This window comes from Aegilops tauschii, chromosome 2 (assembly GCF_002575655.3).
Source record: "Aegilops tauschii subsp. strangulata cultivar AL8/78 chromosome 2, Aet v6.0, whole genome shotgun sequence".
NCBI classification, from domain to species: domain Eukaryota; kingdom Viridiplantae; phylum Streptophyta; class Magnoliopsida; order Poales; family Poaceae; genus Aegilops; species Aegilops tauschii.
The window spans coordinates 569,770,355-569,824,719 of NC_053036.3; the positions used below are offsets into that span (position 1 = coordinate 569,770,355).

The window sequence follows — 54,365 nt, forward strand, 5'->3', positions numbered from 1 at the left end:
AACAACCACAACATCATTGGTACCAAATGAGTGTTTCGCAACAAGCAAGACGAAGATGGTCAAGTCGTCCGCAACAAAGCATGTCTCGTCGCCCAAGGCTACACTCAAGTCGAAGGTATGCACTACGGTGAGACATATGCCCTCGTTGCTAGACTTGAGTCCATTCGCGTCTTACTTGCTTATGCTAATCACCATGATATCACCTTGTACCAAATGGACATTAAAAGTGCTTTTCTAAATGGTGAAATTGAGTAGGAAGTTTATGTTAAACAACCTCCCGACTTTGTCAATCCTAAGAAACCCGATCATGTTTACAAACTTCCCAAAGCTCTTTATGGTCTTAAACAAGCTCCTAGAGCATGGTATAAATGCTTGACCAAGTTCCTTATTGAAAAAGGCTTTGAGATTGGAAAAATAGATTCTACTCTTTTTACTAAAAGGGTTAATGGTGAATTATTTGTGTGCCAAATTTATGTTGATGATATAATATTTGGTTCGACTAACCCTCATTTTAGTGAGAAGTTTGGAAAGCTAATGTTGAAGAAGTTTGAGATGTCTATGATGAGTGAACTCAAATTCTTTCTTGGTTTGCAAATCAAGCAAACTAAGGAAGGTACCTTTGTCTCTCAAACAAATTACACCAAGGACTTATTCAAGAAGTTCAATATGCAAGAATGCAAAGGTATGAATACACCCATGCCTACTAGTGGACATCTTGATTTGACTAAGGATGGTGAACCGGTTGATCAAAAGGTTTACCGCTCTATGATTGGTTCATTACTATATCTATGTGCATCCCGTCCCGATATTATGCTAAGTGTGTGCATGTGTGCACGATATCAAGCGGCCCCTAAAGAATGTCATCTTAAGGCTGTGAAAAGGATAGTGAGATACTTAATACATACACCAAATTTTGGCATTTGGTATCCTAAGAGGTCCTCTTTTGATCTTGTTGGCTACTCCGATTCGGACTATGCCGGAGACAAGGTTGATAGAAAGTCCACTTCAGGTACTTGTCAATTTCTTGGTAGATCTCTTGTGTCTTGGTCCGCCAAGAAACAGAACTCGGTATCCTTATCTACCGCCGAAGCAGAATACATTGCCGCTGGATCATGTTGTGCTCAATTACTTTGGATGACCCAAACTCTTAAAGATTATGGGATATATGTGAAACATGTTCCATTGCTTTGTGACAATGAAAGTGCAATTAAGATTGCTCACAATCCCGTGCAACATTCTCGAACTAAGCATATTGAAGTTCGTCATCATTTCATTCGAGATCATGTTGCTAAAGGGGACATTGATCTTAAGCATGTTCGTACCGATAAGCAATTAGTGGATATATTCACCAAACCGCTTGATGAGAAAGTATTTTGCCGTTTGAGAGGTGAATTGAACATCATTGATGCTTCAAACTTGGAGTAGGAACTCCATTTGGATACATGCAAGGCATGAGCCTATGACTAATCCTTGATATTTCTTTCATGATACTATTCATATGTCTTGGATATACTTGCACCCTTGCATGCTATCTAACCCTTGTAGGTACTTGGATGAATCTAAATCTATGAGATTGCAACTCACTCACATCTTGAGCAATCTCTACATCACCAAGTCTCTACAACATGGTGGTTGAAGACAAGGAAGCATAAAACTCTTCAACATATCCTTTGACAAATTCTATATATCAAATTTCATTTGGTATCAAATTTCATGATTGTCATTTTGGATACACAAGTGCTCTTCCTTGCAAGACTAACCCATGTAGGTAGATGAACTCACTTTCAAGTGGTGCTCCCAAATCTTGATGAGCTACATCAACCTTGAGCAATCCACACAAGTTCAACTACATGATCAAGATCAACACCACCACCCAAGGTATGTTATTCCATCTTAGAGAAGCTTTACCCCAAGATATGGGTCAAAGCAGCTCAACAAGATGTGAATAAATCAAATGCTTAAACGAAAAATGGTAACCCCATTTTGAGCTTAAACGGTGAGTATGACTTATGATCAAGTGTTCTCACTTGACTCCTTAGTCAATATACTCTAACATAGGTGACTTTGTTACCGCCCATTTCTAGATGAAGTTCTCTAGTGTTTCTGTGATTTTTTGCATTTGTCCTTTGCATATTTATTCCCCTTCTTCTATAAAAAAAACTTCATCTAGATTTTCTTTTATCTGTTTTGTTTTGCATTTTCTGCATCCAATTCATTGCAAATCCTTCAGTTAATTCCTTGCAAACCCTTGTGAGATCTTATTTTCCTAGTGAGCTGAGGTGACAAGTGTTCTCTCTGTGTTGAACTCGGTCACACCGGTCTGTTGTTTTCGGTCAAACCGAACCAATTCGGTACCACCAAAGACTACAACTCGATGTCACCGATTTCACTGCAAAGAAGACAATTTGCCACTTGTTCCTGTAGTTTTGTTCCAGCTCCACTCAATGATTCTTGTCCTCTACCAGCATCACATTCTATATGCTGCTTTGCTCTGTGACTCAAGGACCAAACCTAGTTTGACTCACACTCAAGAAGTCCCCATCCCTTCTTGGAAATTGATGTCAAAGGGGGAGAGAGAGATCACATCAAAGCTTAATCACTTCAACAGGGGGAGAGAATTCTTGTATTCAAAGAGGAGAGAAGTCACATGTCTTTAGAGGGGAAAAGACATGTTCTTGTTTGTTTGGTTGTTTGCATTTGCTCTGATTTTCTTTGCTCTGAAGGAAATATTTGAATTCATTGCATATCTTTACCTTTTGGGGACATGTCTATATCTAATAGAGTACCCAGTACTCACACTCTACATGTCATCCCAATCTTGGTACTCTTGTGGTTTGATGTTCTTGCTCTGCTTAGTAGATGTTTCTGTGTTATCTAACCTTGTTTACTCAGGTTCATCTCTTCCAAAGCCAGCTCAAGACCACAAGGTAAGTATATGCATCACACTCATGTGCATGAGGATTTCTTGTTTATGTACATATTGTTTGCAAGAAGGACTCATGAGCATGAAGGTACATTTCCTATACTCACACCATTTGCTCTGATGCATATAGCCAAGATACATGTAACTCATGGCTTGCTCTGTCATGCTTATGCATTCACATGCTCCTATATTCCATATTTACATGATTGCATACATGTAGTGGGAGCCTATGCATGTTACATGTCCTTCCAAAGCTTTACTTGTTATTCTTCATATCTTTATCTAAAGCTTTGATGTATGTTGTCATCAATTACCAAAAAGGGGGAGATTGAAAGCACAAGTGCTCCCTAGGTGATTTTGGTAATTAATGTCAACATATCTCTTGTTGGACTAATGTTTTCATCTAGTATATTTTAGACAAGTTCAACAAATGGAGTGGCATGTACTAGAGGATGTGGAACCCCTTCAATATGATAAGGACAAAGGATTGGCTCAAGCTCAAAGCTCAGGACTCTACATTTTCTATTTTAGTGATGCAAGATGACATTGAGTCCATAGGAAAGCCAATACTATTAAAAGGGGATGAGGTGTTGCTTAATAGCTTGCTTGCTCAAAGTGCTCAGTCATATGCTCCAAAGCCCTCAACCACTTTCTCACATCCACATATGTCCCAAACCAAAAGTCAAACTCGGCCCCACCGAAACTTTCTATCCGGCGCCACCGAGTTCTCTTGACATAGCCACTGCCAGAAACCCTAATCAATTCGGTCTCACCGATGGGATCTCAGTCTCACCGAGATGGGCTTGCAAACTCTCTGTTGCCTATTGCAATAATTTCGGTCTCACCGAGATATGCAATCGGTCTCACCGAGTTTGCCTGGCCAACTCTCTGTTTTGCTTATTACCCAAATCGGTCCCATCGAGTTTGTGTAATCGGTCAAACCAAGATGAGGCTTTACCCTAACCCTAGCACATCGGTCCTACCGAGTTGATCATATCGGTCCCACCGAAATGCCTAACGGTCACATTATGAACTAAATCGGTCTGGCCAAGTTTTTCGATTCGGTCCCACCGAGTTTGGTAAATTGTGTGTAATGGTTAGATTTTGTGTGGAGGCTATATATACCCCTCCACCCACTCTTCATTTGTGGAGAGAGCCATCAGAACATGCCTACACTTCCAACATACATTTTTTGAGAGAGAACCACCTACACTTGTGTTGAGGTCAAGATATTCCATTCCAACCACACAAATCTTGATCTCTAGCCTTCCCCAAGTTGCTTTCCACTCAAATCATCTTTCCACCAAATCCAATCCTATGAAAGTGAGTTGAGTGTTGGGGAGACTATCATTTGAAGCACAAGAGCAAGGAGTTCATCATCAACACACCGTCTATTACCTTTTGGAGAGTGGTGTCTCCTATATTGGTTAGGTGTCACTTGGGAGCCTCCGTCGAGATTGTGGAGTTGAACCAAGGAGTTTGTACGGGAAAGGAGATCGCCTACTTCGTGAAGATCTACCCTAGTGAGGCAAGTCCTTCGTGGGCGATGGCCATGGTGGGATAGACAAGGTTGCTTCTTCGTGGACTCTTTGTGGGTGGAGCCCTCCGTGGACTCGCGCAACCGTTACCCTTCGTGGGTTGAAGTCTCCATCAACGTGGATGTACGAGAGCACCACCTATCGGAACCATGCCAAAAATCTCCGTGTCTCCAATTGCGTTTGCACACTCCAATCTCATCCCTTTACATTCTTGCAAAATTGCATGCTTTACTTTCCACTGCCCATATACTCTCGTCGTGCTTGCTTGATATGTATTGTGAATGTTTAAACATGTGCTAAAACTCCACCTCAACTTGAAGAAATTAAAAACTGTCACTTTTCTTGCTAAGAGTCTATTCACCCCCCTCTAGACACCTCTTATCGATCCTTTCAACAATCAGTACGACGAAGCAAGAAAGAATCAATCACATGCAACAAATGAAAGGAAGAGACAAGAAGGAACTAGCATGTGTAATTGTGGTTGTCGCATTAGCCATGTTCTATGCGCTATTTGCAATGATGATTAGGGGTTTTGTTTGACAGAATTGCTAAAGCACATCTAGATGTGCTCTAAGTAATGCACATCTAGGTCCTATATATGCCATTGATGTTACACGAAGATTCGTGCAGATATTTTTCTTTGTCTTTTTTATTTTCCTTTCTAGTTTGATTATTACTGGCTTTATTATCAATAAGAAGAGCTCAATGTACTGCTTGCCAACTGTCGTACTCCGTTCGTACCGGTACCGGTGCATAATCCCAAAACGCGTTCCTTGTTTTTGTCCTGAAAAAGGAAATCAGCCAAATAGCCAATAGGAGTCCTGCGCATCCCCGGGAATTTAGCGCGTGATACGTCTCTAACGTATCTATAATTTTTTATTGCTCCATGCTATATTATCTACTGTTTTGGACATTATTGGGCTTTATTATTCACTTTTATATTATTTTTGGGACTAACCTATTAACCGGAGGCCCAGCCCAGAATTGTTGTTTTTTGCCTATTTCAGAGTTTCGCAGAAAAGGAATATCAAACGGAGTCCAAACGGAATGAAACCTTCGGGAACGTGATTTTCAGAACGAACAAGATCCAGGAGACTTGGACCCTACGTCAAGAAATAAAGGAGGAGGCCACGAGGTAGGGGGGCGCGCCTACCCCCCATGGGCGTGCCCTCCACCCTCATGGGCCCCCTGTTGCTCCACCGACGTACTCCTTCCTCCTATATATACCTACGTACCCCCAAACGATCAGATACGGAGCCAAAAACCTAATTCCACCGCCGCAACCTTCTGTACCCACGAGATCCCATCTTGGGGCCTGTTCCGGAGCTCCGCCAGAGGGGGCATCGATCACGGAGGGCTTCTACATCATCACCACAGCCCCTCCGATGAAGTGTGAGTAGTTTACCTCAGACCTTCGGGTCCATAGTTATTAGCTAGATGGCTTCTTCGCTCTTTTTGGATCTCAATACAATGTTCTCCCCCTCTCTCGTGGAGATCTATTCGATGTAATCTTCTTTTGCGGTGTGTTTGTTGAGACCGATGAATTGTGGGTTTATGATCAAATTTATCTATGAACAATATTTGAATCTTCTTTGAATTCTTTTATGTATGATTGGTTATCTTTGCAAGTCTCTTCGAATTATCAGTTTGGTTTGGCCTACTAGATTGATCTTTCTTGCAATGGGAGAAGTGCTTAGCTTTGGGTTCAATCTTGCGGTGTCCTTTCCCAGTGACAGTAGGGGCAGCAAGGCACGTATTGTATTGTTGCCATCGAGGATAACAAGATGGGGTTTTTATCATATTGCATGAATTTATCCCTCTACATCATGTCATCTTGCTTAAGGCGTTACTCTGTTTTTATGAACTTAATACTCTAGATGCATGCTGGATAGCGGCCGATGAGTGGAGTAATAGTAGTAGATGCAGGCAGGAGTCGGTCTACTTGTCTCGGACGTGATGCCTATATACATGATCATACCTAGATATTCTCATAACTATGCTCAATTTTGTCAATTGCTCAACAGTAATTTGTTCACCCACCGTAAAATACTTATGCTCTCGAGAGAAGCCACTAGTGAAACCTATGGCCCCCGGGTCTATCTTCATCATATTAATCTTCCAATACTTAGTTATTTCTTTTGCTTTTTTTACTTTGCTTTTATTTTACTTTGCATCTTTATCACAAAAATACAAAAATATTATCCTATCATATCTATCAGATCTCACTCTCGTAAGTGACCGTGTAGGGATTGACAACCCCTTATTGCGTTGGTTGCGAGGATTTATTTGTTTTGTGTAGGTGCGAGGGACTCGCACGTAGCCTCCTACTGGATTGATACCTTGGTTCTCAAAAACTGAGGGAAATACTTACGCTACTTTGCTGCATCACCCTTTCCTCTTCAAGGGAAAACCAACGCAGTGCTCAAGAGGTAGCAAGAAGGATTTCTGGCGCCGTTGCCGGGGAGGTCTACGCAAAAGTCAACATACCAAGTACCCATCACAAACCCTTATCTCCCGCACTACATTATTTGCCATTTGCCTCTCGTTTTTCTCTCCCCCACTTCACCCTTGCCGTTTTATTCGCCCTCTCTTTTCCGTTCGCCTTCTTCTTTTTGCCCCTCGCTCTTTCTGTCGTTATGTCTGAAATTGGGGAAATTATTGCCAATATGGGCAATAATAATATCATGGAAAATTCTGATGCTCCTGCTGAAGAACCCCCTACCTTGCATACAAAAAAATTTCGAATTGGTAGTGGTAATATTGTTGGAAAAGGGGTTATTCAAGATTTCTTTACTTGTGCCGGTGCTTTGCCTTCTATGGGCGGTTCTATTCTTCATAGAACTAGTAGTCTTGCGGATGCTATTGCCATGCTTATAGTTGAACTTGAAAGGCAATTTATGCACATGCACCCTTGCATACAAAGGATTTTCCTAGAATTTTCTAATATAGAGCACTCTTCTGTTAAGCGTGCCGCTACTATCTTTTTGGCTAATGAGTTCAGATTTATAATAAAAGAGGCCAAAGAAATCTCTGCGCATTATAGGGTGGACGCTGGCCGTCCTCCCATAGAAGCTATCCTCTTTGATCAAGAAGAAATAATGCGTTTTCAATCTCTAGACTATGTTGCTTTCAATGAAAACCTTAGAAAAAAGGTCCCTACCAATGTTCTAGTTGATAGAATTTTTGAACTTAATGATGATTTGGCTATTCGAAATAATGAGCTAGGATATTCTCTCGAGTATAGGCTCACCAAGTTCTGTCAAAAGAATGCTTATAGTGATGAATTGGTTGTGCAATACGAAGGGCCGAAGGAGGAACCTATACCTCCTAAAATTGATCTTGGGGACTTTTGTCCCATTAAATTTAGCCTTTTTGATTATTTTTGCTTGCCTCAAAGAAAACTTGCTGCCGAACGTAGAGAGTATGAGATGAGTTTCACCGATCTATCCTATTACTATGGCACTACTTAGATCTATCCTTGCTTTTATGCCTAGCTAGGGGCGTTAAATGGTAGCGCTTGTTGGGAGGCAACCCAATTTTATTTCTAGTTTTTTGCTTTTTGCTTCTGTTTAGGAATAAATATTTGTTCTACCCTCTGGTTAGATGTGTTTTATGTTTTAATTAGTGTTTGTGCCAAGTTAAACCTATAGGATCTTCTTGGATGATAGTTATTTGATCTTGCTGTAATTTCCAGAAACTTTCTGTTCACGAAAATAATTGTTAAAAATCACCAGAACGTGATAAAATACTGATTCCAATTGCTGCGGATCAATAAACAAATTGTCTAGGTCGTCCTATTTTGGCTGATTTTTTGGAGTTCCAGAAGTTTACGTTAGTTACAGATTACTACAGACTGTTCTATTTTTGACAGATTCTGTTTTTCGTGTGTTGTTTGCTTATTTTGATGAATCTATGGCTAGTAAAATAGTTTATAAACCATAGAGAAGTTGGAATACAGTAGGTTTAACACCAATATAAATAAAGAATGAGTTCATTACAGTACCTTGAAGTGGTCTTTTGTTTTCTTTCGCTAACGGAGCTCACGAGATTTTCTGTTGAGTTTTGTGTTGTGAAGTTTTCAAGTTTTGGGTGAAAGATTTGATGGATTATGGAACAAGGAGTGGCAAGAGCCTAAGCTTGGGGATGCCCATGGCACCCCCAAGATAATCTAAGGACACCAAAAAGCCAAAGCTTGGGGATGCCCCGGAAGGCATCCCCTCTTTCGTCTACTTCCTGTTGGAAATATGCCCTAGAGGCAATAATAAATTGGTTATTATTATATTTCCTTGTTCATGATAATCGTTTATTATCGATGCTAGAATTTTATTGATAGGAAACTCAGATACATGTGTGGATACATAGACAACACCATGTCCCTAGTAAGCCTCTAGTTGACTAGCTCGTTGATCAATAGATGGTTACGGTTTCCCGACCATGGACATTGGATGTCGTTGATAACGGGATCACATCATTAGGAGAATGATGTGATGGACAAGACCCAATCCTAAGCCTAGCACAAGATCGTGTAGTTCGTTTGCTAAGAGCTTTTCTAATGTCAAGTATCAGTTCCTTAGACCATGAGATTGTGCAACTCCCGGATACCGTAGGAATGCTTTGGGTGTACCAAACGTCACAACGTAACTGGGTGGCTATAAAGGTGCACTACAGGTATCTCCGAAAGTGTCTGTTGGGTTGGCACGAATCGAGACTGGGATTTGTCACTCCGTGTAAACGGAGAGGTGTCTCTGGGCCCACTCGGTAGGACATCATCATAATGTGCACAATGTGACCAAGGAGTTGATCACGGGATGATGTGTTACGGAACGAGTAAAGAGACTTGCCGGTAACGAGATTGAACAAGGTATCGGGATACCGACGATCGAATCTCGGGCAAGTAACATACCGATTGACAAAGGGAATTGAATACGGGATTGATTGAATCCCCGACATCGTGGTTCATCCGATGAGATCATCGTGGAACATGTGGGAGCCAACATGGGTATCCAGATCCCGCTGTTGGTTATTGACCGAAGAACGTCTCGGTCATGTCTGCATGGTTCCCGAACCCGTAGGGTCTACACACTTAAGGTTCGATGATGCTAGGGTTATAGGGAATAGATATACGTGGTTACTGAATGTTGTTCGGAGTCCCGGATGAGATCCCGGACGTCACGAGGAGTTCCGGAATGGTCCGGAGGTAAAGATTTATATATGGGAAGTCCTGTTTTGGTCACCGGAAAAGTTTCGGGTGCTATCGGTAACGTACCGGGACCACCGGGAGGGTCCCGGGGGTCCACCAGGTGGGGCCACCAGCCCCAGAGGCCTACATGAGCCAATAGTGGGAAGGGACCAGCCCCTAGGTGGGCTGGGACGCCTCCCACCAAGGCCCAAGGCACCCTCAAGAGGAGAGGGGGCAAACCCTAGGAGCAGATGGGCCCTAAGGCCCACCCTAGGTGCGCCCCCCTTCTCTCCCCCTTGGCCGCCACCCAGATGGGATCTGGGGGCTGCCGCCACCCCTGCGGAGGGAACCCTAGGTGGGGTGCAGCCCCTCCTCTTCCCCTATATATACTTGAGGTATGGGGGCTGCCCAACACATGATTTGCTCTCCCTCTTGGCGCAGCCCTTCCCTCTTCCATGTCCTCCTCCTCTCCCGCGGTGCTTGGCGAAGCCCTGCAGGATTGCCACGCTCCTCCATCACCACCACGCCGTCGTGCTGCTGCTGGACGGAGTCTTCCCCAACCTCTCCCTCTCTCCTTGCTGGATCAAGGCGTGGGAGACGTCACCGGGCTGCACGTGTGTTGAACATGGAGGCGCCGTGGTTCGGCGCTTAGATCGGAATCAACCGCGATCTGAATCGCTACGAGTACGACTCCTTCATCTGCGTTCTTGCAACGCTTCCGCATCACGATCTACAAGGGTATGTAGATGCACTCCCCTTCCCCTCGTTGCTAGATTACTCCATAGATTGATCTTGGTGATGCATAGAAATTTTTTGAATTTCTGCTACGTTCCCCAACACTTCCATCGGTAACTTTACTTGGAGCTATATTTTTATTCACTACATGATATGTGTTTTGCTTGGAGCATCTTATATGATTTGAGTCTTTGCTTTTTAGTTTACCACAATCATCCTTGCTGTACACACCTTTTGAGAGAGCCATATATGATTTGGAATTTGTTAGAATACTCTATGTGCTTCGCTTATATCTTTTGAGTTATATAGTTTTGCTCTAGTGCTTCACTTATATCTTTTAGAGCACAGTGGTGGATATGTTTTATAGAAACTATTGATCTCTCATGCTTCACTTAGATTATTTTGAGAGTCTTAAATAGCATGGTAATTTGTTTAAATAATCCTAATATGCTTGGTATTCAAGATTAGTAAAAACTTTCTTATGAGTGTGTTGAATACTAAGAAAAGTTTGATGCTTGATAATTGTTTTGAGATATAAAGATGGTGATATTAGAGTCATGCTAGTTGATTAGTTGTGAATTTGAGAGATACTTGTGTTAAAGTTTGTGATTCCCGTAGCATGCACGTATGGTGAACCGTTATGTGATGAAGTCGGAGCATAATTTATTTATTGATTGTCTTCCTTATGAGTGGTGGTCGGGGACGAGCGATGGTCTTTTCCTACCAATCTATCCCCCTAGGAGCATGCGCGTAATACTTTGATTTGATAACTTGTAGATTTTTGCAATAAGTATATGAGTTCATTATGACTAATGTTGAGTCCATGGATTATACGCACTCTTCTTCCTTCCACCATTGCTAGCCTCTCTAATACCGCACACTTTTCGCCGGTATCATACACCCACCATAAACCTTCCTCAAAACAGCCACCATACCTACCTATCATGGAATTTCCATAGCCATTCCGAGATATATTGCCATGCAACTTTCCACCGTTCCGTTTATTATGACACGCTCCATCATTGTCATATTGCTTTGCATGATTATGTAGTTGACATCGTATTTGTGGCAAAGCCACCGTTCATAATTCTTTCATACATGTCACTCTTGATTCATTGCATATCCCGGTACACCGCTGGAGGCATTCATATAGAGTCATATTTTGTTCTAAGTATCGAGTTGTAATTGTTGAGTTGTAAGAAAATAAAAGTGTGATGATCTTCATTTTTAGAGCATTGTCCCAAGTGAGGAAAAGGATGATGGAGACTATGATTCCCCCACAAGTCGGGATGAGACTCCGGGCGAAAAAAAGGCCATAAAAAAGAGAGGGGAAAGGCCCAAATAAAAAAATGAGAGAAAAAGAGAGAAGGGACAATGTTACTATCCTTTTACCACACTTGTGCTTCAAAGTAGCACCATGATCTTCATGATAGAGAGTCTCTCATTTTGTCACGTTCATATACTAGTGGGAATTTTTCATTATATAACTTGGCTTGTATATTCCAATGATGGGCTTCCTCAAAATGCCCTAGGTCTTCGTGAGCAAGCGAGTTGGATGCACACCCACTTAGTTTCTTTTGTTGAGCTTTCATATACTTATAGCTCTAGTGCATCCATTGCATGGCAATCCCTACTCACTCACATTGATATCTATTGATGGGCATCTCCATAGCCCGTTGATATGCCTAGTTGATGTGAGACTATCTTCTCCCTTCTTTTGTCTTCTCCACAACCACCATTCTATTCCACATATAGTGCTATGTCCATGGCTCACGCTCATGTATTGCGTGAAGATTGAAAAAGTTTGAGAACGTCAAAAGTATGAAACAATTGCTTGGCTTGTCATCTGGGTTGTGCATGATTTAAATTTTTTGTCTGGTGAAGATAGAGCATAGCCAGACTATATGATTTTGTAGGGATAACTTTCTTTGGCCATGTTATTTTGAGAAGACATAATTGCTTTGTTAGTATGCTTGAAGTAATATTATTTTTATGTCAACATTAAACTTTTGTCTTGAATCCTTCGGATCTGAATATTCATACCACAATTAAGAAGAATTACATTGAAATTATGCCAAGTAGCACTCCGCATCAAAAATTCTGTTTTTATCATTTACCTACTCGAGGACGAGCAGGAATTAAGCTTGGGGATGCTTGATACGTCTCCAACGTATCTATAATTTTTGATTGCTCCATGCTATATTATCTACTGTTTTGGACATTATTGGGCTTTATTATTCACTTTTATATTATTTTTGGGACTAACCTATTAACCAGAGGCCCATCCCAGAATTGATGTTTTTTGCCTATTTCAGAGTTTCGCAGAAAAGGAATATCAAACGGAGTCCAAACGGAATGAAACCTTCGGGAACGTGATTTTTAGAACAAACAAGATCCAGGAGACTTGGACCCTACATCAAGAAATAAAGGAGGAGGCCATGAGGTAGGGGCGTGCCTACCCCCCAGGGCGCGCCCTCCACCCTCGTGGGCCCGCCAGAGGGGGCATCGATCACGGAGGGCTTCTACATCATCACCATAGCCCCTCCGATGAAGTGTGAGTAGTTTACCTCAGACCTTCGGGTCCATAGTTATTAGCTAGATGGCTTCTTCGCTCTTTTTGGATCTCAATACAATGTTCTCCCCCTCTCTCGTGGAGATCTATTCGATGTAATCTTCTTTTACGGTGTGTTTGTTGAGACCGATGAATTGTGGGTTTATGATCAAGTTTATCTATGAACAATATTTGAATCTTCTCTGAATTCTTTTATGTATGATTGGTTATCTTTGCAAGTCTCTTCGAATTATCAGTTTGTTGGCCTACTAGATTGATCTTTCTTGCAATGGGAGAAGTGCTTAGCTTTGGTTCAATCTTGTGGTGTCCTTTCCCAGTGACAGTAGGGGCAGCAAGGCACGTATTGTATTGTTGCCATCGAGGATAACAAGATGGGTTTTTTTATCATATTGCATGAATTTATCCCTCTACATCATGTCATCTTGCTTAAGGCGTTACTCTGTTTTTATGAACTTGATACTCTAGATGCATGCTGGATAGCGGTCGATGAGTGGAGTAATAGTAGTAGATGCAGGCAGGAGTCGGTCTACTTGTCTCGGACGTGATGCCTATATACATGATCATACCTAGATATTCTCATAACTATGCTCAATTCTGTCATTTGCTCAACAGTAATTTGTTCACCCACCGTAAAATACTTATGCTCTTGAGAGAAGCCACTAGTAAAACCTATGGCCCCCGGGTCTATCTTCATCATATTAATCTTCCAATACTTAGTTATTTCCTTTGCTTTTTACTTTGCTTTTATTTTACTTTGCATCTTTATCACAAAAATACCAAAAATATTATCCTATGATATCTATCAGATCTCACTCTCGTAAGTGACCGTGTAGGGACTGACAACCCCTTATCGCATTGGTTGCGAGGATTTATTTGTTTTGTGTAGGTGCGAGGGACTCGCGCGTAGCCTCCTACTGGATTGATACCTTGGTTCTCAAAAACTGAGGGAAATACTTACGCTACTTTGCTGCATCACCCTTTCCTCTTCAAGGGAAAACCAACGCAGTGCTCAAGAGGTGGCAGAGCGACTGGGTATAAATAATTGCGGTTGATTATATCATCGATTAGATAAATACGTCAACCCCCGCTTCAATCCCCGGTTCAATTGGCAGTTCCTCTTCCGTGCATACCTTGCTTAAGTGTCCACCATCTTCATCGTCCCCGACAGGCCGCGTACACACTGGCACACACTCTGCAGCCATGCCGAGCGATAGCGAGGACGACAGTTCGGCCAGCATGCAGTCTGGCGCCCGATGATAGGTCAACATCGGAATCACCCCGCTCGTCTTCCATGAGTCCGGCGTCGAGCCCAGACCTCGATTATATCCGGTTCATGGAAGGGGCGCCGCCTCCGGAGTCGTCAGACGACAACCAGACGGACGAGGAGCTGTTGGAGGACGAAGAAGAGGACGACGATGATGAGGAGGAGGAATGGTCGAACGAGGAGGAGGACGACGACATCAACGACGATGACGACGGCGGCGGCGATGAAAAGCCAACGGTCAGCGGCAAGAAGCGTCCTCGCCAAGACGATGTCGCGGGGCCATCCAACAAGAACAACAAGAAGAAGGACTAAATTAAGCAGACTGTATATATCTCTGTTTATCCTGTCAATGTCATCGCACACGGTTAGTAATATGTATTCGACAGAGATCTTCTACATTATCGCCAAAAGGTTGGTTTGTTGAACTGTGTGCCCTGACGAGCACACAATTCACAAAAAAGACCGTATGGGCTGTCTATAATGATCGCACACAATTCTGATTACCGACCTGTTTGCCGGGTATCACACACATCTTGTTACGCCGAATCGTTTGTGTTCACCTCACTCATCGCAAACGGTTCATCGGAGTGAACTGTATGCCGTATATCGCACACACCTTGATCTGGCTGCCCGTTTCTGTTGTTCTGTCTCATCACAAATAGTTCGTACAAATCAACCGTATGCCCCTCATCGCACACGCAACTATAATCTGAACTGTGTTTAATGTATCATTCATCGCAAACGTTTTGCATCATTTCTGACGGTTTTCATACAGCACCGTTTGCGATTATTGCATCGCACACAATTTCTCGAAGGGTCTCTGATCGTAGTGTCGCGTTAGCAGTATCCTGCAGTAGTGTTTGGTCTTCTTAATGAGGAGTGATGCTGTTAAAGAATGTTCATCATCGAGCTAAGATCCTTGATATGATCATCAAGAGTGGGGTTGAACACAAGGGTATCATCCACAAATACTAGCATTGATTTACGTAGAACTGGCTCAAAAATCTGGTTCATTGGTCTTTGGAATGTGGCCGATGTGTTTGTTCAACCGAAGGGCATCTCCAAGAATTTAAACAAGTCGTGGTGTGTTGGAAACGCCGTATTGTGCCATGTCCGAGGCAATACAAATTTGATATTAACATGTTCGCTCCAACTTGGAGAACCATTAAGCTCTTGGTAGCTTGTCAAGCAAGTTGTCAACAACTTGCATTGGATGTTTGTGTTTGAAGGTGAGGTTATTGATTTGGAGATAGTCCACACACAACGATGGAACTGGTGAAACAAATAGATTACTGCTTCATTGAATGATGCCACTATCTAGTATTTCAATCACTTGCCTCTCAATTTCTGATTTCTGTTGCGGTAAGTAACAACATGGTCATGTTTTGACAGTGTTGGCTCCTTTAATCAGTGGAACTTCGTGATCAGCAAAGCGTTGTGGTGGCAACTTCTTGGGTGTTGCAAAGAGAGATTAATACTCCTCCATCAAAATTATAATGACTAGCGGCAGTTGAGAAGGATTGTTGTTCTCATCCCGAGGCTATCGCGTCTGAAATACATGTCCATCAGATGTAGCATGCACTTGCACGATAGGAGAAATTTGCGCGGTTTGGCTGTACTCACTTGTGAACAATTCTTGGCACCATAGCACCCCCCCCCCCGAAAGTGTGATGTATGCGCCATTGTGAGTGAATCGCATAATCTTGCACCGTCAATCCACCCACTGGGGGCGATATCGCTCTAGCCAATCGGCACCCGGAATAATGTCATAACACCCAAAATCTAAGTAGTGCATGTCATCTACGAATTTGTGGCCATGCAAATACCATTCCAGCTGGGGCACATAGGTGTCACAAGAAACCGAGCGCCATTTTCCACGATGAGCTGTGCAGGAGGGCAAAAATGGATCTTGCGGTGGAGCCATGTAGCCATATCTGTGTTGATGAATGTGCCCACGCTGCCCAAGTCCATGTGAATCTGAACATGGTGCTTGCCCACATAATCATGCAATTGGAGTGCATGTTTGCGCTTGGGTGTACTCGGATATGAACAGATCAGCCGTTGTTCTCTTGCTCACTTTCATCCCTTGACTAAGAGACAACGAGCACATCAAGCAACTCTTTGATGATATGAAGTGGGACTTGTGGGTCTTACTTCAGGGCTCGTGGTAGGTGAAACATAGCCCTTTAGAACACTAGAAGGCTTTGAGTGCCTCCAACTTGTCATCAATATTGGCCAGTTCACTATGTTTGCCTTGATCCACCTTGGAGTGGAACTGTGACTTATCATATCACTAAGTGCCCCCGGCTGGACCAAGCTTGCTGGAAGAACCATGCTTGCCCAATTCCATGTCCTCTTCATGCAATAATCCCAACAAACTCGCAGTATCCTAGTCTTGAGGTCGATGGAGCCAAATAGCAGATTGAATTTCCTCTTTCAACCCATCTAAGAACTCATCAACGCAAAATGCTTCCTCTAAATTGAATGTGCAATAGCAATTGGTGACGGAGGTGTTCATATTTGTCGAAATACGCCGGTATTGTACTAGTTTGCCTTAGTGCATGAATCTATCTATGACATCTATCATAATTAATTTTACCATGTCTATGTTGCACACGCTCACAGAACTCACTCCAAACCTATTTTGTCTCCAAATTTTGAAGCCATAATGTAGCGGTGTGCTGGAAGCCACAATTCAGCAGTGTTCTTAAGCCATAATTCAGCCTTGGGCGACGGGGCATGCCACTCCCGTGGCCGCTGCTCGTCCAATTCATGGTACTGGTGGAAAGCAGGATGGTGTTGGGGAAAATTTCCTGTGCCTGAGATTGGGGATGCCCTGTGGACCCCAAGGATCCCAGGTGCGTCCGTCGGGTGCAGTCGAGGATCAAAGGGGCCATTTGGCCTGAACATGGTGTCGCTCATTGATGCTTGGAACGACGGACTGTGGTTCTGAGCTGCTACTCCATTGGTGAAGGGTGCGCTACAGGTGAGTCTATCGGCGGTTGCAATGGCCTTCACCCCCAAGGTTCAGGTCCCTTGTCCTGAGTCCTGACCTGTGGCACCGTCCTGATCTGCAACGTGGGTGGTGGCCTTGTCGCTAAGGATGACGATGTAAACATCGGCATGGGTAGTGCTGTGTGGGTGATGATCTCCTCCACCGTCTCTATGGTGGTGACGACCCGCACGCTCACCTCCCCCACCACTGCCCCCCTCCCCATGGCTTGGTTAGCTACATTTTGGTCCTTCACAACGAACTCTATATACTGCGCGCTTACGCATTCAGAGGTCCCAGTGGATAATAACATAAAATTTTGAAGTAAAAAATTCCACTAAAAGTTCAGATTTTCATATGGTATCTTCGGAGAGATGTTGTGCTAAACAAAGACATCTCGCTCATTGAAATTGGCAAGGAAGCAGGAAGTGTAGCTTTTGTACTTACGATGAGACAATCAACCACCTATTTTTCCGGTGTAAGTTTGCACGTTCTACATGGTTATTCATCCAAATAACGTCCAATTTGTATACGCCTACAAGTGTTGTCAAAAAATTTTGTCCCTGTTTGAATGAAGTTCAAAAATATTTAAAATGCCCACAAGCATATGCCTTATTATGGTCGCTTTGGCTATAAAGAAATATTTTGTTTTTAATAGCAAAAATTGTTCCTGCATGCAGGTTATTTTCCGTAGTACACAATGGTTTCGTACATGGTCTACGCTACTGTTAGAGTATGTAATGTGCCTAATGGCCTGGGCTGGCGGTATAGCCCGTTAGTCTTAGGGTTAATTAGAGATAAGGGTCGCTTGCTTAGGGGTCAAGTCAGCCTTGCTTGGGAGTCAAGTAAACCTCTCTATATAAAAAGAGGAGATGTATCAATCTAATCAAGCAAGAATTAAGAAGGAAATCCCTTCCCTCTTGCCCGGCCGTGGGCAAAAGGCCCCCGGCCGGTCCTCTCGCGCCCTGCTTCTAGCAGTGACATAACAATTTGGTATCAACTAGCTTCGATTCGATCATGTCTTCACCGCCGCCCAACCCGTCTCTTCCGCTGCCAGGATCCTCTATCGCGCCCGTCCCCGCCGTCCTCACCCCGGAGGAGGTGTCCGGGGTGCTGCGGGACCTAACCCAGGCGGTCCAGAAGATCCACATGTTCTTGGCCGGGTCCTACGGGCCGCACCCGGCTGCGCCGCCCATCGCCGCCACCGCGCCGTCGTGGCTACCGTGGCAGCCGATGCACCAAGCGGCCTCCGCCGCGCTCGCCGGGCGGCTGCAGCAGCCGCTGCAGCTGCCATCCACCGCCCCGCCCTGGCTGCAGTGGCAGCCACCACTCCTGGCGGCCTCCGCCGCAGCAGCCGCTGCCGCTGCCCCAGGGCGTCCCCGCCGCGCTCGCCGGGCCGCTGCAGCAGCCGCTGCAGCTGCCATCCACTGCCACCACCGCCCCGCCCTGGCTACAGTGGCAGCTGCCGCTCCTGTCGGCCTCCGCCGCACCCGGCGCTCCACTGCAGCAGCCACCGCAGTCAGCTCCGGCCCCGCATTGACCGCGCCGGCGGGAGTCCCTATCCACCAGATCAAGTTCCCGCCGTCGCCATTACCGCTTCCCCAGGGCGTCCCCATCCAGCAGATCAAGTTCCCGCCGTCGCTGCTTCCGGCATGGATCACTACCCGCCACGTGTCGGCGGCGGTGAGGCTGCAGGCTGCTACGCGCGGCCTCCTAGCGCGTCGGCATGTGCGGGAGATGTGTGGTCTGCAGCTGCCGCTCCTCCCAGCTGCGTTTCGCCGCGCAAAGGACCTCGATCTCGTCCGCTGCGTCGGGGATCTTGGGCATGCTGTGTTCCCCGCGGGCAGCGACCTCAAAGTCTGCGACATCGGCGGTTGGGGGGCGCACCCCTCCTCGTCATTCTCCATCGCAAGCCCTCCACTCTTGTGCGGTGCAGACCAACAGCCATACGCATGCACTCCTTTTGTCCAGGTGGTGTCCATGGGATCCACGTGGCTGTACACGTGCACGTCCGACAAATTGTTATGTCACTGCTAGAAGGAGGGCGCGAGAGGGCCGGCCGGGGGCCTTTTGCCCACGGCCGGGCAAGAGGGAAGGGATTTCCTTCTTAATTCTTGCTTGATTAGATTGATACATCTCCTCTCTTTATATAGAGAGGTTTACTTGACTGCCAATCAAGGCTTACTTGACCCCTAAGCAAGCGACCCTTATCTCTAATTAACCCTAAGACTAACGGGCTATACCGCCAGCCCAGGCCATTAGGCCCATTACATACTCTAACAGCTACATTGAACGGAGTATCAACCGTTGTTCAAGATGGTTTTTATGTGATTAGAGCGGTGCCAGAGAGGTTTTTACCCAACACTTACGTGTGACAGCATGATCTCCAGATCGGTCAACCACCTCTTTCTACATAGACAGTGTGTCATCTTATATGACTTTACTGTTGTTGATATGTCAGCTTTTATCTTTTCTTTTTTCAGATTGTTGGTTTTTGGCCGTGTGCATCTTATCTATGCAGAGGTCGGATGTTGCTCATCACGTTTTGTATATGCTATATTTTGAGTTAATAAATGCCTCATTTACGGTGAAAAAACCACCTCATGGCTTGCTGGATCTGCTCCACCAACGGGTTGTTCTTGCGCGCCAGATTAACCTCAGTCTGAATATCAATTGTCACGATCTAGCTAGGCAAGGTAGAAAGGGGAGATTGGAGAGGGAACAAGGGGGGTTTGGGGACGAAGACATATACTCTGAACTGATAAAGGGAAATGGTTCAGTTACAAGTCTATAGTCAATCCCCCCAAACCCCCACCCAGCGTTTTAGTTACAAGGCCACATAGAGCACGCAGTGATCAACCAGGAGATACCTGACAGGCTGACACCAAGCTATAACTATATACTGGAATCTCTGAGCTTGACATTAAAGGCGATTCAATCTGGCTTCGCAACAATTTGTACTGAAAATTACAAACCTATACCTGAAAATAAAGTGGTACAATACATATTTTCCTTGTAGCAAAGGCCACCGATTGAAATATATCCAGCTAGAGCCTAGGGATCAAACATGTTTGCTGCAACACTGAGATAAATACACAAGTCGATTATTCCTGCATGGGGTCATGTAATTTTTCTTTCACCAGAAATGCAAACAGAACGACACAAAAACGAATGCAACGAGAGCTGGAAACAGAAGGATGTATGGAAAACTTTCTTCCATTGGACCCAATGTACACCAGGTCAAATAAGAATTGCATACATATCAAATGCGACCACAGTGCACTAGATATAAGTTGAATATAGGAAATTGCCAAATGTTGACCTACATGTAGCAAACCGAGCTTATGGATGGAATCGGAAAAGAAAAATGTTATATTACGAAGGGTACAAATACCCAATCTAGGATTTGACCTTGTCACTGATGGGGCGCTTGATTTGCCAGGTGACACTCTTATCACCCTTCAATGGATTCCTTTTCATGGCTACTGAGCAATGGTCAACCCTTCTACCATTTGCATTCATCTCCACTTGCGCCTTCCTCCGCCTCATGCGGTTCTCCTGTCTCAGACTCCTTAAAGCCTGTGCCTTCTTCTCAATCTCCAGTGCTTCTGAGAAGTTCCAGACCCTGACAGAGCCATCCTCGCCTCCACATATGATTCTATCTGCACCGATGCCGACGGAGAAAAGATAGCATCCAAAGCCATGAAGCATTCGCTGTGGAGGCTCTACGGTGCTTGGATCAAAGGGCTTGACCCTGAATCGGCGCTTTGATGAGTTTAGGGGGGTCAGGATCTTCCTCAAATCAATTAGTGCAATCCTGCCATCACTAGAGGCAGAAACAAGCCATGGGTACTCAAAAGCAAGAGAATGAACAGGGCCAGAATGCGGCAACCAAGTGGCAGCTGGTTTAATATTCTCATCATCAGATATCTCAGAAACATCGAACAAGCGAATGGCCCCATCCTCTCCTCCAGTAAACAGCACACCTGCCAGGTGTGTTCGAGCTACAGAATATGCATTACCAACATGGGCATTGGAAATTATAGTTGTTAACTCGCCACTTCCGATATCCCACACATATGCGTCTCTACCAGCTGTACTGGCAACAGTATTTCCATGAGGAGCCAGGGCCAAAACCCAGTCAGCATGCATGAACTTTTGCACACACTTCATCTCGGCTCTGTCCCAAACACGAACAGTCATATCCCAAGAACCACTGTAAATCCTTGTTGAATCCAAGGAAAGACAAGTCACAGGCCCTTCATGCCCCCATAGGCGAAATTCAGAATTCTGGTTAGTACCATTACCAGAAATGTGGAAAAGGTGTGAGGCCCCCTCAATAGCCCTCCAACACTGAATGAAGGCTTTGGATCCTCCAGTTACCAAAAGCCTACTGTCAGCTGCAATTGCCCGGATAGTGCAACCAAATGGGCGGGACTCATCAATTAGTAGCCCTTCCTCCATATTCCACATCCGAACCACAGAATCATGGCCACCAGTGAATATCAGATTTGCTGATGCCAGAAGGTACACAGTGCGTACATCCTCATTGTGACCACGGAGAACATCCACACTAAATCTTCCCATGAATGATCTACTTTGAAACTCCCGATCCACAAACAATGCTTTCCATGACCTCCCATCTGGAGTTCCACCTGGAACTAGGGGTCCGATAGGAGCATTTGGAAGTCCCCACCTCTCACAGTAGAATTTCTTCCATCCCTGATGATCTGTGGCTAGGGTCTGCAGAACTGTGGAGACACAAGATACAACCCCAAGCCCCTTTGGATCAAGGCGCGCAAGGACTTCACAGACCAATGCAGACGGCAGATCAGTGAAGCACATAATGCTACACTCTGAGGCGGTTGCATCATTTCCTGTTTCTGCATCTTCCTTGGGGTCATTAACCCTTGGAAGTGATCCATGACTTGACTCCGGGTTGTTCAATTTGTTGAGGCTATTCCACTTTTTAGCCTTTCCACAATGAGTTAAGGTGTTTGCCTGGATGAGTGTGCCCTCGTTGCAAATGCTATAACAATGCTTGGCTGAAGACTCTCCTGCCTTATTGCAATCAAAGTCCATAAAATTCTGAAATCCTATCTTGTGATGAACTTCCCTAGCCTTCCCCCAAACCCAGGCAAATACAAACACAAATCCCTGCAATGCAATAATCAAACACTTCAGCTCAAAATTCATTAAGAAAAACTGATAAGTTCAGACAAGCATCATCAGGAAAAATAAACCCTTGGTCATCTAGTCACCGAGAGGAATACAAAATCTAGTTGTTCACCGCACCGCGTGTTAAAAGGAAATGTACATAACAACTACTCCCTCTGTAAAGACATATAAGAGCGTTAGTGATCTAAAAGCTCTTATATTTCTTTACAGAGGGAGTACAATCCACTTATTTATGAATAATATTCAAAATCAGGAACCTAAATCTGCGAAGCAAACCGAGTAAACACAGCTACAAACTTGTAATCAGATTCTCTGTTGAAGGTAAAAACATGGAATAAGATTGAAAGGACTAATCACAGGGGTGACCAAACTCTAGTTTCGAACCAAAATTGCAATCCTCAGCCTGCACAAAAAGAGGCGACTTTTTCCTGCACAAAGCATCCGTGATAAAGCTGTAAATTCGCTTCAATTGAAGCAAAGTAACACCCCGCACTACACAAAGCGATAAGCTCCGATAACCCGCATCTGAGATTGGGGCGACCAGACCCACCAACAATTGCTCCAATTAAGCACACGAAACCGGGAAACCAAGCACCGAATCGGAACATGAGCAACACATCCGACGATTCCAGGCCAATACATCCTAATTCGAAACCCTAATTCGAAACCAAATCCGCAGCCGCGCAGACGAGGGAAACCTAGACAAATTACTAGTGGTTCCTATCGAGCGGGATGCATGCGAGCGAACGGAAAATTCATGGTAAAATTAGCTGACGGAATTAGAAGAGCGAGAATCACCTCGAGCTGTGCCTCCGATCTCGATTTCTGCAGACTTTCTCCTCTTCTCTCTCTCTTTTTTTCCCCTTTGGGAAGGAAAACTGCGGCCGCAGGGAGCCAAAGAGGCGGACGCTTCGTCTGCACCGCCCGTGCTCGAACGGGAACGGACGGCCGAGATCCTGTCCTTGCTCCCGATCCGGACCGTCGGTGCACGTGATGGCAAAAGGACTCGTGCTGTGGCTTTTCCCTGGGCCAAACTCTTCCGTACCGCCCGAGCGATTCCGCCCAAGAAACTTTTGTGACCCAGAAACTCTTCCGTACAAACTAGCGAGCGACAGATCGGCTGGCCCATTTAGCAGTTGTGAATCTGATTTTAAGAACTTTTGCAGTTTTATTACTGTCCGGTTTTTTTGGGTTTTGGCAACCTTCTAGAGGGTTTTGGGTTCGGTTTTCTGTTTTTTTCTTATTTTTTCTACTTTTTCAAAAAATGCAAAGATTTTTTAAAAATAAGTTAGGATTAAAAAGGTATTTGAATTTCAAATAATGGTTTTTTCAAAAAATTGTTCCTGTTTAAAAAAAGTTGGGGAATCTCTAAAACTGTTCTCAAAAGTTCAAAATAAATACTTGTTTTCAAAATATGTTTGAGAATTTTTTAAAAATGTTCGTGTTTAAAAAATGAGAATTCGAAAAATATTCAGGGATTCAAAATATCACATTTTATAAAAAATTTGGCAAATGTTCATAATTCAAAAAATGTTCCTTTTTTTATAAAATGTTTTTTTAGAAAAGAAAATACCCCCAAAAACCCACGTGTTGCACTGCCCGTCTATAGTACTATGAGTCATTACAATGTCGCCAAGTCGCTGAAAAAAATGCAAAACAGATAACCAAAGCAAGTGAATGTCGCTTAATGGGTCGGCCCGTTCGCTCGTGTGCGGTGCATTTGGGGGGGGGGGGGGGGGTCTATTTGATGAAAAATGTGTCATATAGGACCTCCCTATAATGACGCATGGTTCTAGAAAATTATGTCAGTAATGGTGCGTACACGATGGTTTCGTTCTTCGGAAACACCGATTGCAACACACACACACACACGCACACTCACTCACACACACACATACACACAACACCTAGGGAAGACCTGGTCGAACCAACAAACCACTAGCTAGCTTTTTTTTTTGAGACAAACTGCAAAGCTTTATTAGATCGTCACAATGTTTACAGGGACGAAATCAAGATCGTTGGGCTGGCCTAACCAAGCATGGCGGCCAACTCCAAGAGATAAGGCATGCTTTGCAAGTTTGTGAGCCTCGGTATTCGAGCTCCTAAATTCATGACCAATATTACAGATATCAAAAGTAGACTTGTATTGTATGATTTCATGCACAATTGCACTGTAGCTCCCTTTGAATTGTTGATGGATATCGTCGACTGCCACCTTGCAATCCGAAGCAATTTGAATCCTACCGACATAGAGATCATTTGCTAGCGCCATTGCCTCCCTGATAGCCAGTGTCTCAAGGGTACCTGGATCTGATAGATTGGAAAACACCACTGCCGAAGCCCCTAAGAAAGTTCGGTCTCGATCTCTGCACATTGCTCCCACTGCACCATGCGCTCGGCCAACCGCAGCATCAACATTGATTTTAACCAGCCCTACGGGTGGTGCAATCCAGTGATTTGGACGCTGACGAGGCGCCCTGTCTCCACCTGCGCCTGGTTCCTGGAGGGTTTTGAGCTCTCCTATAAAGGATTTGACGAAGCCATTGATGGCGAAGGGTGTTTGGAAGATATCCTCATACATGGCCTTTCTGCGTGCACCCCACAACGCCCATAATGTGACTATCCTACCATAGCTACTCTGGGCCAAACTCTTCCGTAGCGATTCCGACCCAGAAACTTTTCTGTCTATGGCTATGAGAGTCCTCAAGCAGAGCAATGGCCAGCCCACGAACGCCGGTTAATCTGGGAATCGTTTTGACGCATTCTGCGTCACTGTCGAGGCTTCGCACAAACCGGCGAGCCACAGATCGGCTGGCCCGTTTAGCAGTTGTGAATCTGATAGGAACTTTTGCAGTTTTATTACTGTCTGTTTTTTTTGGGTTTGGCAACCTTCTAGATGGTTTTGGGTTCGGTTTTCTGTTTTTTTCTTCTTCTTTCTACTTTTTCAAACAATGTCTAGAGTTTTTCAAAACTAGATAAATGCCCCGCGCGTTGCTGCGGGATTTTATTGTGTAAAACTTTAAAAATTCATGATGTGTATTCTGGAGGACAAATGAAGAGATAGAAAGGAAATTAGTTTTATCACTGGGGTGGGATGTTTTTGAGCTCATGTAAACCAACATTGTAAAATACATAAGAAGTTACTGTCATACTTAATGAAATTACAGGAAGCTTTAAAAACCAATGAAACAACTATAGTAAGATATTCGATCTGCAAAGCTTTACAATATTCCAACAGTAATTAGATGTATGGTTATGGACAATAATTAACTTCGAGGACCACAACTTCTTTGGCACACAAACACACTTACAGCACGACATGAGGTAATGAGGATATTCCGGCATACTTTGAATATACATTTATATAAATAATGAAATCAATCTATGTAAACTTGATATATTGTAAGAAGATAGATGCATACCCAGAAGCAAATTAGCTTCTCTCGTAGTGATGCGATGTTGAATCTACTACAAACACCTGAAAAAAAACAGGATGGCGAAATTTAAGTAAAATGAATGGATAACCAGATTCCCTATTTAAAAATCAATTTACTATGCACATTTGTTGCACAGAGAGATATAGCTCCAGATCTTTGCATATAGGTATATCTACAACAGATAATCAGAACGATTAAAAAATACTTTCCTGAAAGACAGCTTGTACATAGCAAAAAATACACCCTGGTTGGCAACGTTGTATACACGCATCAATCTTTCTTCCGCAGTTTGAGCATCACATGTATTTGCTACTGTGAAGGAGATATAGGGTAGCTAGAACAAAATAGAGATGACCATGCTACATGAATGTACGAAGAATAAGCATATATTAACAGGAATAAGACTGTAAGTATAAGATAGTTGGTAGTGTGCCAATAAATTTAGCATTGGTAAATAATAATGTCAGGTGAACATTATATACACTTATTACTTCAGCAAGAACGCTCACCTGTTTCGATTTTCAACAAAAACTTATTGATAGACATTAAAAAAGAATCTGCAGCACTCGTTCTGCTAGCTCTCACGGACTAGAATATCTAGTTTCCTCAAAATAAGAATATATAGCTCGGATCTGATATCCGCGGTTGTAGATGCTCTAATGATAGAAGAAGGGATTTTTAAGATTATTATTTTATTCATGAGTCAAGATGTAGAAATTATGAAGCTGACAGTTTGGCCAAATTTTCCGAAAATCCATCTCTGCACCTGAGCTCATCTGCACCCGTGCTGACGAAAAAAATCAAAACAAATACTAAAAAACTTCAAAAAAAAATTCCAATTTTTTTGTGTGGTAGACAATTTGATGCGTGAAGTCCGCTCCAATTTTCAAATCATTTGGACATCTGAGGAGCTCTCAGCAAAAAATACAAATTGGGGGTCCGTAAAAATGTTTACTGTTCATGTACTGTTTTGGCCTGATTTGTCTTTTTTGCTGAGAGCTGCTCAGATATCCAAGTGACTTGAAATTTGGAGCGGGCCACACACATCAAATTGTCTACCGCACAAAAAATTGGACTTTTTTTTAGTCTTTTACGAATTTTTTTCTAACCGGGTGCAGCTGAGCCCGGGCATCGAAACGCCCTACTACAAATTTTTCTTATCTCTTGATTTTAGCACACATGTGTGGTTTGGTGTTTCACATGATATTGTAACCATTGCTCCGAACTTTGTTGAATAAATAAGACGAGGTTTCTAGAAAAAACATAATATTAGTTAATGCAATTTTTCGCGTACACAAAGACCATCCATTATGTACTCGTAGAAAGAGAACCAATTTTGTTGGATTTAATTTTTTTTTTTCCCAACGGAGCCCGACAAGGTGCGAAGATGCTGCACTCGTTCTACTAGCTCTAACGTACTAAAATATCTAGCTTCCTCAGAATAAGAATATCTAGCCGGACCAAAATTCAGTTAGTAGGCGCCAGAGGTGTATAGTAGAAAGTTAGGCATCTCCAGCCGGCGGCTCACCCTTGTGTGCAAATGGAGCGCCACACCACGTGTGTTAAGGGAAAAAAATCATATACAAGATCTTTTTCAGTTGAGTACGGCCCGGTCGCAATGGATATTGTTCTTTCCGGCCGTTAACGTAACCGATTGTTGCTTGGCATGGGAATCGCCCAGCCGTCCTTCCTCGGCGTCCTCGCCGGACCAAAGAAGGGCGGAGCATCGCCTCCGTTTGCACCCACGTGAGTACGCACGTCCACCAGCCAACTTGCATGGGATTCCTCCCCTCCTCTTCAAATACGCGCCACCCGGGACGAGGGGAATCAAGCCAAGCACCTGCGCCACGCTAGCTACCTGTCTCCTCTCTCCTCTCCTGCCTGCCTGCAGGTGCAAGAAGAAAAGAAAGTACGCGCAGCCGTCACATGTCTTCGGAGATGCAGTCCACTGGCACGAGCCGGCCGCGTGGACGCTGTGCGGCGCGGGGGCGGACGCACTGCTATGCCGACGTGGCATTCTCCTGTGCGACGTGCCATGCCCAGGCGCACTGCACCAGCTCCCTCGCGTCCCACCATCGCCTCACGCTCGTCCAGCCCGAGCCCAGCCACGTACGTGCGGAGGTTTCGGCCAGGGCGATGGACCTGGACCCCTGGGTAGCACGCCTACGTGTGCCGCCGCCCAACGACGTCCGCACGGAGGTTACAACCAGGGCGATGGGCCTCGACCCCTGGGCTGCACGCCTACGTGCCGCCGCAGCCGGCAGCACGCATGTGCCGCTGCCCAACGACGTCCGCACGGAGGTTACAGCCAGAGCAATGGAACTGGACCCCCGGGTAGCGCGCCTAGGTGTCGTCAAAGCCGGCAGCACGCGTGTGCCGCCGCCCAACAACGTCCGCACGGAGGTTACAGCCATGGCGATGGGCCTCGACCCCTGCGCCGCGCGCCTACGTGCCGGCGACCGCACGTGTGTCCCGCCGCCCAACGACGTCTGCGGCAGCTGCGAGGCCACGCTCCTGCTTTTGGCCAGGCGGGTAGGCTTGGACGTGGGGGTTGCGCGCCTGCGTGCCGCCGCAGCCTCCCGCAGGCTCCGGGTCGAGTTCGCCATCGCGCCGCGCATGCCACTACGCGTCGCGATGGCTGTCGCGCTGTGGAGAGAGGTGGCGGATCACGGCGTCATCCACCAGCCCGGCCGCGCGCTGCAGCGCCTGGCAACCTGGGCACACGTGCCGAAGAGTTACCTTGTCGCGGTGGCGACGGCGATCGGGGGAGTGCGCCAAGTAAGGACGACCGCAGTGGACCTTGAGGAGGACTCGGTCGACTGCGCGATCGGGGGAGCGCGCGAAGTAAGGACGGTCGCACTGGATGTTGAGGAGGACTCGGTCGACTGCGCGATCGGGGGAGCTTGCGAAGTAAGGACGGTCGCACTGGACGTTGAGGAGGACTCGGTCTACTGCGCAATCGTGAGCCCACGCAGGATACCACAGGAGCTTTGCTTATTCGTTTAGTATATCTACTACTGGTCTACTCATATGCGTTGCAACAAGAGAAATTGACGTATTGCTATGAATAAAGGCAAGTTTCGACATCCACCAAGTTTCGTCATCACCAAAACACCGGCACAAGCTCCGGAGTAAATGTAATATCTCCCGTCCATGTATTTAGTTGACTTACTCAATCACCCTAAGGGAACTTTTAATAAAATTATATTGTAATCTTACATATCATTTTGTATTAATCTAGGTTGCAAATGTTTCCATGAACTACTGGCGTGATCCCTTTAACAAGGTCTGATTGGTTATGAGCATTGATGCTTCCTCGCGTACGATATTAGCGGGCAACAATGAGAGTAGTTGATTTATGATCCACATCAGCTAGTCCCAACATGAATAAGAAATATGTGCTTCCGACATGACCATCCTTGCAAGACGGTTGTTTGCAGGTTTTCTAGTTTTATTTCGACATCCTAATGATGCACTATTTGGCCGTGGTTAATGTGAGACATTGTGATCTGAGAGACAAAAGAGAAGGAAATTAATGCTGAAAATATTAGCACCTTTTTTCGGTAATCTAATCCACAAGTAGATAACAAACATGACAATCACAGTATGCAACTCATACCGATATCTAAGGATGTGAGCACGTACAATACATAGGACCCAAACATCCATGAAGAGAACATATATGGTTAGCACAACGGTCGCTAGATTTTTCTGCCGATCGATGCTAATACAATCCTAACCATCCCCATTAGCACAGTGCAACACCATGATTTTTTGGCGTGGGGGCGAGAAAAGAAGGGTATCTTCACTGTAAAATCGGCATACCGTATGTTGATCACTACAAAGATCCATTGAGAGGCGTCGCTCGTGGGTACTGGTGGTTCATTGGATCCCATCATAGAGCAAAAGTCTTGGACTTAACTATGGCGTGTCGATGTTCCATCGAAGGTACGAGTTTTCCTATGGAGTTTAGCTCAACAGTCCATCCCTACTGCTGATCTAATAAACCATATTAATATGTCTACTTCAAGTAAATGTCAGATATGTGGAGCGGAGGATTCCTAGTTTCAATCCTTGATTCAGTGCACACACGCCTGATGCGTTTGGTCTCTATGTGAAGACAATATGTGGTGCATCACATACAGAACACTGCTGAACCTTTGGTGCGGAACTAGCTTTTCTCTATGTTTGAATCTCTAAACCATATTGAAGTGAGTAGGTTGGTTGTCACCATGTGGGCTATTTTTCATGCCCAAATGAAATTAATCCACGAAGGGGAGCACCAGAGCCAAGCTAGTATGCATGGTTTTTGTCAACTGTTTCATTGATGAGTTGCAAGTTTTGAAGAAGCCGGTTCAGAGATCGCCCTTGCCATCGTTAGGCGTTGCACCACGATGGTTACCACCTGCAGCTGGAACTTCAAAAGTTAATGTTAATGGTGCAGCTTTCATGGATGGCACAAGAGGATCATTCAGTGCAGTAGCTCGCAACGTCGAGGCTGGAGCCTATCTAAGAATCTTCTGCTATGATTGAAGAACTGAACAACCCTGAAATTTTGGAAACTTTGGCCTGCCGAGAGGGGCTGACTCTTGCAGCAGACTTGAACTTGTCACATACTCCCTCACTCCTAAAATAATTGACTCAACTTCATTAGATTGCAAAGTTCTTGTCGCTGATTTGGCAAACGGATCTTCTTGGGGGGACGACTACAATAGAATCTGAGCTTGCTGTGTAAAAATAGAAAATTGTTGCTGGGCCATCGGATGAGAGATCGACCGCACAGATTCTGATTGAGCGATCTTTGCGCAAAATATGCAGCAAGGTCCGACGCTCCAAGCAAATTTGCTTTCGATGCCCTCCCTATCCAATCCCAAATCCCCTATGCACCGGTGGCGGAAGAACCGAAAAATCCTCGGCGGCGGCAGAGGCGGAGGCGGTGGCCCGGATCCTCAGCCAAGCTGGGCGAGCACGCGCCAGCAAATGTACTGATCCATATCTTCTCCGATGGCTACTAACCGGTTCGTCGCGGGTGCTGCAGTTTGACGCAGATTAGATCGGAGTCCTCCCCCCTTCCCCCCACTCAGGGCTCCCGGATCAGCTCGCGGCCGTGCTCTCAGCTCCTTTACCCGCATGCGATCCAACACCAGCTCGGCGGTGGTGGAATTATTGCCTCCTTCACGACCGGCCGCTTCTAGGTGCCGTGAACAGGCCATCACAATGGCTCCTTCTTCAGGTAAATATATATTAGCTACCCCTCTGTCCCATAATATAGAAGCGTTTTTACATTAATGTAGTGTCAAAAACGCTCCTTTATTATGGGACGAAGGAAGTACAAGATGTCTTCATGAAGCAATGCAACAATTATCAAGGAAATCCAGCAACGTGCACAAGCATTCAGTTCCTGCACCTTTGTCCATGAAGGACGTGCCTCGAATGTGGAGGCCCATAGTTTAGCAAAATACACTCTTTCTTTGTCTCAAAGGCACCATGTGTGGTTCTCAAAGGCACCATGGGCGTTAACGTTGCTGATTGTTGTTTGGCATGGGAATCGCCCAGCCCTCCTTCCTCCACGTCCTTGCCAGACATGACAAAACAAGGGCGGCGCGTCGCCTCCGTTTGCACCCACGTACATACGCACATAGGTACATCCACCGGCGATCAACTTGCATGGGATCCCTTTCCTCGTCTTCAAATACGCGTCGCCTTGGGCAAGAGGAATCAAGCCATGCATGCACATGCAGCTGCACCACGCTAGCTAGCTGCCTCCTCGTCGTCCACCCCCGTCTCTCCTCTCCTGCCTGCCTGCCTGTAGGTGCAGGAAGAAAGAAGGCGCAGCCGCCGCACGTCTTCGAAGATGCTGTCCACTGGCGTGAGGCGGCGGCGCTACGCGCTTTGCAGCGCGGGGACGAACGTGCACTGTCATGACGACGCGGCGTTCCTCTGCACGCCGTGCCACGCCCAGGTGCACTGCACCAGCTCCCTCGCATCCCGTCACCGCCTCACGCGCATCCTACTGCCCAACCACGTCCGCGCAGAGGTTCCGGCCAGGGTGATGGGCCTCGACCCCTGCGTCGCGCGCCTACATGCATGGCGCACGCGTGTCCCGCCGCCCAGCGACGTCCGCGCTCCAGCTTTTGGCCAGGCGGGTAGGCCTGGACGCGGGGCTGCGCGCCTGCGTGCCGCCATAGCCTTCCACACGCTCCTGGTCGAGTTCACCGCCGGGCCGCACATGCGGCTGCGTGTCGTGATGCCTGCCGCACTGTGGATGGAGGTGACGGCTCACGGCGGCGTCCACGACCCTGGGTACGCGCTCGTGCCGAACAGTTTTCTTGTGGTCGTGGCGGCAGCGATCGGGCGCGCGCGCCAAGTAAGGACGGCCGCTGTGGACGCTGAGGACGACCCGATCGAATCATGAACCCAAGGACACCACGGGAGCTTTGCTTATTCGTTTAGTATAAGGGTGTAGCTAGGTCTCAGTCGACTGAGATATAATCAAGTTTCAGTCTAAGTGTCATAACATGCAAGAGAGAAAAAAAAACTGAAAAGAAAATTTTGCACGGATCTTAATGTAGTATCTCATGGATATAGCATCGACTGAGACTTAGTCTCAGTTGACTGAGACTTAGCAAGACTGTTAGTATAACTATTAATAGCAAATATGCATGTGCGTTGCAACGAAGAAAATTAATGCATTGCTACGAGAAAAAGACGTTTTTCCAACTAAAAACCACCGGAAACACTAACGCCCACACGCCTCGATCGTCGTCCAATGCCTTTTGCACGAATCTTGGCATGAAAAGATTGATTTTGTGTGCCACGTAGGACGGGGCTGGTGTGTGGGCGTTGAAGAGTTTGCCCACACGCCTGCACCACGCTGTTTGCCAGCTGCGCTGTGTGGGCGAACTGCTTTTCGCCCACACAGCCACCACCTAGGTCATGCGCGTGTGCGAACTGCTTTTTGCCCACACGACACTCCTACCTTGTGGATGACAACTGCAGTTATGCGAATGTGGCAATTCGGTACACACACATGGCAACTGTGATTCTTTGCTACACGGCAACTGCAGTTACGCGAACGTGGCAACTCGGTACACACACATGGCAACTGTGGTTTTTTGCTACACGCTAACTGCAGTTGCGCTTACGTGGTAACCAGATAAACACACATGGCAACTGTGATTAACAATACATGACAACTATGGTTGGACCACACGTGGCAACTAGGTAAACACACATGACAACTACTGTTTTGACCATATGTGGCAAGTAGTTAATCACACACGGCAACTACGGTTTGATTACACGCGGCAACTACCATAAATTAGACATGGCAACTATAGTTAACCAAAACAGATAGAGTTGCCATGCTTTTACAACTACACTTGCCATCCCGGATAACTACATCTGCCAACCAGGATGGCAACTAAATAGTCATCCCGCGGGGAACCTAACGTAGCTGCGCCAGGACGTGTGGGCATTTTTGCTTCGTGCCACACGCACGGGGTGGAGATGAGTAGTACTTGTTGGGTGTGTGGCACGAAGTAGCCGCGCCCACACGTGTGGGCAATTCTAATGTCCGCCCACACACAACCCGTATGGGCTGCCTCCTGCTCACACCACACACGGTGTGTGGGCGCATGTCGAATATACCACACGTGTGGCAGTTATCGTCGTCCAAAAACACTCAACAGCGAGGCAGAAGCTCCAGAAGTCAATGCAATATCTACTGTTTATGGATTTAGTTGATTTATTATTACTCAATCACTCTAAGGGAGGTTTTAGTAAAATTATATTGTGATTTTACATATCACTAGCACAAATGACCGTGCGTTGCAACGTGGTATAGCAAGTTTATATGACACCCTAAAAATCATAACAACTATCGTCAGCATAAATATACATATCCTCCTTTATCCAACCTCGACTGGCCAAACCTGGAGAGGTAGATAGTTTAACATGCGCTACACTACATATTCTGTCAGAAGTATAGCACAACAAACATCATAAGTGATCCAAGTTTTCACATGCACACGTGCAAAAGGTTGTAAAAGTATATCCTTTAACCATACAAAAATTTCAAGGATGTAAAATTTAAAAGCTGCGACAGATTGACACTCACCTACTGTTTTCAGCAAAAAAGAAAAAAAAATGTTCTACAAGATGTGCATAGGAACCTTCCATGTGGATAGGGCACCTTGATCATGGAACAAAATACGTTAAACCACGACTGGACGATATAGTAGTGCTGACATACTATAGGCATTTTTAAGTTAATGCAACCAATTTACAAGCCCGGCCCGTAAATCAAGTCCTTGTATTTCTACCATCAAGCCTTGTGTGCAATAATATGAGCGCATGCAACTCCTTCATCTATCGGTATTATACAATAAGCATAGCATAACCCGTGGTTGCAACAATATGAGCACATGCAACTATCTCTTCATTTATCACAAACGAGATACAAGCCTGGCACATAATGATCAGGTCTTCAAATATTAAAAATAAGTAATGTTTTGGAAATTAAAGGATTGATTTTTACATTCTAGTGAATGAAGCAGGATTGACTATGGCGAATGAAAGAAATTAAGCTCATAAAACTTGTATGTATAAAATAATATATGCAGATCATCCTCTTCCCTGCGAGAAAAAACACTCACATAGATTGTTTAAGCTCTGTTCTCAGTACATGCATGGGATGCAGTAAACACCAGAGAAAATAGCACAGATCAGACGTGAAAATAGAATCACTTTTTAAATGATACCAAAGGAATCAACATTGTTATAATCTGATATAAATAATTTGAAGTTTGGAGATTATTCTGCTCAAACAATTGTAGCATGTAATTTCTCTGAATATATGCAATGTAATTTTGTTCAAATAATGTTGTGCAGGAAGGAAATACACTGCTTCCAAAAGTCTATATACTATGATGAGTGACTTGCGTGCGATTCTTCATATATAGGAAGGATAGGTAAAATCACATAATCAGCATAGAAGACACACAGTTCAGGCGCCCGCTGGAAACCTGTCGTTTTAGTGTTTTAACGATGGTGCGGCGTCCCAATTGCGAACAGAGCAGCAAGTCCCCACCGGATGTGGCAGCTAGCTCCAGCGTCCTCACAAGCAGTGGCTGGCGTCCTCGGTCGCTGGATGAAGACAAGCGGCTGCTCGGATCCACAGACGACAGATGTGGTGGCGACTGCCTGCACAACGGAGCCAGCGGCAGCGCCGGCATGCATGGGTGCCTTGGGTCATCACGTACGCAGTGCCTCCATGCATTGATCCATCCGCGAGGAAGCCCATCCAGCTGCTTAGGTAGCTAATCAACGTTGTGCTTCAATCAATCAGTTGAAACCAATCCAGCTGCTTAGTTAGCTTTTCTTTTTTTTTCTTTTTTTGCGGGGGATCGAGCTGCTTAGTTAGCTTTTTTTTGGGGGGGGGGGGGGGGGGGGGGGGGCGCGGGATAAACCCCCGGCCTCTGCAGCTGCTTAGCTACCGCAGTAATTCAATTGATCTATCGTCCGCAAGGAAGTCGCCTTCGGCCGCCAAGCTGCTGCTCTGCTGCCTTGGCCAGCGGCTGGACCTTGACCGTCAGGGGCGGATCTGGGCCCCAGGCCCCCAGGGCCCAGGCCCGGGGCGTGGCTTATTTTTTAAGTTATTACCTTTTGAGTGGGCCCAGGGCTTAGCCGAACACACAGCCAGGGCCCAGGCCAGGAGCTCCATCTTCGCACAGCCCAGGACGGCAGGACCCCAGCTCGCCCCGACTCGCAAACCTAGCCACGCCTTCCAGTGCGTGCGGCGAGGCAGCCGCCACCGCCCGGCAGCGACTCCCCTCCCGGCTCCCGTCGTCCGCTCCAGCGACTCCCCTCCCGCCCTCCCTCCGCCGCTCGCCTGCTCCGCAGCTCGCCTGCGACCTCCATCGTTCGTCCGCCACTCGCCCGTCCCCTGCTGGCTGCTGCTCCGCCGCTCACCCTACCTGGTCTCCTGCTGCTCTGGTGCTTGCCGGCTCGCTCTCTTGGCTCTGCTCCGGCCTCTCCTGCTCCTGCTCTGCACCACGCCGTCTGCTTCCCACGCCCAGGATTCGTATTTGGTAATGGCTGATGCCTGCTGTTGATAGTAATTTTAAGTATTGAACATTTCGTATCTGCTATAATGTTTGGATTTGCTGCTGCAGTACTGCTTATGGTTGCTGCTGCTGTCAAACATCCAATTTCACTTGTATTATATTTGAAAAAGTGAACCTTTCAAGCTAAATGGTTCGATAAGCATTTCGATTGGTTGGAATATAGTGTTGCTAAGGTAGTAGTAAGTTTTCAGCTTTGTACAATGTTAATTATTTAACTTGATGTTTATGTCTTTTCTTATGAAACTTTGATTTTGATTTCTCTAAGGTGTTGGCTTTTCTTCCACTGTTGATCAAGTTATGGAAGGCACTGATGAAGCAAGCCATTGATTTGGTACTCTTTTTACTGCACGTATTGTTCGTAGTTTTTGTCATGTTTTTATCTATTTTGTTGTATCTTTAAACATTGAGTTTAAATTTTAATTTTTTTGATGCAATTGAGCCGTATTTGAGATACTCTTTTGAGGTAACTATAGCCTGATGGACGTTAAATTTTTCTGTCACGGCGATTTTTTTTTTTGGGCCCGGGGCTTGCTCCAATCCTGGATCCGCCACTGTTGACCGTCCACTTCTGCCGCCGGCTGCTGCGACGCCAACTCTGCCTCATGTGTGCCCTAGCCATCGCCTCCTGGATCGAATCAATCTGCAATTGCCTTTCGAACCCGACTGCTTTGTCGGTTAGGAAATTGCATCCTGATCTCGCGCGCGATCTTCCAAAGCGCCCATATACCTTCCAGTTTCCCTGCGTGCGCTTCCAGCCGAACAGAAATCAAACGAAGCACCGGTTGATCGGCGAGGAAGTAGCCCGTGGATGATTTAAAGCAGAGAGAATAGGAGAGACTGTATCGGGAAAAGTAGGAAAGGAAGATCGGATCGAAAGTAAAAAAAACAACATGACGTAGCAAAGCAACGAAGGACGCCCCTCATAAAAAAACAGCGAAACCAGGAGGCAGTCTGCGCGAGCTTGACGGATGTGGTGAGGGCTGCGGCGGTGGATAGGGAGCGAGCTGTCATCCGTTGTGGTAGGGGGAGGAGGCTTTGTTAAAATAGGTCTAGCGTGTCGTGTACACGTACCCTGTACGTATGTATTTGTATATGCTGATTGTTATATATAGAAAGACGTGGTGAGGCTTTGCCCCACGGGAAACCCTAAACCCTATTCTCAAACTTGGTTTCAGAGCCTACCCTAGCCGCCGCCTATCCTCCCACCACCGCCGCCGCCGCCGCCACCGCCGCAGTTTTTCGCGACCGCCGCGATGTCCACCGCGCCGGCACCCACGATGACTCCCTCCTCCGCGCTCACGCTCTCCACCCTCTCCGTGCCCGCCCCGATCGCCCCCGTCATCGCCCCACCCGCCGCGTCGGCTCCTACCCCCGTCCTTCCACCCATCGCGGTCTCCCTTGACCGCAGCAACTTCATGCTATGGAGGGCTCTTGCCCTCCCCAACTTCGCCGGCGTTCGCCTCCACTGCTTCCTCGACGGCTCGACCAAGGCGCCGGTGCCGACCGTGACGATAGGCACCGGCGAGGCCGCCCGTACCGTGTCCAACCCTGAGTACGAGCAGTGTTGGACGTTGGATCAAAAGGTTCTCGGGCATCTCCTCGGTTCGATGAAAGTGGAGATCTCCGCGTAGCTCATCGGCTGCAGGACGGCGGCCGCCGCCTGGACGACCGTGCACACCATGTTCGCCGTCGAGAACAGCCGGCGTGCGTAACCTCCGGCGCCAGATCCAGGCGCTGCGGAAGGGAGATCGCCCCGTCGACGAGTATATGCAGAAGGTCAAGGCCCTCGCTGATGCGATGGCCGCCGCCGGCTCTCCTCTTCGTGACGATGAGATCATCGACTACATGCTGACCGGGCTCGGCTCGGCGTTCAACCCCATCGCTGCTTCGATGAACTTCGCGGGCGTGCCCATCACGTTTCCCGCGTTCTACTCCAGTGTCCTTCACTACGAGGCCCTTCAGCAGCAGCAATCGGAGCTTGAGGATTGGCAGTCCTCCGCCAATGCCGCGTCCCGGCCGGTCTACCACAACAACCCCGGCCGCGCCCCCGACTCTGGCCGCCCGAGCGACCGCCGTCCCTCTGCTGGTTCTCTCCCACCCGGCTCGGGAGGCTACGGCCCCAGCCAGGGCAACGCCCCTGGCCGCAACAACAACAATGGCGGCAACAACCGCAACGGAGGAGGCAACGGGGGCGGCCGCCGGCGTTGGCGTCCCCGGTGCCAGATCTGCAAGAACTGGGGTCATGAGGCTGGCAACTGTCGTAGCCGCTATGATCATGACCACCGCTCCGCCAACTCCGCGTCCACATCCTCCTCCCATGAGCCGCCGCACTGGATCCTGGACATGGGTGCGACGGACCACCTGACGAATGATCTCGATCGTCTACACTTCCACGAGCGCTATGGCGGGAAGGATCAAGTGCAAGTGGCAAATGGTGCAGGTTTGTCTATTTCGCATATTGGTCACTCCACCATACCCGGTTCATCTCTTCGTTTATGCAATATTCTTCGTCTCCCACATATTCATCAACATCTTCTCTCCGTTTATCGTCCCGTTCTTGATAATGATGTGTTTGTGGAGTTTCACCGTTTCTTTTTCCTTGTTAAGGACACGGCCATGAAGAAAATCCTTATTCATGGTAGATGTCATGGCGGACTCTACCCCATCCCGTTTAGTCGCGCGTCGTCCTCCTCCAACCGCCAAGCGTCTCTCAGCATCAAGACCACCCCGTCCCAGTGGCACCAGCGTCTCGGTCATCCCTCGAATAATATTGTTCAAAACATTGTTAGGAATAATGATTTAGTGTGTTCTTCTGAACGTCAGACTTCCGTGTGTGATGCTTGTCAGCGTGCTAAAAGTCGACAATTGCCTTATAATTTATCACATCATGTTTCCACTATGCCTCTTGATTTAATTCATTCTGATGTTTGGGGGCCTGCTATTGCCTCTTCCGGAGGCTATAAGTATTATGTAAGCTTTGTTGACGATTACTCTCGTTTCTCTTGCACTAGTAGAAAAGAGGGCTTTGGTTCAGGCCGGGTCAGCCCATTAGTCCCGGTTCAGTCCAGAACCGGGACCAATGGGGGCACTGGTCCCGGTTCATGAGGCCAGGGGCCTGCCGGGCCTCGTGGGGGCATTGGTCCTGGTTCGTCTGGCCCCTTTGGTCCCGGTTGGTGGGACGAACCGGGACCAATGGGCCTTGCTCCTGGCCCACCACCATTGGTCCCGGTTGGTGGCTTGAACCGGGACCACATGCTGCCTTTTAGTCCCGGTTCATGCCACGAACCGGGACCAATGAGGTGCCTATATATACCCCTCGCCCGCGAGCAGAGCACTCCAGTGCTCTGTTTTTCTCTGGCCGGCGAGGGGAGGGCTTTGTGGTGCTCTAGCTCACCTCCTATGCACATGAGGTGTTCGATGAAATGCCCGAGCCACACTAGTTAAGTTTTCTCCTCTCGAAGCTCGACCTCAAAGCTCCATTTTCCTCGAGATTTGTCTAGGTTTAGCGGCCCGTCACGTCCCATTCCCGTCTTCACCGCCATCGATCGCCCGCGCCGATCTCGTCGCCGGCACCACCGTGGTGAGCCTCTTGTTCTTATCTTCTTTCTGAAAGAAAAAAATTCTTACTTTAGATAGATACTTGTCTAATTTTCTTACTATTTTATTGCTTGTTATTATATAGTGCGATGGTTTTGGTACCCGCCCCCGTCGGCCCTCGTCCTGTCTATGATTCGGATGTGGTATATATTATCTTTATAACTATTGGTTCATTTATTGTTTATGAAAATTATGCCGACCAACGTGACATAGATTTTATTTATCTAGGAGGTATGTGAACCGGAAATTCCAACCGACCCTATTGTCGAGAGGTTAAATTTAGTTGAAGAAGAAAACAATTTCTTGAAGGAAAAAAAATTGAGGAGGAGAAGATGATATTGGAGTTGCATGTTGCGGATGTCGTCGATGATCACAAGATCAAGATGGATGCAATGCGCTTGAAGATTAGAAAGATTAGAAAATATTCCATTCATACCGAGGCTTGGTATCATTATGCCGTTGGATCAATTGTTACCTTGGTTGCGATTATGATCGCATTTGTTTTCGCATTGAAATGTTTTACATAGTTTCAATGTATGGTTTAATTAATTAGATGCTCTGGAGAGCTATATGTTGTTAGATGAGAACTATGTATGTACTTTGGTTTTAATATGATGATGAACTTATATTAATTTGGTCACTTAATTATCTATTCATGATGTTCTGTAATGGTTTTTGACACACTTAATTATATACAATGCACGCAGATGAACCGACAATGGATGTACGGTGACAGACACACCTTCGAGTACATTAAGGGCGTGCATGATTTTCTCGAAGTGGCTGAGGCAAACAAGAAGAATGGTTTTATGTGTTGTCCATGCCCTAAATGTGGGAATACGAAGTCTTACTCTGACCGGAAAATCCTTCACACCCACTGCTTTACAAGGGTTTCATGCCACACTATAATGTTTGGACGAGGCACGGAGAAATAGGGGTTATGATGGAAGACGGCGAAGAAGAAGAGGACGATGACAACTATGTGCCCCCTGAATACGGTGATGCTGCAACGGGGGGAAGCTGCTGAAGATCAAGAGGAACCAGACGATGTGCCCAATGATGCTGCAACGGGGGAAGCTGCTGAAGATCAAGAGGAACCAGCGCCCGATGATGATGATCTCCGCCGGGTCATTGTCGATGCAAGGACGCAATGCGAAAGTCAAAAGGAGAAGCTGAAGTTCGATCGCATGTTAGAGGTTCACAAAAAAAGGTTGTACCCCAATTGCGAAGATGGCAACACAAAGCTCGGTACCGTACTGGAATTGCTGTAGTGGAAGGCAGAGAATGCTGTGCCTGACAAAGGATTTGAGAAGCTATTGAAAATATTGAAGAAGAAGCTTTCAAATGATAAAGAATTGCCCGACAGTACATACGCAGCAAAGAAGGTCGTATGCCCTCTAGGATTGGAGGTGTAGAAGATACATGCATGCCCTAATGATTGCATCCTCTACCGCGGTGCGTACAAGGATCTGAACGCATGCCCGGTATGCGGTGCATTGCGGTATAAGATCAGACGAGATGACCCTGGTGATGTTGACGGCGAGCCCCCCCCAGGAAGAGGGTTCCTGCGAAGGTGATGTGGTATGCTCCTATAATACCACGGTTGAAACGTGTGTTTAGAAACGAAGAGCATGCCAAGTTGATGTGATGGCACAGTGAGGACCGTAAGAAAGACGGGAAGTTGAGAGCACCCGCTGACGGGTCGCAGTGGAGAAAAATCGAGAGAAAGTACTGGGCTGAGTTTGTAGCTGACCCAAGGAACGTATGGTTTGGTTTAAGCGCGGATGGCATTAATCCTTTCGGGGAGCAGAGCAGCAATCACAGCACCTGGCCCGTGACTCTATGTATGTATAACCTTCCTCCTTGGATGTGCATGAAGCGGAAGTTCATTATGATGCCAGTTCTCATCCAAGGCCCTAAGCAACCCGGCAACGACATTGATGTGTACCTAAGGCCATTAGTTGAAGAACTTTTACAGCTGTGGAATGGAAACGGTGTATGTACGTGGGATGAGCACAAACAGGAGGAATTTAACCTGCACGCGTTGCTGTTTGTAACCATCAACGATTGGCCCGCTCTCAGTAACATTTTAGGACAGACAAACAAGGGATACCACGCATGCACGCACTGTTTAGATGACACTGAAAGTATATGCCTGGACAAATGCAGAAAGAATGTGTACCTGGGCCATCGTCGATTTCTTCCGACCAACCATCAATGTCGAAAGAAAGGCAAGCATTTCAAAGGCGAGGCAGATCACCGGAAGAAGCCCGCCATGCGTACCGGTGATCACGTACTTGCTATGGTCAATGATTTACACGTAATCTTTGGAAAGGGTCCCGGCGGACTAGCTGTTCCGAATGACGCTGAGGGACACGCACCCATGTGGAAGAAGAAATCTATATTTTGGGACCTACCCTACTGGAAAGACCTAGAGGTTCGCTCTTCAATCGACGTGATGCACGTGACGAAGAACCTTTGTGTGAACCTGCCAGGCTTCTTGGGCGTGTATGGGAAGACAAAAGATACACCTGAGGCACGGGAGGACCTGCAACGTTTGCACGAAAAAGATGGCATGCCTCCGAAGCAGTATGAAGGTCCTGCCAGCTACGCTCTTACGGAAGAAGAGAAAGAAATCTTCTTTGAATGCCTGCTCAATATGAAGGTCCCGACTGGCTTCTCGTCGAATATAAAGGGAATAATAAATATGCCAGAGAAAAAGTTCCAGAACCTAAAGTCTCATGACTGCCACGTGATTATGACGCAACTGCTTCCGGTTGCATTGAGGGGGCTTCTACCGGAAAACGTCCGATTAGCCATTGTGAAGCTATGTGCATTCCTCAATGCAATCTCTCAGAAGGTGATCGATCCAGAAATCATACCAAGGCTAAGGAGTGATGTGGTGCAATGTCTTGTCAGTTTCGAGCTGTTGTTCCCACCATCCTTCTTCAATATCATGACGCACGTCCTAGTTCATCTAGTCGACGAGATTGTCATTCTGGGGCCCGTATTTCTACACAATATGTTCCCCTTTGAGAGGTTCATGGGAGTCCTAAAGAAATATGTCTGTAACCGCGCTAGGCCAGAAGGAAGCATCTCCATGGGCCATCAAACAGAGGATGTCATTGGGTTTTGTGTTGACTTCATTCCTGGCCTTAAGAAGATAGGTCTCCCTAAATCGCGGTATGAGGGGAGACTGACTGGAAAAGGCACGCTAGGAGCGGACTCAATAATATGCAGGGACGGGCATTCTTGGTCTCAAGCACACTACACAGTTCTACAGAACTCTACCTTGGTGACCCCGTATGTCGATGAACACAAGAACAGTCTGCGCTCCAAACACCCGGAGCAGTGTGACGATTGGATTACATGTGAACACATTAGGACTTTCAGCAGTTGGTTGGAAACACGTCTCAGAGGTGACACCACTGTTTGTGATGAGTTGTACTCGTTGTCCAGGGGACCATCTTCGACTGTATTGACTTACCACTACAGTAATCAGCTACTTTGCCGTCTGCCACGGCAGACGTCAAAGGCAAGGATGGCGGACGGCAAAAGGCTCCGGCAAAGTAGGCTACGGCAAAGAGCTTCTTTGCCGTCTGCTTTCTGAAGCGGACGGCAAAGGGGCCTTTGCCATCAGCGGCGGACGACAAAGAAAGCCGACGGCAATAAATGTGATGTTAGTCCGTTAGGCGGCTGACGGCAGCCTTTGCCGTCCGCCGCTGACGGCAAAGAGCATCCGGTCTTTGCCGTCCGCCGAATGACGTCAGCTGGACGTCACTGCGGGACAAGTCTTTGCCGTCTGCCACTGTAGGCAAAGCCTTTGCCGTCCGCCGCTATAGGCAAACTGACCAAATGGGTCAGCTCCCAGGGAGCACAGGTGGCCGCCGCGTGGATTCTTTGCCGTCCGCGGCGGACGACAAAGGCGCCTTTGCCATCAGCGGCTGACGGCAAAGGTGCCTCTTTTTTCTGTTTTTTTTAATCCAGCAATTTTCACAGCAAATATATGGCATATATATATATATTTCACAGGGCTATTTAACAGCAAACATATGACATATCCAGCACATAAGTTTCATCGTGCATACATATATAGTTCCATCCATTCATACATAGCAAGTTGCACATACACATTGTTCCATCCATACATATTACAATGCAAAGTTTCATCAAGATAGCAAGTTCCATCATAGCAAGCTAGAAGAATACTAGAGGAGAATGAAAGAAAAACAAGCACTCCATCATAGCAAGCTAGCTTCCGTGAAGTGAATGAAATCTGCAAAAAGGCAAATAAGAAAGTTAGAAAAAGGTGACTAGAAGAAGAAGTATATGCTATTTATGAGCTAACTTAGGTGAAATGGATCATTTATGAGCTAACTTAGTTGAAATGGATCGTTTATGAGCTAACCTAGGTGAAATAGATCGTTTATGAGCTAACTTAGGTATAATGCATCATTTTAGAGCTAACCTAGGTAAGATGGGTCATTTTGGAGCTAACCTAGGTGAAATGGATCGTTTTTGAGCTAAGTTAGGTGAAATGGATCGTTTATGAGCTAACCAGGTGAAATAGATCGTTTATGAGCTAACTTCGGTAAAATGCATCATTTTAGAGCTAACCTAGGTGTGATGGGTCATTTTGGAGCTAAACTAGGTAAAATGGATCGTTTGTGAGCCAACCTAGGTGAAATGGATCGTTTATGAGCTAATCTAGGTAAAATGAGTCATTTTAGAGCTAACTTGGGTAATATGCATCATTTTGGAGCTAACCTAGGTAAGATGGGTCATTTTGGAGCTAACCTAGGTAAAATGGGTCATTTTAGAGCTAACATAGGTAAAATGGATCATTTTGGAGTTAGTCTAGGTAAAATGGGCCATTTTAGAGCTAACTTGGGTAAAATGGATCATTTATGAGCTAACTAAGGTATAATGGGTCATTTTAGAGCTAACTTAGGTAAAATGGATTGTTTATGAGCTAACTAAGCTAATTATGCCATTTTTGACATAAGTAAGCTAAGTGCATGTCATTATTGAGCAAACCTAGTTAACTAAGCATACTAGAGCTAACTTAGGTCATTTTGAAGGAAACAAAGCTAAGTATAGATCGTTTTAGAGCTAACTTAGGTAAAATGGATGGTTTTGGAGGTCAGTAAGCTTATTAAGTCATTTTGGAGGAAAAGAAGCTAACTCTAGGTCATTGTGGTAAGCATATGGGAGGAAACAAGGCTAAGTCTAGGTCTTTATGCATTTGTTAAGCAAAACACTAGAAGAAACTTACCAGCGCCCACCATCTTTCAACACCTGCCATGACAAAGAGTAAACTAAATTAGTACAACATAAAAAATACCGACATGAATAATAATATGTATATCACTTAAGTGTATCATCATCAAGTACAACATAAAAAAATTATATACCTGACACTACTAATAATCTCGATCACTATCATCCATAAATGCATAATCATCATCATCACTATAATCAATGACGGGCTCATAGGGTTCAGTGGCATCAACATGTGGAAGACCACCTTGACGTAATCGGTCAAGCATTGACAGGTCATCCGCAGCAGTAACCTCTTCTTGTTCCGGCTCTTCTTGTTGCTCCTCTGGGTTGATGTCGGATTCACTGTCGCTGTCTACTTCAATATTTTGGGGTGAATTATAGAGGTTCTTGAAACGCTTTTTGAAAAGACATGTTTCTTGGAAGAATTCTCCTTCATATGTGTCTGGGTTAATGTGAGGTTCATAATCCTCTTCCTTTGGGGGAGATAGTCTAGCACGTGGCGGCACTTCATAAACGACATCCCAACCTTTCAGATTTGGATTAGTTTGGCAGGCCCACGGTAGATAGAATACTTGGGTCGCCTGTTGAGCCGTAATATAGACATCAGGAACATCTAAATGGGTGCTTTGTTTGATTTCAACTAGCCCTATATGTTCATGAGTCCTTCTAGTCTCCTTCGGCTGAAACCAATAACATTTGAAGAGTAGGACATTCGGTGGGTTGTCACCATAGAATATAAGTTTATAAATTGCTTCAACTCTCCCATAATACTCGGTACCTCCTTCGCCGATAGCAGATACACAACAATTTGTAGACTTTCGGTCGGCCATAGATAGCTCTTTGCCATAGGTACGAAAGCGATACCCGTTGATGTCGTATTTGTCAAATGAACGGACCTTATAGTCAAAACCATTAGCGACTTGTCTCAATTCGGCGTCCATAGACTCTGAATTAGCCTACAAGTTTAATACGAAAGGATTGTTGCATTAGGCAGAAATTAGCGAATGTAATGAAATGGTCTAATAGAAATTACCGTTTGTTTGAACCAAGACATGAAACCGGGATAGCCGCCTCCTTGCTTTGCGAGAAGCTCATACTCTTCGACGGAATCCTTTTGGATTACCGCTCCATACGAGAATATGGCGACGTATCGACTGTATGAAATATCCAGGAATAAGAGCAGTTCAAAGGAAATAGAAGTTGCGAAACAATGTACCGAGAACTTACTCGATGTACGGCCGCACTTCTGTCAGGTTGTTGAAGATATACAACGTAATGGTCCGCCATTCTTCATTATCCAAAGATACTGGTTTCGAACCACTGGCTGGTGCGAGATTCCCTTTGAGTAGGCTGAGGTTGGATCCACCCTTTTGAGGTTCGTCAACATTGTACCGAGGCTTCAGATTATGCCAATGACGATTTTTGGCTTCGTAGTGTGCTGTCACGAAGTTTGCCACCTCCTCAGTGATGAATGCCTCAGCCATCGATGCTTCAATTCTACGTTTATTTTTACATTTTTGTCGAAGCGTCTTCTGCATCCTCTCAGTTGGGTAGCACCAACGATTTTGCACGGGCCCCCCCAATCTTGCCTTGGTCGGGAGATGCAAAATCAAATGCTGCATTGGATTAAAGAAGCCCGGTGGAAAGATCTTCTCTAACTTGCAGATCAACTCCGGCGCCAACTCTTCCATTTCTTCTAGCACGCCAGGCGATAGTTCTTTCGCACAAAGAACATGAAAGAAATAGCTGAGTTCTGCCAGTACTAGCCATTCATCCTCAGGGATGAAGCCACGCAACATCACCGGCATTACCCGCTCAATCCATATGTGCCAATCATGACTCTTGAGACCAAATATCTTCAATTTATCAAGACTCGCTCCCTTCTTTAGATTCGCTGCATACCCATCGGGGAACATCAACTGCATTTTCACCCACAAGATAATTTCCCTCATAGCTGGCCTTCCAAGATTGAACCATGCCTTTGGCTTCGTCCAGTTCTGCTTTCCTTTCGGTTCTTTCATGTTTTGTAACGGCCTATCACATAGCGCCTCCAGATTGACTCTAGCCTTAGTATTATCCTTTGACTTCCCATCTATGCCGAACAATGTACCAAAAAGTGCCTCGGCGATATTCTTCTCAGTGTGCATCACGTCGATGTTGTGTGGGCAAAGGAGGTCTTTGAAGTAAGACAGATCCCATAAGCATGTCTTGTGAGTCCAGGCGTGCTTAGAATTATACCCCTTGAAGTACCCTGGACGCTCTGGATCTGGCTCAAGAGCGTTTAACTGATCCAGGGTCTGTTGGCCTGTCAACGCAGGTGGTGCAGAGTTTTTGACAACTCTACCTCTGATGAAGTTCTTCTTGTCTTTCCTGAACTTATGGCGAGGATCCAGGAACTGTCTATGCATGTCGAAGCAAGAAAACTTGCGACCGGCCTGAAGCCAACGAAACTCAAGAGCTCCCTTGCATGTGGGGCACGGGAACCTTCCATGCACACACCAGCCAACGAATAGCGCATACGCCGGCAAGTCATGCGTCGAGTACATGTACCAGACACGCATTATGAAGTTCCGTTTGCTATAGGCGTCGTATGTCTTGAACCCATTATCCCAGGCTTCTTGCAATTCGTCCTTAAGCGGCTGTATGTACACATTCATATTTTCCCCGGATAGTTGGGCCCTGGAATTATCAACGTTAGGAAAATGTTCTTTCTTTGCATAATCTGTCCGTGGGGGAGATTGAGTGGAAAGACAAATACGGGCCAACAACTGTATTGGGCTGCCGTCATACCAAACACACTGAACCCATCTGTGCTGATGCCGACTCGAGGATGCCTCGGATCTGCTGCTTTGTCAGCATGTAATTCATCAAACTTTTTCCACGCAACACCATTCGATGTGTGTACCATCATCAGATTTCCATCTTCATCTAGTTCGGTTCTTTTTCCTATTTTGTGCCATGTCATCTATCTGGCCGTCTCTTCGACCATGAAAAGACGTTGAAGTCTTGGTACGATTAGCATATACCGAAGAACACTAACGGGGATTTTGGTCTGTGTCTTCTCACCCATACCGTTGTCTACCACAACATACCTGGAAGACTTGCAAATGGGACAATAGTTCAAGTCCGCATAGTCAAGCCTAAATAAGGCACATCCTTTCTCACAAGCATGTATCTTCTCATAGGGCATCTTCAGTGCACGGAGGATTTTGTCCGACTGGTACAGGTTTGCAGGCATTACATGGCCTTTGGGTAGAAAGCGTCCAAATACTGTCATTATTGCGTCGTAGCATTCTCTGCCCAAGTTGAACTGAGCCTTCAGAGCCATTACTTGTGAGATGGCATCCAACTGACAAAGCTCAGTGTGCTCGTGGAGCGGACGTTTTGAAGACTCCAACATTTCATTGAAGGCCTTTGCAGATTCCTCCATCTCCTCGTCCGAATCCCGAGCATCATCATAGTCTTGCACCATGTTTTCCATCCCGGTACCATGCTCGTCGGTGCGACGACGATCCACCGCAGCTCTGTCACGTTGGGCAGACTCACCATGATATGTCCACACCGTATAATCGGGCGTAAAACCACTCTTCTGCAGGTGTTTGCCCATTTCATCCTCTGTCCTCTTTTCCCAATTGCCGCACCGGAAACAGGGGCACCAGGTTTTCCTCTGGCCATTTGCAAATGCGGCTTGCACAAACCCCTTGGTTTTTGTGAACCATTCAGCGCTCCATTGTTCTGACCAGTGTGACCGGTATACATCCACGCTCGATCACTCATCTTGACTTTCAGAGCTACTGGACACACAACAAATATATATATAATTCACCATGTATATATTCATCAGTTGATCTACTTTGTCAATTTTAGTACGTCCATGCAACCTACACTCTAATAGGTAATGATAGGTCCTAATCCCACACGAGTATGTGTAGATTGGGTTCATTTTCCCATGCTATGCTCCGGATCCGATGCAAAATTTCGGCAGCACCTCCCCGATGTTCTCCTGATACACGTCTCTGCAATAAACAGAGAGGATGTGTACCCGGAGAACAATAGGGGAGGCACTGACGAAATTTATGCGTCGAATCCGGAGCAAAGCATATGGGAAAACGAACCCAATCTACACATACTCGGGCTGTCCATGGATAGCGTTGGACAATTCGAAAGAATCAAGGTTATAAATATGCAAATGCATGCATATTTATAACTATAACGCTTTCGAACGGGAGACACATATTGGTTACGCATACTGATGATTCAAGACACATATATAGCTAGCTATCAAGTTTCATCGGCACGAACACCGGAACAGAGGAAATAATTAATGGGGGAGGAGGACATGTCATTTGTGCTCACCCACGAACGAAGGGGCAGAGCTCGTCAAACGCACGGCGAGGTCGTCGAACACCAAACCTCGCAGCTATGAAACAACTGCACATTTAAATCTACCCGATCAACACAATTATATATGATGTTTTTCATAACAAAATCGATAAATATATGACCTAACTCATAATTCACAAATATATGACCCCGTCGGCCTCTGGACGGCCAAAGAGCACCTTTTCGGGAGGTGTCGAGGGTCGGGGTGTCGTGTCGGTGTCGGGGTGCCGTGTCGGGGTTGGGGTGCTGTTTCGGGGTCGGGGTGTCGTGTCGGGGTCGGGGTGTCGGGGTCTGGTGTCGGAGTCGGGGTGTCAGGGTCAGGGGGTCGGGGTATCGTGTCGGGGTCGGGGTGTCGGGGTGTGGTGTCGGTGTCGGGTGTCGGGGTGTCGTGTCGGGGTCGGGGTGTCGGGGTGTGGTGTCGAGGTCGGGGTGTCGGGGTTAGGGGGTCAAGGGGTCGGGGTGTGGTGTCGGGGTTGGGGTGTCGGGGTCAGGGGGGTCAGGGGGTCGGGGTGTCGGGGTGTGGTGTCGGGGTCAGGGGGTCGGGGTGTTTCCTTCTATCCTTCTTCTTCTTTCTTTCTCTTCTTCTTCTTCTTCTTCTTTCCTTTCTTCTTCTTCTTTCATCTTTTTTCTACTTCTTTTACTTCTTTTCTTCTTCTTCTTCTACTTCTTTTCTTCTTCTTCTTTTTTCATCTTTTTTCTACTTGTTTTCTTTTCTTCCTTTCTTCTTCTTCTACTTCTTTTCTTCTTCTTCTTTTTTCATCTTTTTTTCTACTTCTTTTCTTTTCTTCTTTTCTTCTTCTTCTACTTCTTCTACTTCTTTTCTTCTTCTTCTTCTTCTTCTTCTTCTTCTTTTCTTCTACATATTCTTTTTTCTTCTACTTCTTTTCTTCTAACACTAACACTATATAACACATATCTAGCACTAAATCTATCACTAACAATTAAACAGCAAAAAAAAAGAAAAAAAAAGAAAAAAAGAAAAAAATAACTCACCGGAGCAATGGGACGGTCGGGGCAGTGGGGCGGGTGGGCCGGCGACGTGGTGGCGCGCCGGGGCAATGGGACGGTCGGGGCAGTGGGGTGGGTGGGTCGGCGACGTGGTGGCGCGCCGGGGCGCCGGGGCACCGGGGCACCGGGATGGTGGAGCGACGGGGCATCGGCGGGTGGGGTGGGGGCGGCGGGGTGGTGGGGCGACGGGGCAAGCGGGGGCGAGGGCGGCGGCGGGATGGTGGGGCGACGGGGCGTCGGTGGGTGGGGTGGGGACGGCGGGGTGGTGGGGCGACGGGGCAAGTGGGGGTGGAGGCGGGGGTGGCGCGGGGCGGCGGGGGCGGCGGTGGGTGGATCTAGTGGCGTGGCCTCGGGGAGGAGAGAGGGAGAGAAACATAGAGGAGTAACGGGCGGGGGGGGGGGGGCTCAATCGGCCGTTAGTTAGGTTAGGTTAGTTAGCCTTTGCCGTCGGCCAAGCCTTTGCCGTCCGCTTTTTTTTATCTTTGTCGTCTGCTAGCAGACGGCAAAGAGGGGGGCCGTTAAGTTTTTTCTAATCGGCTCGTTAGTGGGGGCCACCTCTCTCTTTGCCGTCAGCCAGCTGACGGCAAAGATTCTTTGCCGTCAGCCAGCAGACGGCAAAGAATTGACAGATGGCAAAGACCTTATTTGCCGTCTGCCAGTTGTTTGCCGTCTGCTTTTTGGTAGCTGATGGCAAAGACCTTCTTTGCCGTCTGCCAGCGGACGGCAAAGAACTGGCAGACGGCAAAATCCCTGATTCCAGTAGTGTACAAAGGATACGAGATAAATGGGAATACATTTTAGACGATCGCCCAAGATCAAAAGAGCACCAACCAAAACAGCGGTGTCCGCTTTGATGCATTAACCGAGAGGGGAAAGGACACATATTATGGTTACATAATGAACATATGGGAACTTGACTACGGACATGATTTTAAGGTCCCTTTGTTTAAGTGCAAATGGGTCAATCTGTCAGGAGGCGGGGTACAGGTAGACCCACAGTACGGAATGACAACAGTGGATCTGAACAATCTTGGGTACACTGACGAACCGTTCGTCCTAGCCAATGATGTGGCACAGGTTATCTATGTGAAGGACATGTCTACCAGACCGAGAAAAAGAAAAGATAAGGAAGCGAATACATCATACGATGAGTCAAAGCACCACATAGTTCTTTCAGGAAAAAGGGACATTGTGGGAGTGGAGGGCAAGACAGACATGTCTGAAGATTATGAAAAGTTTCATGAAATTCCTCCCTTCAAAGTCAAGGCTGACCCAAGCATCCTGATAAACGATGAAGATTATCCATGGTTACGGCGCAATAAGCAAATGACACAAGCGAAGAAAAAGGGAATACTTTCTCCCGCAACTATTATGATGATACCATGCCAACTTTGTAATATACGAGTATGATACCATTGTCCGTTTTGTACACGAAGTGCATCTAGTTTTTGCCGTAACCCTCTCAACTTTCTTGCACATGCTATGTGGATGAAATGATGATACCATGCCAACTTTCAACCTTTTCAGAGTTCATTTGAAATACTTTTCAATTTTAGGGTCTTATAGCTCAAAATAATCAGTAAATGCATGAAAAATGGTGCATGAAAAATAACAAATAAAATAAATAAGTAATTAGAAACAAAATAGTATAAACTTTAATAAAATATATAAGTAGAAATAAAATAAAATAAACTTTAATAACATAAATAAAATTTATGAAACTAAAATTATCAAAGTATTTTCTGTTCAAAACATTATAAGCAACCTCTAGTATTATTGAAACTAAAATTATATAAAATTGATGCAACTAAAATTATCGAAGTATTTTCTGTTCAAAATCATTGAAAGCAAAAATAATTTTCATAAAGAACTTTTTTTGTTAGAAACTTTAATAGCAAAAAGAATTATCATAAAGTAAAATAAATAAGTAATTAGAAACAAAACAAAATAAAATAAATAAGTTTTTTGTTGTAAGTAGAAACAAAACAAAATAAATAAAGCAAAAAATAAAACAAAAAAACAGGCAAAAAATAAAAATTATGCCACCTACTGGGCCACCACGGCCTGAATACGACTAGAAACCCATCCATGGGCCAGGATTCAGGCCTGCAGAAGGCCCAGTAGGCCCACATGCATGTACAGAGAGGTTAGGCCCGTAAGCCTGCTTTAGAGAGGAGCTCGACAGCTCAGGCACACCGCACCTTATAAACAGGTGCGGCTCTCTCTCAGCTAGCGAGGTGGGACTAAACTCCCACCACCACGCCGCTGTGCAAGGCTTTCCGTCCCGGTTGGTGGCACCAATCGGGACTAAAGGGTGCCTTTGGTCCCGGTTGGTGGCACCAACCGGGACCAATGCCTCACCTTTAGTCCCGGTTGGTGCCACCAACCGGGACCAAAGGCCGCCGCTTCCCGCCCTTTGGGCTGCTGAAAAGAGGCCTTTGGTCCCAGTTGGTGCCACCAACCGGTACCAATGCTCTTTGTATATAAGCTGGACTTGTGAAATTTCATAACTTCACCGTCAGTTCGTGCCCGACGCCCCAGCGCTGCTCCTCGTCGCCGTCGCCGTCATCGCCCTGCCTCCGACGCCGTCGCCGCGCTGCCCCTGCCTCCGACGCCGTCGCCGCGCCGCCCTGCCTCCCACGCCGTCGCCGCGCCGCCCTGCCTCCGACTCCGTCGCTGCGCCGCCCCTGTCCCCGACAACGCCGTCGCCGCGCCGGCCCCTGCCCCGCGCCCGAGCCCCTTCCCGCGGCCTGCCCCCGCGCGCCGGCGCCCTCGCCTCCCCCGCCGTCGCCATCGCCAGACGACCCCGTTGTGAGCCGCCGCGCCGGTCCGGCTCTGTTTTTATTTTGTATTAGATTAATTTTTTGTTCATATATATAAAATGTATATTTGTATGTATGTGGCTATATGTAAGTTCAGAGCATGTTTTTTATTAGATTAATTTCTTATTAGATTTATTACATTAATTTTTTTGTTCGCAACATGTTTTTGTTCATATATGTATTTTTTTGTTCATATGTGTATTAATGTTTTTGTTGTATATATGTAATTTTTTTCAATGTATATATATATATGTGGTAGCTATATATGCATGATGAGGGGGGTGGGGGTCGATATACCCCCTCCCCGATAATTTCAACATGAGGGGAGGTCGATACCCCCTCCCAGATAACATTTTTTAGAAGAGTTTTATATATCTAGCTAGGAAGAAAGGAAGAAGGAATGAACTAAGAAGAGGATTAAGAAGAAAAATAAGAGGAGAAGAAGAAGGAATAGAGGAGAAGAAGAAAAAATAGAGTCTATTTTTTCTTCTTGTCCTCTATTCCTTCTTCTCCTTTTTTTTCTTCTTCTCCACTTTTTTTATCTTCTACTTCCTCTTCTTAATTTTTATCGGGAACTCCATTCCAAAATAACTTCGACATGATGGGCGGTCGATATATATACCCCCTCTCGACCGTGATAACTTATACCATGGGAGCACCCCCCGGCCCTCTCGCTCGACCAAAACTCTCGAGGACACCCAAACCCTAGGAAAAAACGATGTCGGTCTCCTACCCCCTCCCGCCGCGCCCCTACCCTTGAAGCGTTGCCGAGGCCACCCCAAACCCGGAATAAGCTAGGTCTACGTTTGCGTGGTGACGGCTCCGGTGACCGAACAGAGTCCAGCCAGGTAAATATATTAGTTAAGCATGTGCTGACTAGCTAATTGATGCATTCATTGTTTTGGTATGTACACATATTAATTAACTCTCGTCTTTCTTCTTTTTTCTAGCCCTCCGGATCGAGCACAACTTCGGTAGACGAGGCCCGAAGAGAAAATTGCGCTCGGATGAAAGGTTTGAGATCACAGCAATCGCGCGCGACGGCCAACCGATTGAACCCATCCGGACAAAGGAAGCATTTGCTGCTCGGTGCGGGGTTCTTGTTAGGGACAAGATCCTGATCAGCATCCACCAATGGTATAAGCCTAAGAAGGAAGACCCTGAGTTGTCTTATGTCAATGATATGCAGAAAGATGATCTTTGGACTGAGCTGAAGGCAAATTTCACCCTACCGCCAGAGGAGGATCCGGAGAAGCCAGTTAAAGAGCAATTAATCAAGTCTCATGCTCTTAAGAAGATGGCAGACCTATTCAGGAGGTGGAAGAAT

At 46.2% G+C, this 54,365-nt stretch overlaps 2 protein-coding genes and 2 long non-coding RNA genes across 5 annotated transcripts; 3 read left to right on the plus strand and 1 right to left on the minus strand.

Moving 5' to 3' along the window:
• Positions 1 to 20,403: 20,403 nt before the first annotated feature.
• On the minus strand, positions 20,404 to 23,308 carry LOC109734089 (F-box/WD-40 repeat-containing protein At5g21040). The gene is made up of 2 exons (XM_020293321.4): positions 23,180 to 23,308; positions 20,404 to 22,360 (listed from the first exon to the last, which is right to left on the minus strand). The coding sequence occupies exon 2, from the start codon at positions 22,283 to 22,285 to the stop codon at positions 20,603 to 20,605; it is 1,683 nt and encodes a 560-aa protein (XP_020148910.1). The 5' UTR covers positions 22,286 to 22,360; positions 23,180 to 23,308; the 3' UTR covers positions 20,404 to 20,602.
• A 12,261-nt stretch (positions 23,309 to 35,569) lies between these two features.
• Positions 35,570 to 36,379, plus strand: LOC141041786 (uncharacterized). Of its 2 annotated transcripts, none has more exons than XR_012203322.1 (3): positions 35,570 to 35,909; positions 35,994 to 36,121; positions 36,211 to 36,379. It is a non-coding gene; the product is annotated as an uncharacterized lncRNA (long non-coding RNA). The 2 variants fall into 2 exon arrangements; XR_012203321.1 differs by having other exon boundaries at positions 35,572 to 35,909; positions 35,994 to 36,118.
• Positions 36,380 to 37,742: 1,363 nt separating this feature from the next.
• On the plus strand, positions 37,743 to 38,782 carry LOC141041279 (uncharacterized). The gene is made up of 2 exons (XM_073507409.1): positions 37,743 to 38,385; positions 38,769 to 38,782. The coding sequence occupies exons 1-2, from the start codon at positions 37,743 to 37,745 to the stop codon at positions 38,780 to 38,782; spliced, it is 657 nt and encodes a 218-aa protein (XP_073363510.1).
• Positions 38,783 to 39,535: 753 nt separating this feature from the next.
• LOC141041787 (uncharacterized) lies at positions 39,536 to 40,174 on the plus strand. The gene is made up of 2 exons (XR_012203323.1): positions 39,536 to 39,685; positions 39,771 to 40,174. It is a non-coding gene; the product is annotated as an uncharacterized lncRNA (long non-coding RNA).
• Positions 40,175 to 54,365: the final 14,191 nt, after the last annotated feature.

Bases quoted from the DNA above. Each gene is read 5' to 3' on its own strand.
- LOC109734089 (XM_020293321.4), bottom strand. From the start codon at position 22,285: ATGGACTTTGATTGCAATAAGGCAGGAGAGTCTTCAGCCAAGCATTGT.
- LOC141041279 (XM_073507409.1), top strand. From the start codon at position 37,743: ATGGCCGCCGCCGGCTCTCCTCTTCGTGACGATGAGATCATCGACTAC.